At 37.8% G+C, this 70,000-nt stretch overlaps 2 protein-coding genes across 3 annotated transcripts; one reads left to right on the top strand and one right to left on the bottom strand.

Moving 5' to 3' along the window:
- The first annotated feature begins 6,185 nt into the window (after positions 1–6,185).
- LOC106874984 (glutamine-dependent NAD(+) synthetase) lies at positions 6,186–18,617 on the top strand. Its single transcript, XM_014922917.3, has 19 exons — positions 6,186–6,491; positions 7,607–7,667; positions 7,850–7,966; positions 8,650–8,703; positions 9,277–9,418; positions 9,585–9,673; positions 10,621–10,738; positions 11,093–11,224; positions 11,573–11,647; positions 12,148–12,266; positions 12,529–12,680; positions 13,528–13,693; positions 14,622–14,757; positions 15,881–15,987; positions 16,232–16,363; positions 16,933–17,002; positions 17,310–17,450; positions 17,961–18,146; positions 18,478–18,617. The coding sequence occupies exons 1-19, from the start codon at positions 6,407–6,409 to the stop codon at positions 18,511–18,513; spliced, it is 2,118 nt and encodes a 705-aa protein (XP_014778403.1). The 5' UTR covers positions 6,186–6,406; the 3' UTR covers positions 18,514–18,617.
- Positions 18,618–21,433: 2,816 nt separating this feature from the next.
- Positions 21,434–39,607, bottom strand: LOC106874985 (dicarboxylate carrier SLC25A8). Of its 2 annotated transcripts, none has more exons than XM_014922918.3 (8): positions 39,512–39,607; positions 28,784–29,051; positions 28,155–28,407; positions 27,534–27,771; positions 26,813–27,016; positions 25,912–26,194; positions 25,220–25,309; positions 21,434–22,300 (listed from the first exon to the last, which is right to left on the bottom strand). In XM_014922918.3, the coding sequence occupies exons 3-8, from the start codon at positions 28,281–28,283 to the stop codon at positions 22,270–22,272; spliced, it is 975 nt and encodes a 324-aa protein (XP_014778404.1). In that variant the 5' UTR covers positions 28,284–28,407; positions 28,784–29,051; positions 39,512–39,607; the 3' UTR covers positions 21,434–22,269. The 2 variants fall into 2 exon arrangements, with proteins under 2 accessions (XP_014778404.1, XP_014778405.1); XM_014922919.3 differs by lacking the exon at positions 39,512–39,607 and adding an exon at positions 32,754–32,892.
- Positions 39,608–70,000: the final 30,393 nt, after the last annotated feature.

Raw genomic sequence — 70,000 nt, forward strand, 5'->3', positions numbered from 1 at the left:
TTGTTTCTTGTTTCTTTATTGCCCACAATGGGGCTAAACATAGAGGGGATAAACAAGGACAGACAAAGGGGTTAAGTCGATTACATCGACCCCAGTGCTTAACTGGTACTTAATTTATCGACCCCAAAAGGATGAAAGGCAAAGTCGTATATTTGTTTCTGGCGTCAAAAAGTAGTCGCCAGAACAAACTAAATGTCCAACCAGTTGTACCAAATTGCTTTCGACCATAAGTTTGTTCGATCAGGGTTAACTTGTGGCTACACAACAGCCAATGAGGAGGAGGAGGTGAGAATTGTAACACAGTCGATATATTCACTCTCAGTGAGTTGCGACTGTGATGGGATTAAGGTTGCTGTTGTTGTTGTTGTTGTTATCATTATCTTCGTCATCATCGTCACCATTTAAAACCTACGCGTTCATCATCAACACCATCATCACCACCATCATCGCCATAACCATCATCATTGTCATCATCAACCTCATCATTTACATCATCATCATCATCATCATCATCATCATCATAATGCTCTATCTACATAGTTCCATCCCTCATCATAATCGTTATCGCTATCGTCATTATCCTAATCACCATCGTCATCTCTTACCTATCTAGTCTTCGGTTTGATCGTTCGATATTCTGGTTAATCATTGATCCAGAGTCTCTTCATGGTATTTCTAATTCAATAGCACTTCGATAACCATGCATGCTTCAACTCGCAGTGTTATTGACAGCAGGTAACAATAAGAACAACAACCACAATAACTATAACAACAACAGCACCTTTACCTCCATAACCTATTGTAATGTTATTGTAAACAACAGCCAGGAAACCCCCAGGTGGAGACCTTTATGTGATTACTGACCTCTTCTACAAATAGTGACCAAATCCTCCTTTTATCATCTCAGCTGTCTCAATTAAATGAAGGACATTGGATAATGTAGAAACCCAATGTTTTATAGAAGGCTGTGGCTATGTAGATATCACATTAAATATAGGATATCACGATGAAAAATGTGTTGGAGAGTTATTTTAGATAATATTTACTTAGTCCTGATATTTCGAGCAAAAACTCCTTGACAAAGACCTTAATGAACAAGTCAGGGACCATAAATTACTCGCCCATTTGGTTAGCATGTCGAATTCTTGTGGATGATGTTTACTAGAATATGTAGAAGAGATTTTTAACTTTTATTAACGTGAAGGGCGAATAATCTAACATTTCGGAATTTTGCCTTTTATCTGTGAGTGAGGAGGAGTGAGGTGGAAAGGGGGAGAGTGGGTGACGGCTGTCATTTTGGTTGTTAGCTAATGAGTGAGAAAGAGATAAAATAATAAAATGAATGAATCATGTGGAGTAGCAGTTTAGGGAAAGGACAGCGAGGGTGAACTGTATGAGAAGACTAAACGCCTGGGCTATGATGAGGACGAAGTGAGAGGGAGTAATAATTCGAATGGGGGAGGTATAAGGAAATACGAAGGAAGGTGTGGCTGGAGAAGAGATGTCTGTCGGAGTGTACGTTCCAAAAGAGATGGAAGCATGTTGCACGAGTGTTGTGCGTGCAAGGAAACGTGTGAATAGACGGAAAAAAAAAGAATTAAAAAAAAGGTACCAGTGATAGATCGGGGCTTATGGGATCGAAGCGTGGCCTGATCATCGCTTCATTTGTATTGTCCCTGTATTGTTCATTCTATTTTTTTAAAAAATATTTTATTTGATTTTTAAAAGTCACATTTTATGTAAAATCATACCGCATTACTGATCCCATCATTTGTTCTGTCCATTTCTATGTTTAGCCTCCGGTAGGCAATAAAGAAATTGGCATTTCGTATGTCTTTACGTTCTGAATTCAAATTCCACCGAGGCCGACTTTACCTTTCATTCTTGCGGGATCGATAAATTAAGTACCAGTTGCTTTTCTGGGGTCGATCTAATCGACTGGCCCCTTCCCCAAAATTTTCGGGCCGTGTGCCTAAAGGCGGCGAGCTGGCAGAAATGTTAGCCCAGAGCAGAAAAGATATACATCTGAAAATATAACGAGATAGCCATGGAAAGAACGCCACTGAATAAAAACACTACTAATAGAAGGGAGTAAGGGGGGAGCAACGACTTACTAGAAATAGCAGCCAATGAAGGAAGGAAACGCTGTGTATTCACTGAGCCAACGAAGGAGCCTTTACCTGATGGCAGGACTCGCTAGAAACAACAGTCAAATCTCTCTCTCTACATAATAGCCTATTGGGCCCCGGGAGATGCTGATCTTTGGAGCGAAAGGACGAATCTGAGAGCAAAACCTGGAAGGTGGTCCAAGGAGTGTTCTTTATCAAGGTTATTCTAGAGCTAAACAACCATATGAACAAGAACAATAACGACACCAACATCATCATCATCACCATCATCCGTGTCGTCGTTATAGTTGTCATCGCCAACACCATCATCATCGATATCATGGTCATCATCATCCTCCTTCTCCCCTTCCCCCTCTCTTCCTCCTTCTCCTACTCCTCCCCCTTCTCTTCCTCTCCATCATCATCAAAATTATCGTTATTGTCTTCATCATTATCATCATCGTCGTCATCGTTTTCATCGTCGTCATCGTCGTCTTCATCATCAGCAGCAGCAGCAACATCAACATCAGCCTCATCCTCATCATCATCTTCATCGTAATCGTCGTTGTCATCGTCACCATCATCATCACTAACAACAACAATAACATCATCATCATCATCATCATCGCCGTCGTCGTCGTCGTCATCATCATCACCATTATCATCATCATCATCATCATCATCATCATCGTCACATATTACTGAACAGTCGCCGCAGTTCTAATGTCTCTGATTCGTGATAACCAGACAGAAAATGACAAACAACTCATCGTCAATTGATCAACAAGTCGGGGCAGGTTTCATTTCTCTGACAGTAATCGATCGGTTATCAATCTGCATCATTTTTCTTCACAGCTGGTTGTTTGTTGTTGTTGTTGTTGGTAGTGGTATTGATGTTGGAGGGGTCACTCGATGCAATATACGTTGACACATGCACGCGCAGATACACACTAACACACACACACGCACACACTGATAAACACTGATAAGTTCTAAGATAAACCCTAGTTGCCAGTGGTATTTGAGGACACTTAATTATCTGCAAATTAATTTCTTTAAAACAGTTAAAAGATTTGTAATCCTTTCGGCTCCCCTGTGCCAGATCAAATGCTGGCACAAGAAATGGAAAGGCGTCCAGTCATTGTTGTCAGGCGTGCGGAACACAGCAATTTAGAAACTGACAACTTTTTAAATAGGTGTAGGTGTAGCTGTGTGGTAAGAAGCTTGCTTCCCAACCACGTGGTTCTGGGTTCAGTCCCACTGTGTGGCACCTCGGCCAAGTCTTGTGAGTAGATTTGGTAGACGGAAACTGAAAGAAGCCCGCCGTGTGTGTGTGTGTTTGTGTGTGTAAAATATATATATACGTAAGAGAATTAATATATATACGTAATGTATATATATAATATATATATATATATAAGCAATATATATATATATATGTAATATATATTCTGTGTTTGTCCCCCCACCATCGCTTGACAACCGATGGTGGTGTGTTTACGTCCCCGTAACTTAGCGGTTCGGCAAAAGAGACCGATAGCATAAGTACTAGGCTTCCAAAGAATAAGTCCTGGGGTCGATTTGCTCGACTAAAGGCGGTGCTCCAGCATGGCCACAGTCAAATGACTGAAACAAGTAAAAGAGTAAAACAATATATATATGTAATATTTATATATGTATATGTATATATATATATATATATATATATATATATATATATATGTATATATATAAATATTTGTATATATATATATATATATATATATATATATATGTGTGTGTGTGTGTGTGTGTGTGTGTATGTATTATGTATGTATGTATATATACATGTGTGTGTGCGTGTATCTGTATATCTATATCTGTATGTGTGTGGAAAAAGGAAGTGAGTAAATCCAGCCGAATACGTCTATAAGTACCCTGTGTCAACAGAGCCCGGCTAACAGGATGTCCAATCAACGTTATGGTAAGCCGTAGAGGTCATTAATTCTATGTGACGGATGCAAACTATAAATTAGAAGTTTAACACCAACTACTATTTTTGGCGTATTAATCCCTAAATATACATAGTAAAGAAAGAAAGAAGGAAAGGAAGAAAGGAATAAACAAAGAATGAGAGAAAGAAAGATATGTTTGTTTCTTTTCATTTGTCTAGCTCGTAAACATCTAGCGTCTTGCTAACTTGAGATCACAGATTTAGTGGTAAGACGGTTTGACGTTTATTTTTAGCATACAAGGGATCCACTTAGTGGTTTCTCATATTGTTTATGTTTACTGTCACTGTTACCGATAAATTATCTTGTAATAAAGAGTTACCTCGCTTCCTCTCTGCAATTCATTGCTAACAAGTTTTCACTGAACAACACTGACAATTATAAACGTTCCAGACGTGACCGACTAGTAATTTGGTATATCAGGAAGAACTGCATAGCCGCTTTTTCTTTCTTTCTTTTTTTTTTTTTTTTTTTCTTCCAGTTCTCTAGTTTTACTTTTTCGTCTTTTTCGGGGTTGTTGCGGGGAGCTTTTTATTGTTTGTTTTTTATTTCTCCAGCTAAGAGAAAAAATTTATTTCAGCAATTCATTCGTATCATATTCAATACCGACGTTTAGTGTTCCCTAAATTCGTGATTAAGCGGAGCAGGAGCACATACGAGGGCGGAAAGTGTCACTGACGAAAGATTTCCGGACAATGGACATGAGTTAAAATTAGAAAAGTAATAAACTCGCCAAGTCCGAATATATAAATGAAAATACTTGAAAAATGACCCCGTCCTCGAAATACAACAATATCTGTTTTCAAATTTTACTTTTAATTATGCAATTGCTAAATATCAAGATCTCACTACAAGGGGAAGATAACTTTTCATTTCATAATTGAATAGTTTGTTCAGAACGATGACAAGTTTGATTGAGGAAATCCAGAATTAAAGATGAGTCAAACCTGGGTACCACATTTTGTACATTTGGGTATACTTGATCAGTTTAAAAAAAAGAAAAAAACAGGGCTGTGATATAAGGGAGATTTGGGTGATGTATCAACCAGGTTCAGAATCCATAAAGAGTGCCTCGATTTCCGTTGTTCCCTTTTCATCTTATTCTACCCTGAACTCCGTTCGCAATTCCCTTTCAGATCTACCTGCTTCCACTTCACCACGCTTCTCGGGTTCAGTTCCACTGCGTGGCACCATGGGCCAGTGTCTTCTACTATAGCCTCGGGCCGACCAAAACGCTTGCGAGTGGATTTGGTAGAGGGACACTGAAAGAAGCCCGTCGTATATATATATATATATATATATATATATATATATATATATATATATATAAATATATATATATAAATATATATATATATATATGTATGTATGGCGGTGCCCCAGCATGGCCACAGCTCATGAGCTGAAACTAGATAAAATGAAAATGAAAAAATATATATGTACACACACATGTATGTATGTGTGTTTGTTAGTTGTCTGTGTTTGTCCCCAAACGCTTGACAACCGATGTTGGTGTGTTTATGTCCCCGTCACATAGTGGTTGGGCAAAAGAGACAGACAGACAGACAGACAGACAGATAAACAGACAGACAGACAGACAGACAGATACATAGATAGATAGACAGATAGATAGATAGATAGATAGATAGATAGATAGATAGATAGATAGATAGATAGAAAGACAGACAGGTAGATAAATAGATAGATAGATAGATAGATAGATAAATAGATAGATAGATCAACTTTATTGGTTGTAAGCTTCTTAAATCTATTTCTTTTTTAACACAGTATGGGTGTAGGTGGAATAAAATTTCGCGTCTGCGTGTGGATTGTTATTCGCTCCATGTCAGCCCAGATTGTGCAATCCTCACAATAGGATGCATTACAGTCTTTCACAACCTGATTTTTCGTCATTCAGTATCTAGTATTATAAAGCCTTCCATTAATATATAAATTAATTGCTTACCAACGGAAACAGACACCCTAATTAAGTCTGCTATTCTCTAATAATTATCTCAGTAACAGCGAAAGCGTAGATAGTCAGGGGAAGTAACTCTATTTGCACTTCGCACCGGATATCATTAGCAACAAAGTATAACCGAAAAACGGACTTAAACACGCGGAAGAGTAGCGACGCCGATCGAACTTGCTATCGTACCGAAACCACTGTTCTCATCTCATTCTACTTCACAACCCTTTTCTATTTTGGTTCAGACAGGTTGAGTGGAGCTGTAAGAGGGACGCAAGTAAGCTGTAAGCTGAAATAACGAGGAACTGTCAAAACAAATCGCCTGCAGTTTGACAATCATGGTACGGAAAGTGACCTTAGCTACATGTTCTCTGAACCAGTGGGCAATGGATTTCTCTGGAAATAAAACTCGGATCATCGAGAGTAAGTGACCGTCTTCGATTCTTTGTCTTCTTAATAGGTTATACTATGCATTGTTGTTGTTATTGTTGTGATAATGGTGGCGGTGGTGGTGGTCGTCGTCGTTGTCGTCGTCGTCGTCGTCGTAGTCGTAGTGTTGATGGCGATCAAGCCAGTGGTAATCTTGTTTTCGTCTCATGAATGCCATGGCAGTGGTAGTGACGGTTGTGGTGGTGGTAGCGAAGGTGCCCTTGTCAGTGAGGGTGGCGTGTTGTAGTGGTGGTGGTAGTGCTGCTGCTGGTCTTAGTAGTGATGGTATCTTGTCCGGGTGGTGGCATTGATGCTGTTGTTGTTAGTGTTGGTTGTAGTGGTGGTGGTGACGGGGATGGGCTCTATGGTGGTGGTGGTGGTGATGGTAGCGATGATGATAGTCATGTTTGTGTTATTGCTATAATGGCGCTGAAGTGTTGTTGTTCTTGTTGCTCTTGATATATATTTCAGTTTCACTTTAGTTTCCCGGAAAATGACAGTCACTCTATTCTTAGAAATCAATGACGTTTCTCTTATTTTTTAATTTTTTAATCTTGACTGGGTGGGGTTGTAAATGATCAGGGAGTGGGGATATACAGTAGGTGTTGGGGTTTTAAAGGAATGGGGAAGGGAGTCATACAGGATGAGAGAGAATGATTATACAGAACGAGTGTGTAAATATATGAGTGTGCATATATATATATATATATGTATATGTATATATATATATATATATATATATATATATATATATATATATATATATATATATTATTATATACAGATATATATATACATATATATATACATATATATACACATATATATACATAAATATGTATATATATATATGATCGTCCAACCCATGCTAGCATGGAAAGCAGACGTTAAACGATAATGATGATATATATATATATATGTGTGTGTGTGTGCTCTTCCTCAGCTCAAACCTAACTCATAAGTGACTCTTGCTCAAGCTCAACTCTTGCATAATTTATGAGTGACTCTCTTGTTGGCCCACTACCTCAAGCTTATTCATTTGTTTCATTCTTTCTCGATTTTTCTGATAAAAACTTCAGATATGATGTTTTGTTCATATCCTTCAACAGGTATACGGCAAGCAAAACAGAAAGGTGCCAGCTACAGGGTGGGACCAGAACTAGAAATCACGTGAGTAATTCCGTTACCATTTGAAATGCAAGACTCTTATTTCATCCATTATAGGTCATTGCCTTGTTGCCCCGTTCATTTCTGTCTTGGTCAGAGGTGGGTGCTACAGCAAGGTGTGATTACATCTACACACACACACACACACACTCACATACATTTATATCATTTTTCTGTTATTGCAGTGGGTATAGCTGTGCTGATCACTTCTTGGAGGAAGATACATTCCAGCATTCTTTGGAAGTTCTGTCTGAGATAATGACCCACAGTGACTGTCAGAAAATAGTTTGTGATGTTGGAATGTAAGCCCATTATTTATTTATCTATTATTACTGATCATTATATATTTTGCTTTATTGTTACTTTTATCTTTGAGCTCCAGCTGATAAATTTAAATTTAACTCTACATTAAAATATAAGACATTCACATTATTTTGAGTTAATCATGAATAATCTTATAGCTTCGGCAGATAATGTGATGGTTTATTTTTTTAATGACATTGTAGGGAAGGTGTGAGGGGCCAGATTTAGCAGGTGGAATAATTTGGCTGGATATGACTGGTTTAAATGCTAAAGGATTAAATATAATTCTGAACACCGTTAGTTTAGTCATCACTGCTTAGCATGCCTGCAACTAATTAAATGGATTAAAATCTTTGAGATCTGATCTCACATTCAACAAAGAACGCATCTTGTCAATGAAAGGAATTGACTTGGTTGTGAGCTAACATTGTTTGCTTCCTGATTGCTTAGTTTCAACTTCAGCCCCATGCCAGCCAAAGCTATCTGAGTGAATTTGGTAGATGGAAACTGAAAGAAGCCCTTCGTATATACATGTGTGTGCTTATGTTTGTGTTTATGTATGCATGCATGTGTGTGCATATGTTTGTGTCTTCTTGTCTTGACATTTTGTAATTTGATCTAATGTTTCATATCTATTTATATCTTCTATCACCGTGACAACCTTGTTTGTATTTATTTGCAGACCGATCCTGCACAACAATATTGCATACAATTGCCGTGTGATATTTTATAACAAGTAAGTAAACAAAACAAAATAGAAAAAAAAAAGAACAATTGAAAAGCTTTATCATTATTTTACTCAGTAAATAGCTCAGATTGCCATTTGCATGAAAAAGCAACAGTTAAGTCATTATTATTACATCATGTCAGTGGCCATGAAACTTAACTCTGAAAACATTCCTGCTGTAAAGTAAATCGGTTCAATGACACTTTGAGATTAAGATTTGAACCCCAGTGGTGGTGGTGATGATAGCAGAGGCAGAGGCAGTGGCAGCGATGATGATGATGATGATTTTGTACATCTTTACTCTTTGATTTAAATTTCTAATGATCCGTTCGGACAGTAAGCCAATGGTTAAGACCAGCAAGCCCAGTAGTCTGTGTTCAAGGCTCCGTGTTCAGTTCTCAGCGTATCAGGTGAGTAGGCAAATTATTGATCACCTGAAGATGAGTAGAGATGACCAATTGATTGTGCCAGTCTCCACAATAATGAGCTTTTCTTATTTTAATTCGTTCAATGTTGAAGTGTGTGTGTTTTATGTGTTTTCAATGTCTACTGAATTCTTTGCTTTCTCTTTTTGTGATGCAGGCGAATACTTTTAATTCGTCCCAAGCAGAATATGTGCAATGATGGGAACTACCGAGAGATGCGATGGTTCACGGGTTGGTCGAAGATTAGACATTGTGAAGACCATGTCCTACCGAAATTTATTCAGGAAATCTGTGGCCAGGTAAGAGAGGATGTTTTGTATGTTATATAATCAGTGATCCATCCCTCTCTGATCCCCTTAATGATGCTTATAATAATAATCCTTTCTACCACCACCACCACCACCACACTTGTAAATCTTGGTGTAAACAATGATTCAATATGTTGCTGTGTATTTTGTTTCCTAGAAAACTGTGCCGTTTGGGGATTGTGTTCTCAAGTTTGATGATATTACCATCGGATTTGAAACCTGTGAAGAACTTTTTGGGCCACAGAGGTAAATATGTACATGCACACATGCATATATATATATATATATATATATATATATATGCCCACACACACACACACACACACACACACACACACACACTTAATACAGATTATATATATGTTTATGTAATATATGTTATATCGTTACATTTAATACTAGCAGAGATACCCGGCATTGCTAGGGATTAAAATGGCATAGTTTTTTATTCTTTAACTTGTTTCAATCATTTGACTGTGGCCATACTGGAGCACCACCTTTAGTCGAACAGAAAGAAAGGAAGGAATAAAGAAAGAATGAATGGATGAATGAATGAAAGAGGGAGGGTGGGAGAAAGAAAGAAAGAGGGAGGGGAGAAAGAAAAAAGAGGGAAAGAACAAAATAACTGATCTCTAATTGTGGAGGGAACCTGTGGAAGAGGAAGACCCTGGAAAACATGGGACGAAGTGGTGAAGCATGATGTTGGGATGTTGGGTCTCACAGAAGTCATGACAAGTGATTGTGACCTTTGGCAATTTGCTGTGCTTCAAAAGACATCTCAAGCCAAGTGAAATCCAATTTATTCGTGTTTATTTTTTGAAGTTGGATGTCAGTACTGATGCCACGTAAAAGACTGTAAAAGCTGTAAAAACAATGCCAAAACTGGCCTTGTTTGTACTGGTGTCATGTAAAAAGCACTCGGCCCACTCTGCAAGGTTGTTGGTGTTAGGAAGGGCATCCAGCCATAAAAACTGTGCCAAAGTACACAGAAGTCTGGTGCAGTCTTATCCCTTGCCAGCTCTCGTCAAACAGTCCAACCCATTCGAGCATGGAGAACGGATGTTAAATGATGATGTTGATGATGATGTGTGATTTGAGGTAGATTTGATTGCTTGTTTCTAGCAGACTGACCAAAGTATAACTAGGCTTCCTCATTGTCTCGTTGATGTGTTGAATGTCTTCTGTCTCTTCAGCCCATTCAACTCCTTGTGTCAGGACAGTGTTGATGTTATCATGAACAGCAGTGGCAGTCACCATGAACTACGCAAGGCCAATATAAGAGTACAACATATACAGTCAGCAACAAGAAAGGTTTGTTGTTTTTGTTGTTGTTGTTGTTGCTGCTGCTGCTGCTACTCCTGCAGTTGCCCATGCATACAATTGTTATTGTTGTTATTATTCTGCTGTCATCCCTGATTCAGCAGATCTATGACCAAAGGCACTCCAACCATGACCAGCTTATCCTTTTTTTTTCCTGCATAACACATCTATGTGTCTCTCTTCATATGATGCTGAATTTGAGGGTGATATGGTTGCTATTTCTAAACATTTGTTTCACCAGGGAGCAGCATAAATATACATTTAACATTTGATTTCATTTACCTTCAAAGCTTAGTATATATTGCAGGGGTTACTATATAAATGGCACTGTGACTTCCTTTACAGGGTGGTGGTGTGTATGTCTACTCAAATTTTCTTGGCTGTGATGGTGACCGACTCTACTTTGATGGGTGTTCCTCAGTTACTATGAATGGTAAGACCCTTGTCCAGGGTCCACAGTTTTCTGTCAAAGATGTTGTAAGTTTTGTTATTACCTTATTCTCTCTTTTCCTCTTATTTTTTTTTATTTTAATTTTTTTTATCTTTCTTTCAGTCACCGCATTTGAAGAATTGTAGCCAAACGAATCGCCCACAGTACTTATTCTATGAGTTTCTTTTGTTGATGTACTAAGTTACGGGGACATAAACACATCAACACCGGTCGGCATGCAGTGATGGTAGGGTTGGGGAACAAACGTAGACACAAAGACATGTTCTTTCCCAAGATGGTGTGATTTGAGGGAGAATTGGCTGTTATTTTGGTGACTATATATTAGGCTCCATTTGTTAGCCAATCATCATTGTTTTGTTTTTTTTTACTTGCAGGTGGTTCTCGTGGCCACAGTAGACCTGGATGATGTTGTCAGTTACCGGAATCAGACTAAAAGTTTCTGCTTAACAGTAAGTCCTAAGTTATCACTTTTATAAAATTATTTTAATGACTGTATTTTAATATATTTTCAATGATGAAGGTGGTGGCACCCGTGGACATGTTTACAAAGTCAGAAAACAGCACAGCTCCTATGACTTTTGGAAACACTTTTTCATGCTAAGAGTTGCTGAAGTATGGAACAATCTGCCGGCGTCAGTTGTTAGTTGTCGGAGGACTGCATCCTTCAAAACTTCCATGCTTCATGAGATTCACCAACACTACACCTGATTTTCTTCCTTCCATACACACGCAAGCATGGATCTGACTCATGCACTGTTCACTTTCCAGACATTTGTACATTACTGCATATGCTTTATACGCACTTCTGACAAGTTGTAATACACCTGAGCACTGTATACAATAATTTCATTATTATTATTATTATAATTCCTCATCTCTTAAATATAGAACTGTAGAGTCATTTGTTGTCTTTCATTTTATTGTCTTCTATTGTTTGCTTTGTCAACAGGCTACAAACCATGAAAGCTTTCCCCAGGTTCAACTCCCTATTTCATTCTCCACTAACATGTTTGCCAAGACAAATGAGCCAATAGAATGGCAGTATCACACACCTGAAGAAGAAATAAGGTGAGCCTCATAAATCATTTGCCCCTTTTTCTCCGTTTGCTGATTTCTGGTCTTTTCATGACCAAATCTCTGAGAAATTTCTTTGCTTGCATAATCAGTGATTCCCAACATGTACCTACTTGCAAAGTTTAATAAAATAAATCAGCCGCAATACTTATTTTAAATCTGGTACACATTCCAGCAGTTATTTCCTTTCTTTTTCAGAAATCTGATTATTACCTTTTTGGGTTTTTTTTTTATCTTCATTTGATTTCTAATCCAGCTTGGGTCCAGCCTGTTGGCTCTGGGACTATCTGAGACGTTCTGGAATGAATGGATTCTTCTTGCCCCTGAGTGGAGGAATAGACAGTTCGAGTGTGGCCTGTATAGTACACTCAATGTGTCGTTTGGTGCATGAAGCAGTCGTCAATAAAGGTATGTATTGTTAACTACAATGTCCGGGGTTTTATGTGTATTGCAACTTTCAAAATCAACATTTATTTTCCACAAGCATTGTCAACAAAAGACCTCAGAGCTACTTAACTGGGACAGCCACATTGTATTAGACTGTGGTGTACGCAGGCACGTACACATATACATCATCATCGATTTAATGTCCTTTCTTCTATGCTGATTTGTGTCAGTCAGTTTTGAGTTTAGTCCCACTGCTTGGTATCTTGGAGGAAAGTGACTTCAACTACGACCGCAGACAAACCAAAGCCTCAAAAAGTGGATTTGATAGATGGAAACTGAAAGGAAGCTGTTGTATACGTACATATATATTTTTATATTTTTATGAATAAATAACAACTGATGGTTGATGTGTCAATTCACGACACCTGTTTCCAACGAATTTTTAATTCATTAATGGAGACATTACATTTTTATTCTTTTATTTGTTTCAGTTATTTGACTGTGGCCATGCTGGAGCATCGCCTTTAGTCGAACAAATCAACCCCTGGACTTATTCTTTGTAAGCCTAGTACTTATTCTATCGGTCTCTTTTGCCGAACCACTAAGTTACGAGGACATAAACATACCAACACACACACACATACACAGCTTCTTTTAGTTTCCATCTACCAAATCCACTCACAAGGCTTTGGTTGGCCTCGAGGCTATAGTAAAAGAAACTTGCCTAATGTGCCATGCAGTGGGACTAAACCCAAACCATGTGGTTGGTAAGCAAGCTACTTACCACTCAGCCATTCCTGCGCCTATATATATAATATTGAAAGCTCCATAAAGAAGTGCTAATCTCTCAATTTTTTTCTTTTTGCAGATGCTACTGTTATTGAAGATCTGAAGAGGATTTTGAATTCTGACCAGATACCAGACACACCGGAAGCACTTGCGAATCAGTTGCTTACCACATGCTACATGGGATCATCAAACAGCTCAACTGAGACTCAACAGAGAGCCTCAGATCTTGCGGGTCAAATTGGAAGGTCAGTGCCTACAAGCAAACACATACATTTAGACACACACGCACACAAATGTATGCAAACATACACACATATTTTAGGCGTTAATCCTTGTATTGCAATCAGCTTGGTTCCCTGAGGCATTCAGGAAACTTCTATGTGGTCGCTTCACCTGCTAAAACTAGAAGCTAAATCTCTCTCATCAGTTTACAATCTGCTGTGCAAACATGTTCAAAGTAGGGGAGAGCATTATGTTGCTTTAAAAACTTGCAAAGCAAGGGTTGGTGACAGGAAGAGCATCCGGCTGTAGAAAATTTGTCTCAGCTATATATATATATATATATATATATATATATATATATATCGTTTTTGTATTTAGTTTGCAAGATACTTTATGTGAATTCGTGTGTTGAAGCATATATTGAAGAGGTTGTAAGAAGCAATGAAAATTTTAGGAAAAAAATCAAAGAAGTGAATGAGTGGAAATCGAACCAGTGAGTGTGTTAATTAATAAGGCATTAAAACAGAATGACTCTCCCCAGACACAATAATATATAATATATAAAAGCACTGGTGCCACCTAAAAAGCACTTGTGAGGCGGGGGGGGGGCATGTAAATAGCACCCTATACACTCTGTAAAGTAGCTGGCATTTGGAAGGGCATTCAGCTGTTGAAACCTAGCCAAAACCAGGCTATGGAACCTGGTGCAGCCCCTGGCCATTCCCGCTCTGGTCAGACCATCCAACTCATGCCAGCATGGAAAACGGACATTAAATGATGATGAAGATGATGATGGCTTGATATGTGATATGCTGTTATCATTTGATGTGAGATCTTCATTCAACCAGTCTATCTGGTGATAGTCCCCTCGACCATTTAATGGAAAATATTCTGTTATTGTCAGTCATGTATTTTTGGTTTCTTGTCTTTTGTAATATTGGTATTTTTCAGTTACCACCTGGAAATCAGCATCCAGACTATTGTGGACACGATTCTGGTTGTGTTCATAGCAACCATGTCGGTCACGCCTAAGTTTAGAAAGTTTGGTGGGACTTATCGGGAAAACCAGGCCTTACAGAATGTTCAGGTAAGGCACAGAAACTAAACCTTGGGGATATAAGGGACAAAAATTGTTTCAAAGGATGAAAATTGATAAAAAAATAATTAAGAGCTATCAAGGGTTAAGGATGAAAAAACAGGCAAGGGATAAGAGAATTGTTAAAATGGTTAAAGAGTTTAAAATGCAATGGGGTCTAGATGTGGCTGTGAGGTTGAGAAGTTTCCTTCCTAACTTCATGGTTTTCAATTCACTCCAGCTGTTGGTACATTAGACAGGACTTGTGACTGACCACTAAAAACATACTGCATTTTAACGTGTATAAGGGGCCTTTTTTTGTCAAAAATTAGGTTAAAATAATATAGGAGTTTCTAATACATGGATAGTATTATAATCCCTTACAAAACCTTTTTTTCCAAATTTTAAACCCAAAAAATTAGTGAGTTCCTTATACATGTTAAAATACGGTAATTTCCTTGGTTTGTTCTGAAGTTTGACTATCACCGTCATCGTTAGTCAACCTGAGCTATCATAGAAGACACTTGCTTAAGGTGCTGCACTCTGGAATTGAACTCAGAACTACTCGGCTATTTTATTCAACATGTTAACCATTCATCATATTCACATTTACCAAGAACTCAACATGTTAACAATTAATTCATCCCGTTCACTTTTAATGGTTAACATGTAACCATTAACTCAATATGCTAACCAGTCATCTTATTCCATGTTCACCATTAATTCAACATATTGACCATCAGTTCATCATATTAACTATTTATTCAACATGGTAAACCAGTGATTCCCAATGTTGGCCATATGCTCCACTGGTGGGGCCTGAGAAGATTTTGGTAGGGCGTGGGATCCAAAATTTTTTGTTTTTTGTTTTTAGTGGGACATGAAATTATGGAATTTTTTTTTTTTCCACAGCAAACACACTACACATATACGTTTTTCCAACCAATGGTGGAACATACATTTTTTTAGAAACTTATTGCAGAGACTGTAGGAAAATAGGCTGGGAAACAGAGTTAGAAGAAATGTTTTAGTGAAAACTCAACATGTTGAGTGTTCATTAAAACATTTCATTTCTTCTTTCTTTAATTATCTTTGTCCTGCTAATTACAAACCCTTTTCAATCTTTTGAAATCAGGCTCGGATCAGGATGGTACTAGCATATTTATTTGCCCAACTGACTCTCTGGGCACGGGGTAAACCTGGAACTCTCCTTGTCCTTGGTTCAGCAAACATAGATGAAAGGTAAATTTCGAATTTCCCTCTTCTAAAATGTCATTCTTCAAATTCAATCATCTTTATCAGAACAACGGTGGATTATTTAATCAACCTCCAAATAGATGAAAGGCTAAGTTAGCCTCAGTGGAATTTGAAGAATTTACACTTGGAACTTAAAGACAAGTGACATACTGCTCAGCATTTTGTTTGGCGTGCTAACAATTCTACTCGCTTGCTAGTTTCGTTAATGATGCATTTTTCCCATTTCCAGTCTCCGTGGCTACATGACAAAATATGACTGCTCCAGTGCTGACATTAACCCCATCGGTGGAATCAATAAGACGGATCTCAGGAAGTTTGTAGAATACTATATGTCTCATATCCAACTGCTCTCTCTCAAGAAGTAAGTTAGACCATTCTTTCCATATTGATACTCCATTCAACATGTATTCCATCAAACACAAACAATACCAACAACAAGAGGCTGAGTACTCCACAGACACATGTACCCTTTACCATAGTTCCAAAGGTGATTCAGTGTGAGACAGAATGTGACAAGGCTGGTCCCTTTGAATTACAGATACAACTCATTTTTGCCAGCTGAGTGGACTGGAGCAATGTGAAATAAAGTGTCTTGCTCAAGGACACAACACACTACCAGAAATTGAACTCACAGCTTTACTATCATGAGCTGAATGCCCTAACCACTGAGCCACGTGCTTCCACTGGCACTGTTTAGATCACTGCATGAATACACTATAAAGATTGCTACATGAAATCACTACATGAATACACTATAAAGATTGCTACACTAAATCATTGCATGAATACACTATAAAGATTGCTACATGAAATTACTACATGAACAACGACAGGAAGACACTCATTGAAGGCATTATATGAATTATTCCATGAATCACTACATGAAAATGCTACATGAATACATTAGTGACATGTTTGTCTATCTTTCAGAATTGCTGATGCTCCTGCTACGGCTGAATTAGAGCCACTGGAAGATGGCAAAGTGGCACAAACTGATGAGGTGAAGTGACAAGCATCCTGTTTCACTTTTGTTTGATCTTACATCCAATAATTGTTTTTTTTTTTTTTTTTTCATTCTGGTTCTTAATTATTTTTCTGTGATTAATTTAATTTTTTTTTTTTTCCTCCATCTTCATGTAAAGTATCTAGACACATTAGTTTCAATTAGATTGACCCCAGTACTCCACTGGTACTTATTTTATCAATCCCGAAAGGGTGAAAAGCAAAGTGATGTAACAATAATAACTGCAACAGCAACAACATATGCAGCAGCAATGAAAATGACATTCTGTTTGTATTTCCTCCAGGAGGACATGGGAATGACATACCAGGAGCTGTCAATATTTGGAAATCTTCGCAAAAAGCAGAGATGTGGACCTTACAATATGTTTGTGAAGCTGATGTCGATATGGTCTGGTGAGGAATTTGGGGAAAGCTTTCCTGAAGTAGTAAGTAGTCTTTTACACCAATGTTGTCCCCTGATTCAGCAGACCCACTTCATCAAAAGCATTTTGGGCTCATCTTTATCTTTCATCTTTCACTTATTTCAATTCGTATACTGTGGTCATGCTGGGGCACCGCTTTGAAGAACTTTTAGTTGAATGGATCGACTCCAGGACTTAGGTTTTTTTAAGCTTAGCACTTATTCCATTGGACTCTGTTGCTAGCATCATCATCATCATCAGTATCATTGTCATCATGCCAATCTTCATTCTTATCACTTTCATCATTATCCAACATCTCCATCATCATTGTTGACTTCATTCTCATTGTTTGATGTTACTGCCACCGTCATCGTCCCCATCATCATCAGCACCACCATCACTACCACCATCATCATAATCATCACCACTATCACCATGACTGTCGTCACCAGCTGGCGTCGCCATCACCGTTTACATATTTGTGTCTTTTGGCCAATTAAAAAAAAATTTTATTTTCCCCTAACTCATTTCTAGGTGTCCGACAAGGTGAAACACTTTTTCCGTTCGTATTCAATAAATCGTCACAAAATGACGGTGTTGACACCATCCTACCATGCTGAGAGCTACTCTCCTGATGACAATCGCTTTGATCTCCGTCCTTTCCTCTACAATGTCAAGTGGAACTGGCAGTTCCAAAAAATTGACGACGCCGTCAAGATGGTATGTTATTTTCTTTTTATTTCTTTTGTATTTACGTCTATTGTAATTATTGTTTTATAGTCTTCACCCTTGCTTCCTGTTTCTTGACTAAAGCTGCGATGGACTGGCATTTCCTCGCATTCAGTATTATGTATTTATTATGGTAGTTTTAACTTTAAGAGTCCCTCCTAGCATGAGGCATTTATGTATAGTAATGCCTTTAATATAAATAAATATATTTATAGGAAATAATTAATAAATTTTTCCCTTATGACGTTTTTTCATGCTAATTACTTGATAAATTGTCAATTGATTCTGTCTAAAATTATCTAAATGTTATTTTCTTTTCAAGATACGACACCAAAACGACAGCATTAAGGTTGTCTGAGATGAATATTCAAACAGGAACAAGTCGTCCATATTTTTTAATCCAGACAACAGATGAACCATTTGGCAGATGTGAAATAAAGTTTTATATTTTTCCTTGGAGTAGATTTGTCTTGTGTTGGTCATTATTTGAAATTTTTTCTTCATTTTCTATTTTAGTGTGCAGTTTATCTTCTGTCTTTTACTTGTTTCAGTCATTTGACTGTGGCCATGCTGGGGCACCAACTCGGAGAATTTTTAGTCAAACATATTGATTCCAGAGTTTATTTTTATTAATTAAATTTAAGGTTATGTTCATCCTCATCTTCATTTAACGTTTGTTTTGCATGCTGGCATGGGGTGGACGGTTTGACTGGTAAGCTGGAGAGCTGCACCAGGTTCCAGTTGTCTGTTTTGGCATGATTTCTAGCATTGGATGCCTTTCCTAATGCCAACCCCTCCAAGAATGTAGTGAGTGCCTTTTATGTGCTGGAATTCTGATTTTGTATGAAACACCATCAGCATAACAAAAAACATAAAATTGAAATATATATATTTATTCACTTTTAAAAAATATTAAATTTTTAAATAAGATATATATATGTTTGTATTATATCATTTTCTTTTATAAATATAAATGTGAATATCTACACCATCATAATATATAAATTTTAAATATATATATCGGTGCACACACCGATGCCATCAAAATATATTTTCTTATATTTTTTCCCATTGCTATAAACTTGTTTTTACAACAAAAATGATAACAAAAACAAAAAGAAACAAAAACAAATAAGAATAACAAATATTTTCAAATATTTAAATCACCGGATCTCTCTAACTCATTCTCTCTCCTGAAAATATACAGGCTCATCCTTTATTCATAGACACAGCAGCATGGGCCTTCTACAAAGTTATTTCTTCTCTGTATTAATTCACTACCCAACTCCACACAATGTTCATGCATGCTGAGTTTTTTGTGAAATTGTTCCTATATTCAGCATAATTTTATGTATGTGTTACTTCCACTTTGCTTTATCAAGAGTAATTCCCCTTGTCTTAATTATATAAAGCTCTTTTTTAAAAGTTATTAATGCTGATGTGAAATGAAAATAAAAGAAAATGTGTAACTTTTGTAATATCACGTAATTCTCTCTCCAACATTATTCCAGCATGGAGCCCTGATAAAACAGGTGGTTAGTTTTTATTTATACACATACTCATATGTACATATATATACATACAAACATACATGTATATATATACATGCATTTACAAACATACGTACATTATGCACGCCTACATATATATGCTTGAGTGTATGCATCGACAGTTCAACTAGCACACCAACTCAACCACTTATTTGCAAACACTGTGTATTCCCTTAACTCAAAATTCTTCCCACTTGGTTAGCAACTGGCTTGACTCAGAAAAATCACCTACATACATACATGTGTGTATGTGTATCATTTCATAAACACTTATAGTAGCTGACATTTTAATCATGAGTTTATTAAATGGTATTCATCTCTTGGTGGATGAATGACATTTTTTATATTGACTACCAATAACAGAACAGTACGTTATATATCATCATCACCATCATCAGTGTCACGGACTATCACTAGTCTTTATAGCTACACTTGCTGGTGTACCAGCACAGAGTTTAAACTGTTAATACTTGAACCTACAGTTTAGGTTCATTAGTATGACTCATACTCTACTCCAATGCCCAAGGCAGTTATGCTAGAGGAGCATCAAATCATGGGATAGGCCAGTGTGTGGAATACTAGTCACATAATAGTATTTAATAAAATACAGAAAACATTTTGGATTTCAAACTTTTAAAATCATACATGGTTGCTGGAGCTGCCATTGTTGGGGCTGTTGATGCTACTGTAGTCACTTTCCTTCACTCCTCTCAACTGAATATGTAAAGGAATGTTTATGAGTATTTGTATTTGTCTATAGCTGTATGATAAAGTGTGGTCTTAACTTTTCAATCTGTTTATTTTCACCTTCAAACCTGGGTTCCGTCACCCCTCTGATGATAATTTGCAAGACTGGAATACATGTTGAGCAATTTAACATTATATTTTGTATTTTTGCTAAACACCGATGAGGTGTATTGATAAGATTATATAGTTTTCAAGAAAAAATTAACTTATTGAAACACGTGTATGTTTTATAAAGTATAAAATACCAAATATGCTTTCTGTATTTTTTAATATGATATGAATGATTATATATGTATATATATATATAAAGTGTAGTATATTGCCACTTAAGTGTGGCTGACCCCTAGGGGTGGATGTTACTGTTGCTTTTAGCCCCAGGAGGACATCTCCTCCAGCTGGCTTATCGACACACGACTGTGTCCTGTTTGCCAAGGGAAGTTATCCCTCTCACCTGGCAAACAGGACACAGTCGTGTGTCGATAAGCCAACTGGAGGAGATGTCCTCCTGGGGCTAAAAGCAACAGTAACATCCACCCCTAGGGGTCAGCCACACTTAAGTGGCAATATACTACACTTTATCGTGCAGTTACTGTTAATACTTCATTTAGAGAATTAACATTGCTTATATATATATATATATATATATATATATAATCACATCAATTTTATGTTTAATATAAACACATGGTGTTTAAGAAATGTCTATATTAGATAATGATATTAAAAAAAAATTTCTGTCTTATACTGAAGGTCTGTAATTTGGAAGCAGTTGATGAAATTAACCTCAGTACTTAATTCTAGGAGCATTCTAGGTACTTTAAATCATCTGAAACCCCATTTGTTATGGAGATCCTTTCTTGTATTTTTTTGAAACATTGTGGTTATTTTATCATCATTTTACATCCACTTTTCAACCTGGTATGGATTGGAGGAGTCATCACAATCCATATCAGTTACTGACTATAAATCCCACTGTTGTTGTTTTTTTTTTTTGTTATATTGTTATCTTTATTTATTTCAATGTGTAGATGTATGTGTGGCCAAGCGGTGAGTTCAATCCCACATTGTGGCATCTTGACCAAATGTTTTTACTACAGCCTTGGGTCATTCCAGGCTTTGTGAGTGTAATTTCAGTGAGCAGAAACCACAGAGAAGTCCTTCTGGTTGAGTGTACCAGCAGTCCAAAGGCCTAACCTTATCATATTTGCATCACACTGATCATGTCTGAGAATTATATAAACGGCATGCATGTCTGTGGAATACACAGTTATGTTGTTCACTAATTCAATGAGTAAATTGTCCAGTCAATTGAACAACAGGGCATTCACACTCTAAAATCAATGGCAGAAATTCATCATCCAGTGATAATGTCTTTTCATCGTTATTGATTTCATGTCTTATTAATTATTACTTTAGGATATGTTTTCATCATTATTGTCTGGTATTGTTAATTATTGCTCTCGTCATCATTGACCTCACCTGTTTACTCCACATATCCCACAGTTCCTTGTTATATTGTTGCGTTACATTGTTAGCTATTGCTCTTTTCTTTTAATTAATTACCATTGTTGTTCTCAGTCTTTTAATCAATGTAAATTCCTCGACATTTATCATTCTCATTTGCATTGTATGGTCCCCAATATCTTGAACGCTCACAGGCAATAAAAGAAATCATCTTCATTATTATTATTATTATTATTATCATTTCGTCATCATGCTTGCAGTTGTTGTCATCATCACATGGTTGTAGTAAAGCCTCGAATATTACAGTGCAGTTGACTTTGCTATTGTTGTTGTTGTTGTCGTCGCAGTCATAGCTATGCTTGGCTGGAGTGTTTTCCAAACATCCTGTGTGATTAGAGGTACAGAACATATTTCACATGAGAGAAATGTATTCAGACAGGAGATAAGGAAACATGGAGAGTAAGGAGAGAGGTTGTAGCAAGAGAGGAGTTGGTTCCAGCATAAACAGAGGGTAGAGAATCAGGTAAAGGAATCACATGATACCAGTAAAGGGTTCTTCAGCAAGACAGAAAAAATAGGTTCCATTAAGTCATTTTCCTTCCCTTACATATTTTGAGGGAGCTTTCTTTCTGTTCAAATATGTGTGTGGTGGGAGAGAGAGAGAGAGAGGGAGACAGACAGACAAACAGATAGAAAGCGAATGTAGTTTTATAATTATGCTATATACTTGTGATTGTAGATGATGCACAGCATAAACACCTCCCATATTTTAAATACCCACTGAAGTTGCACTACTGAAGGTAGATAATTAATAATGATGTTTTCATGTAGCTAATGTCTTACCATCTTTTACTAATTATCAATTGTGGTTTAGCTTTACACATATCTTGTGTTTTTTATTGAACTGTTTACCAAGAATGGTGAATCTGGGGAGTATTTTTGCTGCACCCAATGCATGCTTCTGCTTTAGAATGTATGTTTGTGTGTCTGTAAGTTTGTATGTTTTGTGTTGCCATGTCTCTGTATGAATATATGTGTGTATGTGCATGTGTAAGTTTATATATGTGTGCACGTGTCTGTGTGTGTGAATGATTTAAACACATTTGACAAAGGGCAGGTGTTGGAAAGGGGTAGAGAGGTAATGCTCATATGAGTTATGCGGGTGTCTTCTAGAGCTGAGGGTGAGGTACTGCTTAGACATCTACAGGGAAAATGGATATAAATTAGAAATAGTAAAAAACATGTAGTTTCAATGGGGGACCAGGCTTGGCAAGATGGGTGGGTTGGGGGTTCTTCTGGGTCAGAGACTTGATACCATGTGAACTCTGCTAAATGCTCCATAAGGACCAGGCAATTGTGTTAAACCAGTTAGCATATGGATTTTGGTTTGCATATACATTGGTAAGAAGAACAGGAGGAGGAGGAGGAATGTCCAAGAGTTTGGGGCCAAAATTGCTTCAAGTGATCACAGATAAGTGGGATTCACATAGTAAATGTTTAGTTTGAACAAACTAAACTATGGTTTATGTGTATGTGTATGTATCTCTGCATATCAACAGAGTAATGTTTAGAATCAAGAATCCAAAGGACAGAACCTCTTTTATGGTCACTGCATAATCTATGTGTGGATTGCTTGATCTGTTAGAAAAAACAGCAGCCAAATGTCCCTCAAATCAACACTTATCATAAATGATAAATGGGATAACAGAGTCTTACATAAGAGAAATGTGTCTGAAAATAGATGGGCTGGTCATGGCTGGAACATTGTTGTGCATGGGTCTGCTGTATTGAGGGTTGATTTGATGGCTGTGCAACTACAAACTGCTTCGTTAACAAACCATCTTTCTGATTATATCTTCCATGTAGATACATTCTTCATTTGAGATGGTGAAAGTTTTGAAAAGCAAATTTGTCTTCTTAAAAAAAAGGAAGGGCACATTGGATTGTGATCTTGGGTACACTATATCTAAGATTATGGTGGGATGGTCACAACTAGAATGACTATGAATCATAGATCTGTTGATCAAATAGAGCTGATCTGAGCTAAACAACAACAAATACCTCAGCCTACAAGAAATAATAGCTACATCTCTCTCAAATCACACCCTACCATCCAATAAAAAACAAACAAAGGACCATGTAATCCTCTCTGTACAAAATGACAAAGTGATCATGACTGGACTACTTTAGTCAGAGATGACCTGGGGTTAAACAACAACAGCAACAACAGCAAAGAAATTTTATTATATGCCACAAGTGTGTCGTTTGTTTTCTCCAGTTCAAGTGAGGAAATACTGTTTTGAGAGCAAAGGGACTTCACCGGCATTCTCTCATTGTATTAGTAGAAGGGTTAGCAACAACCATACATGACTGCGTTGTCAAGAAGTTCATTTCGCAACCAGAAGGATTCAGGGTTCGATTCCAGTGCTTAGCCTCTGGCACTCTGGGTTGGTGTCATGAAGTTTGGCCTTGATTTGATCAGTGCCTTGTTAGAGGAATTTGAGAGACAGAAACTTGCTTGCAAGCCCAAGATGGATGCAGGTGTACATGCATGTATGTACATACACATGTATGTATATGTATATGTATATATATATATATATATATATATATATATATATATGCATGTATGCAGGCAAAATATGTAAATTGTCTCCCTCTCTATCTCTGTCTGTGTTTCTCAATGTCAGAAATTCAATGAACCAATTGATTTGTGTGTTCAACCAATCGTAGTATAAAATAAATTTTTTTAAATATAAATACAAGAGTGTCAGTAGCAGTAATAGGAAGAGAAGGAGGAGGAGGAGTGATAGTTAGTATTAATGTGTTACTGAAAACTGTTCCTTTGGATGAAACTTTCAAATCGATTCTTAGACAACAATGTTTGCTAAATCCTCATCTTTGCATTTGGGTAAATAGTTCTTCAAAGGACACAAAACAGCTTTTGCTTATTTTTAATTTTTGATTTTTTTTTTAAATATTTTATTTCTATTTTTTCATTTCTTCTTTTCTTCTCTTGGTCAGAATATACAAAGGAGAAGACAATGGAAGTAAGAAGAGGCATTGACCGATTCAAGTAAACAGTAGTATGTTATTAATGGTGATGATGATGATGAAGATGGTGGTGGTGAAGGAGGAGATGATGATGATGGTTGTGGTTGTGGTGGTGGTCATCGTCATCGTAGTGGTATAATAAAGTAAGGGAGGTCAATGAAAGCTGGATAAAGTGGTGGTGGTAGTGGTAGTGGTGGTGATGGTGGTGGTGGTGGTGGTGGTGGTGATATCTAATGAGCCAACACTTGCCTATTGTTGGTCAGGAGTCTCTTGATTTGTTCATAACAGATGAACATAACAATATTCCATGAACCAAGTCGCAGGAAAGAAGGAAAAAATCTGAAATGAGAACAAAGATATTTATATATACATACAGACATGCATATATATATATATATATGTGTGTGTGTGTGTGTGTACATACATAAATATACATATACATACATATATGCATATATATATATGTGTGTATATATATATATATATATATATATATATATATATATATATATATATATATGATACATATATGTGTATATATATATATATGATACATATATATGTATGTGTATATATATATATATATGTATGTATATATATATATATATATATATGTATGTATGTATATATATATATATATATATATATATGTATGTATATATATATATATATATATATGTATGTATATATATATATATATATATGTATGTATATATATATATATATATATATATATATATATATAATGCTTGTGCATTCAGTTGCATCTCTTTAGTCATCCAAAGATGATTTAGTTATTTAATAAATAGTAGTCAATAAAAAGTGCAGGAAGTAAGTACTGCAGTCGGTATGACTCTGAACTTTTGGATGCACTGCCCCAGCATGGTCACAGGCCAGTGATTGAAACCATTTGAAGAACAGAAAGAATTAATGTCACTCACCCTTTGTAGAATGCAATAAAACCACCTTCTTTAAACATTTGAGAAGAACAGCTTAAGACTCCGTTATATTGGCCAGAACTGGAATTCATGTAACGGGTTTTCACTACATCTACAGGAGATGCCACTACAGTGGCACAGAAACCTGCTCCTATTGCTGACACAAAATGACAGGGTAAATTGTCTGATAGGATATTTCTGGTGATGATGAAGTTTTTGACAATGTCATAGGTGACCAACTCTGAGCAGTTGATAACAACATTCCTGGCAATGTTAGGAACCATTCCTGAAAGAATGCAAAAGAAAGAAAACCCATGGAGCAAGGACAAATAAGATATTAGACATTACATGGACCTCCAAGTTAAGATAGAAAAGAGTAGCTGAAAAAACTTAATTCCTTTAAAATTTGATTAATTTGAAATTAATTTTACTATACTCTACATTCCCAACTTCATTTCTTCTCCACATTCACTTGTTTGGATTTAAAACAATTTTTCTTTAAATACCTATATATATATATATATATCATCATCATCATCATCATTGTTTACTGTCTGCCTTCCATGCTGGCATGGGTGGAACATGTATGTGTGTATGTGTATACAAGAGTTAAGGAATGGAGGAGATAAGATCTGGGCTAAATAGAAGCTAAATAGGAAATAACATTCACTGACAAAAAACAAAACAAAATTAAAATTTTGTTACCCACTTTTATGTTCACCATTCACTGCTCTTACTTTGCTCCTCATCTCTTACCATGGAAGTTAAATGATGATGACGATGATGATGATGACGATGATGATGATGACGATGATGATGATAAGATTGAATATTTTTTCTTTAATTTTATTTGAAATTTCTAGAATTTAGAGATGACCAATTAAAAAGACATTTTTTTTGTTACCTTTCCATAAACCTCGGACACCCTCCGTGGTGGCAATAGTTTTATATGCATTCATTGTGCCTGAGTAACGAGCTGGTACACCAGCTTTTTGTGCTTGCATACGCACTTTGACAACATCGGTGGGCTGGGCAATCATGATGGCGATCGCACCAGAGGTCACTCCAGCTGACATTTTGGCAATAAATGATGGTTGCTTTTGGGGATCTAGATGAAGGAAGAAAATATAGGTTAGCATTTGGGAAACAACAACAACAACAATAACAATGGTTTCAAATTTTTGCACAAGGCTGGCAGTTTTTTAGGGGAAAGTGGGTTGGTCAATCACATCTAGTCAGTAATTGTCTGGTACTTAATTTTCTCAACTTAATAGTTATAATAATCTTTTCTATTATAAGCGCAAGACCTGAAATTTGGGGGAGGGGGATAGTCGATTACATTGACCCCAGTGCTCGGCTGTACTTGATTTATCAACCCTGAAAGGATGAAAGGCAAAGTTGACCTCAGCAGAATTTGAACTCAGAATGTGAAAACAGACGAAATACCACTAAGCATTTCACAGGGCATGCTAACAATTCTGCCAGCTTGTTGCTTTCAATAATAATAATAATAATAATAATAATAATAATAATAATAATAATAATAATAATGATAATAATACTTTCTAATATAGATATTAGGCCAGAAATTTCTGAAACAAGTAAAAGATAAATATAAGACTTACTGTTTCCATAAAGACGACTATAAAAGTCTTTAAAACTGTCATAGGAACCAATTCTAATAGATGCAAAACACATTTGTCGTTGCAAACCTGGAATGATGCCATTATAAAGAGCACGTGCACCTTCTTCTTGAATAATCACTCTGATTGTGCCAATTGGTCCTTTATATTTGAATGCCTGTTTCTCTGTCGTTGGCGATACTCCGAGTTTGCTGGTTTTGTTTCCAGTTTCTCCTTGAATCTTTGAAAATAAATATGAAGAATTTTGTGTTAAATTTTTCTGTTCTGGTAAAATCTGGAATTTGATGCAGTTTTCAGTGCTACTACAGATGATGATGATGATGGTGATGGTAGTGGTGGTGGTGGTGGTGGCGGTGGCAGCGGCGGTAATGGAAATAGTGGTGATGACGGTGATGAGAATGATGACGACATTGATGGTAGTGTATAACGATGATGGTGGTAGCGGTAGTTGTGATAGTGACGGTGGTGGAGGTGGTGGTGGCAATAATAAAAGTAATGGTGATGGTAATGTTAGTAGCAATTATGGTGATTACATTTAATTAACAAAAATAAATCAATCGAGGTTATAAAGCTCATCAGAATATTGGGAAAACAGACACTCACTTGTAGCCTGACTTTGGCTGTGTCCAGTGGAAATGTCACACAATCAGCAATACAAGCAGCTGTACCAGCTCCAAAGAATTTCACCGTTAGAGACGGTTCTAAGACATTTGGCGATGTTCTTGAAACCATTTTGACTTCGTGAAATGCAGCAAATATATATAAAAATTAAAATCACAGTTGTCTTGTATTTGATAATTAATTAATTAAATTTAGATTCTTGTTACTGGAATGGAAAGATATGTACGTAGTGAATCTGAAAAGCAAAAATATTATATATATATATATAAATAATTATATATTTAATCATGTTAGTTAATTAGTAAGTAATTAAATTATAAAATTTAAGTGTAAATGGTATCATGCATTGTAAAATAGCAACATGCACTCTGACGAGATTTGAACCTAGTAACATTATGTTTCGTCAAAGCTGACCAGGAGATAAACAACAGTCAGTACTGGTATATATATATATATATATATATATATCATAAGAGACACAATTTGGAAGAACAAGAACAAGAACGTGAAAAGAAAAGAAAGGAAAAGGAAAATGTGAAAAATTAAAGAAATGTAACAGTGGAATATATACAGAGAAACATAATGACTTAGATATAAGTTGTTCTCCTTACCTTTGACTGATATAATTGCAGTACAAGAATATATTAGTGTAGTATATCACAGCAGTTTATAATTGTAATATTTGTTGTTACTATTGTTGCAAGTGTTGTTGCTGTTGTTGTTGTTGTTGTTGTTGCTGTTGTTGTTGTTGTGATGATGTTTGAGAGTCTGGAAAGGTGAAATATGTTGATGTGTATGAATCCAGTGTTGGCAGAGTTCTCATTATGCTTTCAACTCCATCAATAACATTCATTGTTGTATAATTAAGATAACAGCTGTCTGAAATTAAAATGATATAAATAAATAAATAAATAAATAAATGAATGAATAATTATTTCAGTCATAAATATAAGCAAACATAAGTGTGAGTGTGTGTCTGTGCATGTGGGTATGTATGTACATATGAGTGTGCGAAAGACATAGGGAGAGAGAGAGAGAGAGAGAGAGAGAGAGCAAGGTGTTTATGTTCAGAATACTAACCCCTTTATCATCATAGGAATAACCTATATATATTTGTATTATATTATTGCATTTGAAATTAACCAAAAACATTAAATGAAACTTGATACACAACAATTAGAGTTGAAACCGGACAGGAAATATCTATGCATATCTTTGTTATGTTTTGTATACTGAAATTATGCACAAATATTATACTGCCAAGGTCGACTAGCCTTTTATTCTTTTTGAGGTCAATAAAATAAGTATTAGTTGAGCACTGGGGTTGATGTCCTAGGCTAGCCCCTCCCTTCAAAACTTTCAGGCCTTATGCCTGTAGTTCAAAGGAAATCATGCTCAGATATCCAGTGATGTCATATTTTGAAAGTAGATAAAAATTTTCACAACATTGTTCATTACTATTTATTTTTGTGATATGGTATTATTTGTGTGGACTTTGTATTTGTGTGGAATTTGTAAAACAGCAGATTTTAGAAGTACTGGGGTCAATCTGTTTGAGCCTTTCAAGATGGAGCCCCAGCATGACCACCATCCAATGACTCAGACAAGTAACAGATAAAAGATAAAGATATATTCCATAGGAACTATTATCAATTAAAATGTAGCCTATATTTAATAAGAACTATAATTCGTTAAAATGCAGCCTATATTCCATATTTAAAATGTAACCTATATTTAACAGGGACCATAGTCTATTTCACACCTGGTCCTAATCACAAGTTTTGCACGTGACTGGACATGATGATGGAACACTACCGCACATGTCTTGTAATTAACAGAATATTTGGCAAGTCTGTCATCAACGTACCTTGACACAGCAAGTTGCAAATTGACAGAACCAAGCAGAAAGAACTATCTAGACCAATATTTAGTCTACTACTCCTTGACATTTAACCAGCTACAATAACAACAACAACAATGACGGTGATGACATTGGTGGCACATGACTTGCTAAAAACAGCGGCCCAACCTTCCTCAAATTCCACTTGACAGACATTTAAAAAAAATTTTGTTATGGGTTTACAGGTTTTGCCGAACGACCTGCACAAATGATTTGTTTATAGGGATCAAATGTTGATGCCATACATTCTCTCTCTCTCTCTCTCTCTCCATCAAATCGATGTTGTCTGAACAGGTGCACACAGGTGTGCCACGCGTCAGGTGTTAAAATGATAACAGATCAACGTGGAATTAAGTGTTTTGCTCAAGAACACAACGCACCACCCGGTTTAGGAATTGAAATCACGATCTAACGATCGTGAGTGCAACACCTTAACCACTAATAATGATGATGATGATGATGATTTTTTTTATTGACCGCAAACATTATGTAGCAGCACAGGTCAAAACAGTGAATGTGTTGTGTGCGTTGCGTGGGTTTTGCGTGTAAACAAGTTTAACGTATAAATAAAACGAAACAGGACAGTCGAGGTTGGAGCGACTTTGACTATATGTGAAAAAATATCTGCTAGATTAACAGGCATATGGTCAAAGAAAACCAGTGTAACATCATGAATAGGGACAACCATAGTAAGCAGTAATCCCTATTCTAACCGCATACATCCACACACTACCACCACCACCACCACAACCACCACTACACACCACCACCACCACCACCACCACGTCATAAATGAGGTCACTGTCCAGACTAATTCCTCACGCATTTATAAACGCACACACACACACACACAACTCAACACATGCATATACACACATTCACAGTGTATGGAAAACAAGGGGTGATGAGGCGGAAGGGGAGGTTAGAGAATGTAATGAAGTAGAAGCGTCGGCGGTGGTGGTGGTGGTGTTGGTGGTGGTGGTGGTGGTGGTGGTGTTGATGTAAGGTGAGAGTGCAGGAAGTGTGTCACATGTTGTGTTGACTGACGATACTTCGGTCAGCTGGGTCAGTTGCCAAGGTTACGTCAGTCAATAAATGTAACTTTTACAGCAGCAACTATTTCGGTTGTATGGGCACGCATGCGTGTGTGTGTGAGAGGGAAGCGGTGCAAACAGCATGTGTGTGAATGCGTGTAAAAGAGAGAGGGTAAAACCCATGTGTGTGTGTGTGTGTGTGTGTGTGTGTGTGTGTGCCTACCTATATATATATATATATATATATATATATATATATATATATATATATGTATGTATGTGTGTGTGTGTGCGTATGTATGTATATATATATGTATGTATGTATGTATATATGTATGTATGTATGTATATTTCATAGAATCACGGTGCCGATCAAGCTATCGGATGTCATTATACCCCGCTGGTGACAATGCGCTTCGCCTTCGTTTAGCTTTCGGTTGATGGCCACTCTGCTGGCGAGGTGCGTCGGCCAACTTTGCCCCTGAAATGGGAAGGCAGCCGGTCGCAGGAGTGACCCATTTACAGCTGAGTGGACTGGACCAGCGTGAAATGAAGTGTTCTGCCCAAGGACACAACGCTCCGCCGGTCTGAGAATCGAAACCACCATCTCGCAATCGTGAGTGCAACACCCTAACCACTAGGCCACGCACCCTCAAACACATACATACATACATACATATATGAAGAAGTCGCAAGAGGGAACGAAAATCTTAGAAAAAATAAATAGGAGTGGCTGTATGGTAAGTAGCTTGCTACCCAACCACATAACCACATGGTTCCGGGTTCAGTCCCACTGCATGGCACCTTGGGCAAGTGTCTTCTATTATACCCTCGGGCCGACCAAACCATTGAGAGTGGATTTGGTAGACGGAAACTGAAAGAAGCCCGTCGTATACATGCATATATATATATATATATATATATATATATATATATATATATATATATATATATATATATATATATATATGTATGTATGTATGTATGTATGTATGTATGTATGTATGTATGTTTGTGCGAAATAAATAAAATGAGTGGAAATCGAACCGGTGAGTGTATCAATAAAGCACTAAAAGAGAATAACTCTTCCCGTATATATTTATATATATATATCATAAAGTCTTACGTTTAAGATGATTCCCATGCATTCCCTGAAGAGAAGGTTACAATTTTAACATCACAGATCCCTATGGATCACACAGGTTGTAATCCTTTGAAACATATGTAGGAATAAAGTATGCAATTATAACATGCGTTTTCTCCATTCCTTAAATTTTATATATATATATATATATATACACACACACACAGAGGCAAACATATGCGTATGTGTCTATGTGACTGCGTGTGTGTCTGTGAGTGCGTGTGAGTGTTTGCGTGTGTCCAGCATTTACAAAACAAAACAAAAAAAGGCGTAAACAAGGGAATACGTGGAAAGGCACTTAGAGACCATTCATTCCGAGAAAATAAAGACCTTTTGCCGAAGTGCGTCTGTACTTACGTTATGATTCAGTTGAAGATCAAGAATGAGCAAGCAAGACAAACAGACAGACAGACAGATAGATAGATAGATAGATAGATAGATAGATAGATAGATAGATAGATAGATAGATAGATAGATGGAGGTATAGGTATGTGTTTACGTACGCGCTGATGTAAACATGTATATACGATACACTAGTTGTCTTATTACATCATCGCAGACAACAGCCGTTCGTTCCGTACACGTTTCGTTCATAACAGCAGCAACTGGCATGTGTGGCAACGGCTTAAAAGTACATTATTAGAATTACCTCCCTTCCGGTCACTCCTCCCACTTCGTGATCTCTTTATCTTCTCCTCTCTCTTCTTAACTAACTGCCTCTCTCTCTCTCACTGTCTCCCTTACTCTTCATCTATCTATCTATCTATCTATCGTCTTCTCTGTCAGTCTCTTTGTCTCTCCTTCTTTCTATTTTGCTCAGTTTTTCTCTCCTCTTTCTAGTAATCACAGTTTCTCTCTTTCTTCTTTCTTTTTTAAACTTTCTCCACTCTTAACTTCGTACACATACTCACTCACTCACTCATTCATTCACATACTCACTCACTCACTCACACACACACACACACAATTATCTTCGGCATAATGTCTGCTTGGACAAATTTTTCCGTCTCCCACCATTTTTTTTCGTTTTTTCGATTCCCACATAACATCCACACATATACATATACATACACACATACATACCTACATACATAGGTACATACATAAATATGCATACACTCACGCACACATACTACACACATGTACAATCACATATACATAAAATATACCTTCACACACACACACAAACGCATGCGCGTACATGCACACCTATCCGCAGCATGTTCGCTTTGTTGATGTTTCTTAGAACATTAATAAGTGCGATCGGATTTCACAAGATGCTAACACCGATAAACATGCAAGGCTGAAGGGGAGTAGGAAAGAAAGAGAGGAGCAACGTAGAATGTGTGATGGCCAGACTCACTTCGTAGTTCACAAACTAGAATAAAAATTTCGTAAACAATGAAATCCAAGGACGTCTACATAGCGACAGTTAAGGGCCTTTATTTACAAATTTTTGTTTTGGCTGTGTGGTTGAGAGGCTTGCTTACCAACTTCGTGGTCTTCGGTTCAGTCCCATTGAGCGGCTACTTCGGCAAAGTGCGTCTTCCGCTATTAGCCACGGGCCGGTCAAAATAGACAGATACTGAAAGAAGCCCTTCGTACATACATACATACATACATACATATATATATATATATATACGACGGGCTTCTTTCAGTTTCCGCCTACCAAATCCATTCACAAGGCTCTGGTTGGCCCGAGGTTATAGTAGAAGACACCTACTAAAGGTCCCATACAGTAGGACTGAACCCGAAACCATGTGGTTGGAAAGCAAGCCTCTTACCACACAGCCACTCCTACACACACACATACGTACGTATGTGGTATAACTTTGACCGGGAGGAACTGATGTCATCAATCGTTATCCAAGGATTGTCAGGTGTTTCGACCCTGAGCCCTAACTCCCTTACGTTTTGGTAAATCAGTAGAAGGGAGCCAAATCACTGCTCATCATCCCTTGTCCTTTGCTCTATAACCAACGAGAGACTCTTTTAGTTGCTTCTCCCATCCTGCGCACAACTACCCATCGCTCTTTTCTCCTCATACCAATTCCTGTAAGCATCCTTCGCACCGACTGGATACGTAATCTCCAAACCCTAAAGCCAACCTCGACTAGGAAAAGCCATGACTGATTACAAAAATATTACTGAGGTGAAATAAAACGTAAGACAATGATAAACACCTTTGCAAACTAAATAACTAAACATACATCGATTAGGGTATCACTCATTTAATACCGTGAAATGAAAAAAACCTTTAAACAACGGAGATTATTAGACGAAAACGATAGGCAAAATCTAGCAGCAGACACGTTTAAAATCCGAAAAACAAGATTGTTTATCTGACAGCACATTAGCATAGCAGCCGGTTGTCAATCAAGTGAACGGTGAAAGTAAAAACAAGCAGAAACAACAATGACAGAAAAACAAATTTTTCTTTAATTCTGAGATTTTTGAACAATCATTGCATCATCTGCCAATGTCGTAACCAAGACATTACTGTTGCATCATTCATTTTTGTTTGAGTTGTGTGGGAGAGGGTGCGGTGTCCCTTCCTATTTTCAAAAATCGAATTCATTTTTATGTCAATGCATTGCTCCAGTTGTTCAGAATGCAGATTTTTGCCTGCTCTTAATTCACGCGCGCGCGCGAACGCACACACACACACACACACAGACACACAGACACACATACACACACACACACACACACACACACACACACATATTCTTTTATTTGTTTCAGTCATTTGACTGCAAATCGACCCCAGGACTTATTCTTTGCAAGCCTAGTACTAATTCTATCGGTTTTCTTTTGCCGAACCACTATGTTACGGGGACGTAAACATACTAACATCGCTTGTCAAGCGATGGTGGGGGTACAAACACAAACACACACATAAACTCATATATATATATATATATATATATATATATATATATATATATATATATATATATATATATATTTCAGAATGAGATAAAAAACCAAAGCTGTGAAGATTTTAGAACATTTATAAATAGAAGGTATTACAGCTGTTTCCAGGATATTTATTATATCCCTTCATCAGAGACGGTGTTAGAAAATGGTTAAGCAATAGTTAATTTAGATAAGATACGAAATAGAGAGTGAAGTGGAGGAATGAAAATAGATGTGAGATATGCAGGGATATTGCATTTGTAGATCCATTATTTAGGCAGAATTGTATACATATAAGATTCCAATACCTTGTGAGTAAATAATGGATCTACAAATGCAATATCCCCGCATATCTCACATCTATTTTCATTCCTCTACTTCACTCTCTATTTCGTATCTTATCTAAATTAACTATTGCTTAACCATTTTCTCACACCGTCTCCGAGGAAGGGATATAATAAATATCCTGGAAACAGCTGTAAGACCTTCTATTTATAAATGTTCTAAAATCTTCACAGCCTTGGTTTTTTATCCCATTCTGAAAAAACTTTTTTACGTATACACATGCTGATATATGACCTACGTTGGACTCCTCATTCGCATAATCACTGAAGCTGGAGCTTAACTATGGTCTATCCATAGCATTTACTCAGTATTACCTGACACCTCTGGGTCTTACTGACACCATTACCTCTCATAACCTCTCTCTCTCTCTCTCTCTCTCTCTCTCTCTCTCTCTATAATATATATATATATATATATATATATATATATATATATATATATATATATATATATACATACATATATATATATGACAGGCTTCTTTCAGTTTCCGTCTACCAAATCCACTCACAAGGCTTTGGTCGGCCCAAGGCTATAGTAGGTCTAGACAGCTATTTTATTTCATGTCAACGGTTTTTGTCGTCTTTGAGGTTCCTCATGTCTTCAGAATTTGGTACGAGAAACGATTGAACACCACGACATTACATTGATAACCCAGCACCTGAGAAACGAGAAGCCGACCTAGTTTTCGACAGAGATCAAATCGATGTACGGTGGCGGGGGAGGTGGCAGTGGGAGCGGTGGTAGTGTTGATAGTGATGATAATGGCTGTAGTGGTGTTAATAGTAGTGGTAGCAATGGTAATGGTGTTGTTGTTGTTGTTGTTGTCGTCGGTAGTGGTGGTAGTGATGGTGGTGGTAACAGTTGTATTTTATGGTTGGTTGGCAGTGTGGCGTTGGTAGTAACTGTAGGTAAGGCAGTATTATGGTAGTGGTGGTGGTGGTGGTGGAGGTGATGATTGGGGATTGTGGTGATGTCGTATGATAGCGACAGTCGTAACTATGGCGGGGTGGGGCAGTGTGTGAAGGTGGCGGCGGCGGCGGACGTGGCGCTGGTGGTGGTTGGTGTGGTAGTGGTGGTGGTGGTGGTGGTGGTGTTGAACAAATTCTCTTGGTCACAGCTGGACCTCGTTGTTGTTATCGTTGATTTTGTGGTTGTTGTTGTTTCTGTTGTTCTTGTGATTGTTATAGCGATAATTGTGCGTTACTGCTGTATTGACAACGCTGCTGTTGTTATAGTAGTAGTAGTAGTAGTCTCCTGTTTCTGACGAAGAGCTTTGCTCGAAACGTAAAACCACCTTTCCTTCCTTCCCTGAGCATCTTGTTAATAGTTTGCATCTACCACATCCTCACGTTGTATTTTTTCCTCATCTTTTTGGGGGATTAACTATTACACACACACACACACACACACACACATATATATATGTATGTATGTGTGTATATAATAGTTAATATATACATACATACATACATACATACATACATACATACATACATACATAGCCTCGAATAAAACCTATGGACATATTTTAAAGTATAGAATAACATCGAAACAAATGACTACTACTATCTCACCAGTAAATATGAAAAGTACCTTGAATGCCAGACTGTAACACTACCACAATGATTATTCAATTGATTTGGGAATTTCAGTTATTTCTTTAGGAAGGGAAAGAATATCTTTATAGCCTTAGATCGTTTATTGTGTATTTCTTTAGTTTATTGTGTATTTCTTTAGTTTTAAACAGAGGTTTATATATATCCTGAATCTCACTGTACCTCTCTCTCTCTCTCTCTCTCTCTCTCTCTCTCTCTATCTATCTATCTATCTATCTCTCTTAAGCATGTAGGTATTTATGGGCATATGTGCATGTACATACACACACACACACATACACACATATATGTATATATATATGCATGTATATATATATATATATATATATATATATATATATATATATATATATATATATACATATAATATGTATGTATACACGTATATACAGATATGCACATACATGTACCTACATGCATAGAGAGAGATAGACAGGTAGATAAAGAGAGATACAGTGAGATTCAGGGTATATTTATATATATGTATATAATATATATATATATATATATATATATATATATATATATATATATATATATATATATATATATACATATGTATGTATATGTATACACACAAATACGCAAAAACATGCGCGTGCGCGCATATTGGTAGATAGAATATGATTCTGAAATATATCTTTATTTGTGAGTAATTTTATTTTATGTCTGTTTTTTGGTGACATAAGCCACAACCCTAACCCTAACCCCCCCCCCCCCCTCCCCACCACCACCACCAACTCGCACCGGTTACACCCAGAGAAGAATAAGGGTGGTTGACATACGGCTTCCAGTCAGCAGTAACAACAACAATGGTCGGGTGTTGTTTAGTTTGTTACAGTTTAGTCGCATGAAGACGTATAACCTGGTGGTCAGGAGGCCGGCGGTTGCATTTAGAAAGAGAGCGAGAGGGGGGAGATAGATAGAGAGAGACAGAGGTAGGGTGGGGACATTCGTGCGAGATAAAAGCAACAGTTATAAGTTTTGAGGGGCTGCTCATAGGTCTTCTCAATCTCTGACAAGAAAAGCCCGTCAGCATCAGCATCTCCACCACCACCACCACCAACAACAACAACAAGTTACACACACACACACAAACTTTCACACATATGCATACACACACGAGTACAAACACAAATACATACATATACAGACACATACCGTTTTGAAGTCAATATTACTAATCTCTCATAAAAAGAATAACACAAAGAAAAGTAAGGCCCAGGGCATGATTTTCCTGGGGGCCTGTAATGTTATATCCCCGGCCCATCCCCGGGTCGACCAAAAATTTGAGGATTCGGTAGACAGAAACTGAAAGAAGGGCAGAATTCTGGTTTAAGCATCGATGTTAGAAAAAAAAAAAAAAGATGATTAAAAAAAAATTTTAATCCCCACCCCATAAATCCTAAAAGCTTCATTTTCTTTCCTAATTTTGTTTTTTTTAAATATGAATTTGAAATGCGGACAGTCCGAATTTTGTTGCTCAAATCCCAACTATGGACCGCCTTTGGGTGAATCATCATTTCATTAAATGTGTTTTGGGGTAGAAGAAGAATATTGAAAAATATCAATAGATTTCAGAGTGACAAAGAAACGAGGAAGGTATCAGGTGGTCGTAGGATGTGCTAAATATAACAGTTAAATCGCCTTTAAACCATACACACAAAAATTTCATCTTGCATAATTGTATGAATTATCGCGTGTAGAACATAAACACTAAAAAATTTTATGAAAATTCCCCAAAATAAAAAAAAAAAGTTTCGAGGGGTCACATGGGTTGTTTAAACCAGAATTCCGCCGAAAGAAGTCAGTCGTATACATGGGTTGTTTAAACCAGAATTCCGCCGAAAGAAGTCAGTCGTATACATATGTATACGACTGACTTCTTTCGGCGGAATTCTGGTTTAAACAACCCATGTGACCCATACCCCACCACTGCTTGCTGACCGGTGCTGGTATGTTTACGTCCCTAACTTTTCTGTCAGGCAATTTGGACGATAAAGTAACGAACTTAAAAGTACCTGGATTCATTGGATCGACTAAAAGTTTTCAAGGCGGTGCTCCAGGGTGGCCGTCGTCTAATGACTGTAACAAGTAAAAGATAACACACACACACACACACACACACACAACATATATACGTCTACGTACATCCACAACAAAGTACCCGAGCGTTGTATACAACAACCAAGTTATTATTATTGTAATAAAACTCACAAAAACAAGAACATCAAAACAAAAAATTGTGCAAAAACAATAGTAAAAGAAGTAATATATAAACGAAGAATAAAAAAGAAAAACCAGAAAAAAGAAAAAAAAAGAGAGAAACTGTGAGAGAAAGAGAGAGAAAAAGTAAGATTTAGAGTGAAACTGACCAGAACCAGACGAAATAAATTTAAGGCAATGTGGTGCTTGGTTGTTTGTGAGAAGTTAACAACTGAACTGTCTTCCTGAATGACTGTTGTTGGAATAAGAGAAAGTGGTGTGAGTCGTTTAACAAGGATGACAACCACATGTGATTTAGTGGAGGTGGAGGAGGAGGGTTGTGGTGGGAGAGCTGCCGGTGGTGGTGGTGGTGGTGGTGGTGGTGTATGGGGTGAGCGATAGGTGCGACGGGTACCTGTTGTTTACTACCAATCGGTAGTGTTGTGTGTCCACACATGCATGAAGCCTATACTCTCGTCTCAAGGCATATACATGATATGTAGATACGCGCGTGCACACACACACACACATACACATACGTAGAGAGAGAGAGGGAGAAAGAGAGAGAGAGAGAGTGAGAGAGGAGGAGAGAAAAGGTAAGAGAGATTGAGAGAGCGAAAGGAAGAGGTGTGGATGTGTGAGTGAGTGCCTACACGTGAATGACAGCGAGTGAATTAGAAATAACTTCTTTTTTTTTTACACCTACAAACAACTTCACTCAGTACACACACGTATACACACAAACACACACACACACATACACACACACACACACACACACACACACACACACATACATACACATTTATATATATAGATATGTGTGAAAAGATAAACAAGAATGCTGTGTAAGTTTGTTTTTATTCAGGACACACACACACACACAAAAATATCATATAAACAAAAATAATGGAAAAACCAGAGATTGAAAGAAACAAAGAGGTGTGACCGTTTCTGAGTCTTTTCATTGGTGCATCCGGGCTGACGTGTTCTTGTAGTGTGCGCCTGTTTACATGTATGTAGGTGTGTCAATGCAATGTGTGGATGTATGTGTATGTGTGGGTGCGTGTGCGTGAACATGTGTCATACTGTTGTTTTGGTTTGTGTGAAATGTTTTCAACAACTTTTTTAGTTCCAGGTCAGAACAGAATCTGCCTATAAATCTGCCTATAAATCTGCCTATAAATCTGCCTATAAATCGAACAGACTTTCCTAACATTGACAGCCTGATCTGTGTTACACACACACACACACACGCACGCACACACAGACACACACATACACACACACACATACACACGTATATCTATCTATCTATCTATCTATCTATCTATCTATCTATCTATCTATCTATCTCACTCTCTCTCTCTCTCTCTCTCTCTCTCTCTCTCTCTCTCTCTCTCTCTCTCTCTCTCTCTCTGTGCTAAGAAGTTTACCACTCAAACTCAAACTCAGGTTTACTTGTTTCGGTCATTAGACTCCGGCCGTGCTGGGGCACAACCTTGAAGAATTTTTAGTCGAATGAATCGACCCCTGTACCTATTTTTGTTAAGTCTGGTATTTATTGTATCGGACACTTTTTACCTAACTGTTAAGTTACGGGGACGTAAACACACCAGCACTGGTTGTCAAGCGGTGGTGGGTGACTCGGGTTCAGAAGTTACAGCCCGAGCTGTTATCTTTACTCGTAGAAATTAAAAGTAATCCGAATTCAATGTTTTCTTGAAACAATAAATTTCTGTAGAGATTAAGATCTATGAAACATTTCCGTTCTGCAATATTCTTAAAGGAACGAAAAATTATCCAACTTGGGTTAATACGAACGAGTGTTGCAGGTGTAAAAGACTAACTGGCGTCTCTTGTCAAAAGTACAGGCGACGGTCAGATGGCTGATGTCTCTTGTGCACTCCGCTGTCGTTATGTGATTGCTGTTATTCTCTGTGTAAAGATCAGTTGTGTTTCGCAGAGTTGCTTTATTTTTACTCTTAACTTAGAAATGGAGAAAGACATAGTGGTAGATATAAAAAGAAATAAGTTATTTGGTGCTAGAAATAAAGCGGAAAAAAGTGAAATTTTGGGGATATTTTTGGAGTGGTAATATATATATATATATATATATATATAAAAACAAATAGTAAATGAGTATATGCATATATACGTACAGGTATGTGCATACCGACATCCACCTGTATGTATAGGTGCATATCTGGGTACAGGACATTGCAAACAAACGTAGACGAGAACACACGAGCCACATAGAGAACATTCTCCTTCATCAGCCACCCACGTTTTAACACCGGCGTTTCGACGAGCTTGGGCAGGACGCATCGCTAAAACGGCTCGTCCCATGGATCGCAGATTAAATTTGTATACGCAAATTAAATCTAGCCATGGAGGAATGTAGTGGCGGACAAAAAACAAGACAGGAAAACAAACAGAAAAGGCTTTACGGCCAGACGAGAAAAATTATGATATATATATATACTTGAACTGCAACAATGCTAGGACCCGCCTTGAAAAATTTTCGTTAAACCCCAGTCTGTTTTTTTAAAATATTTTTTGAAGTCAGATACTTGTTCTATCGGTTTCTTTTGCCGAACTGCTATGTTACATGACGCAAACAACCCAACACTGACTGTCGGGAGATAGTGCGTAACAAGCACAAACGCAAACGCACGCACATATAAGTATATAATCCTACATACATACACACATACATACATACATACATACACACTCACAAACATGTCGGGATTCTTTCAGTTTCCGTCTACCAAAGCCTACCACTTACAAGGCTTTGGTCGGCCCGAGTCTACAGCAGAAGACTATTTTTATTGCTCGAGGTGACACGCAATGGGACTGAATGCGGTTGTATGTTGAGCAACTATGTCGTGAGCTTTAGTTTTCTTGTTTCTACCACGCCATCTACTTGTTTATATTGCGTGCATTCGAATGGAAGATTTAGTTTAGACGACACAATGCTGATTTGTAACTTGTCTTATTAAGCGAACCTCCAATTTTTCTTCCACCTGTCGCCATGCCCCTGAACTGATTGTTCTGGTTTCAATTACTGTTACCTGAATATATGTCTTCATGATAAATATTGCAGCTATGGCAAGAACAGCAGGGTGAAAGAGCCAGATTTCGATTACATCGACCCGCAATACTGAACTGGTGCATGTTTTACCAACTCCGAAATGATAAAAAGTAAAGTCGACCACGACGATATGTGAACTCAGAGCGCAAAGACGGACAAATGCAGCGAAGTATTTTAGCCCGACGTGCTAACGATTCTACCAGCACGCCGTCTGCAACTTTTCACATATTGGAATCGATTTCATATATAGCAAAGTAATGATTTCAAATTTTAGCACAAGGCCAGCAAGTTCCGGGGAGGGGTGCTAATCGATTACATCGAACACAGTGCAGAAATTTATTGTTTCAAGAAAACATTGAATTTGAATTACTTTTAATATTTACCTGTATAGATAACAACTCGGGCTGTAACTTCTGAGCCCGAGCAAGCGCTAATATTGTTTAATCTTCGTGGTAACACTAACTAATTTGAGCCACTCCTGTTTCGATGTTGTAAACTTCCTTCTTTAAAGGCATTTGAAAAGCTTTTGTTACAATTTCATGTCAGTTGGTACACCAAACACCAATTAATACTTACTAATTTCAAATTTTGTCTCAGAAAATGTTTTGAATATGCAAATAAAGCTCCTGTTCCATTATGTTGGCCACCATCTAACGATGCTGACTGGTGAGCCAATCTTTTAGGGATGCATCGAGCTGTACTGATATAATGTAGGATTAATATAAAAATAATAACAATAATACTCCTTGGATAGTATTTATAAATATTTTAATGCATCGCTACGCGCGTCTCCACAAATCCCATGTCTCTTAAGATCACAGTCCGTATTCCTTAGATGATTAAAGTGTCGTCCGTAGTATCCGGTGGGTATCGAGTTGATCATCTTCATAGATTCATTTCTTCAGGCGATATAATATTAATGGATGTTTGACAGAGGGTTGTTTATCCCTTTTGACCAGTGAGAAGGTTATATATATATGGATAGTTGAAATTTATAGAAAAACAAAAAAAAAAAAAACGAAGACAGGTGTATGAGCAACAAGCAGGTGTATTAGTTTGATGATCGGGAAAATGGAAAAGTCTTTTACGTTTTGAGCCTACGCTCTTCGGCAGAAAGGAATAAGAGAAAATAAACAGAGAGAGAATGTAAAAGACTTGTAGATTTCAGCGGTCCAGCACATATAACATATATATATATGCATGCATGTATGTATGTATGTATGTATGTATGTGTGTGTGTGCGTGTGCGTATGTACGTGTATGTGTGTGGTTCAAAATTGTACGAAAATACAAAAGCACATACACAAAGAAACAGCATACAGAGACACACTAGAGGAAAGAGAGGGATGAGACGAGATGTTAGCGGGAGAGGGAGGTCGCACCGATGCAGTCGCCAGTGTAACGACCATATAGTTCAGGAGTGGGAACGATGAACTGAGAGAATATTTGGGCCTCAACACAGCTGACGAACAGTTTCGCATAGTATGGGCTCATTCTTGTTCCCATGGCTACTCCAGAGAACTGATGGTAAAATTCACACACAGTTTAGAGAGAGGACTATATATGTGTGTGTGTGTGAATGTGTGTTTATATATGTATGTATGTATGTATGTATGTATGTATGTATGTATATGTGCGTGTATGTATGTGGCCTTTTCTTATATGAGACGGCGGGATGTAATTCGAAAGATATGGTAACTATTTCAAGCATATCGCAGGACCACATAGTGGCAGCTCTCCGTCTCTCGGTCTACCTTATCTCAATGATGGCTGTCTGTGTTTGTTTTTAAGTTGTAGAGTGAATGAAGTGTGAGCTAAATGAGAAACCAGAGGTTACGGTGCGTCAGGTCAAAGTTCAACAAGTGACATCCTTATCAAAACCACTTACATCTAAAACCAATATTGATATTTATGTAACGCTATGATATAGATACGGTAATACAGAGTTGACTGAAATCACGTGATATGAGAGTTCCTGCGCTAACGATGAACAATTCTCGTCTGCTACGATCTGTGTGCGCGCTTTTATAAGAGGATTTCTCGAGGCCAATAACGCAGTATTGCGTGTTTTAACAAGGCATCCACGTTAAGTTGTTTGTAAAGATTACCTTTTGGTGTTAATAATGTTTCCATCGTTAATAATTATATATGCTATATAAATCAGAGTATGTGTGTGTGTGTGTGTATGTGTGCATATCACCGACGGGCTCCGATATGGTACATCCGAGAGAAAAACGGATTTGATTTTTGTAATCTGCGTCCCGAAGACAAAGCACTCTATTAATATTTATCACTTTCCAGTGAGTTTTAGTTTTGACATGACCATCAGTAACTCACAAGGCAAACATCTTAGGTTGACGGTTTACATCTTGAAGTGCCCTGCATCACCCATTGTCAGCTTTATGTTGGGTGTTCAAGGAAAGAAAGAAAGGGTAACATTTACAACTATGCACCTTGTTTTCAACTTCAACTCTTATACTTTCCAACGCCGTTGACTGTTCGCCAAAATACATCTAGCTATTCCTGAAATAAAGGAAAAAAACTTTTTAAAGCCAAAATTCAGTTTCTGTCTACTAAATCCATTCACAAGGATTTTGTCGGCCCGAGGCTGTAGTAAAAAACACTTGCCAAGGTGCCACGCAGTGGGACTGAACCTGGAACCATGTGGCTGGGAAACAAACTTCTTAATACACAGCCGTGCATGTGCATAGCGATTCTGGCAGCTCGCCGTCTTATGTCGAGTTGCAATAAAAACAATTTAACATTAAACTGAAGAAGTACTCAATATTTTTCGTAAAGTGCTTATTTGATACGCATTTAGAAGAGGAGCGACGGTGCGTTTGTGTTTTTGCCTGGCTGTGGTATGTGTTTATGTGTATATGAGTATAGTGTGACGGTGAAGTGGAGAAAGAAAGAAAGAAAGAAAGAGAAAGATGAAATGTTGAGAAAAAGAAATAAGGTAGGGAAAGAAAAAGAAAGCGGACAGATTCTTATGACGTCAATGTATTGTGAAAGAACAACAAAACAGCAACAACGACAATGACAACAACGAAACAACAGCATCAGTAGACAACAAGAATGTGTGCGTTCGTCTAAGTCATGTGGCTGGTGATGTGTTGATGACGGATGCTGTGTAGAAGATGAGGAGTGAACAGATAGACGCCAATGATGCGGTTGTTGTTGTTGTTGCAGATTTCTTCACCGAGATGAAGAAAATGTTATTTACTCTTATACACATGCGTACAGAGGCACCTACATATGCGCGCGAGCGCACTTTAGCATCCCGACTTCCTCACAGCATCTCTGCCATTTACCGATGGAATCTGGGACGAAGACCGAAATATCATGCTACCACCACTGACATCACCATTACTCCCCACCACCGCCGCTGCGATTACAACCGCCACCACCATCACAGCCGTCACCCACACCACAACTGCGTCACCATCATCAACACCATCACTACCACCCCTCACCACTTTCACCACAACCACCACCTCCACCACCACCACCACCACCTCCACCACCACCACCACCACTTCCACCACAACTATCGTCATTATTGTCATCATTACCACCCTCGTCATCATTATCCTCGTCACTGCCACCGCCACCACCACCACCATTATCAGCCACAACAACAACAATAGCTACATCATATGCACGAGCAACCGAGGAAGCACGTGGCAAATGAGGAACACATAAGTGGTCGTCCAACCAGCTAGAAATAACAGCCAAATTACCTTAAAAATGGACACTTTGGCTTATATAGTCCTAGATACATGAAGAAAAAATGACGGGATGGTCACAGAAAGAATACTTCCATCTGACGATACGTTCGCTCATTCAGAACTCACCTTGGATAAAGAAGCACCATGACCATCGCACCACCACTACCACCACTACCACCATCACCATGATTATCACCATCATTATCATTAAACCATCTCGCTACTGCTGTCAAGATGGATATCATTAGCGTCAACATCATCATCAAAACTAATTCTGTCATCACCACCATCAGCACACTCAACAACACCACCGCCATCAAGACCTCCGCTATCAACACCACCATCGAGTTCACCTCCAACACCATCAAAATAATACCATCAACACCACCACTACCACCAATAAGAACCATCAACAAGACCGTTTTGAAGGCTACTGCCATCACCCCCACCATCAACACCATCAGTAACACCACACCAGCGCCAGAACCAATACCATCGGCATCACCACCACCACCACCACCACCACCACCATCAGTGCATAAATTAACTGTCAGTTACCAACAAAATCTTCTTCAAGACAAATACCATTTAGACCACCATCAACAGCTCCACCAAGAACAACGCCACCATCGAAATCGATGCCATAAGCGCCACCATCACCAAACAATATCATCTTCAAGACCAATACCAACACCCCCCACCACCACCACCGCCATCAAGACCAATACCATCAGCATCACAACCATCATCACCACCACCACCACCACCACCAATGTAGTCCTTCCTTTTCTACCCAATCGTCATTAGGGATCGACAAACGACATTTGGTGACCGCTTTGATAAACATTAAGTGTTTCTTTAATACTCGCACACATACATATGTATGTACGAATGTGTGTGTGTGTGTGTCCATATATTGTATATGGCTATATATTTTGTTTACATAGCGCCATTTAATCAGCTAGATAGGGATAAATTCTATACTTTCTTGCTTCAAGCTCTTGCTTGATAGGCCTGGGTTAAACCCAGGTTAAAATTCTCCGAGACGTCATCGTGCATAGAGCCGACCAGGTTCACTAGTGCTCTCCATTGCTGGTGACTCCGTACCAGCGCCGCCGCGTCCTCCAATTCTATGCACCCACCTAATCAGCAGATCGGTGAAGAGCTGAATCAAGTAAGGTAAAGATCTGCAAATCCACATCACTGAAATGGTACTTTATTTTATCGGCCCAAGTAAAATTGAAAAAAAAAACCCCAAAACAGATTTGTACCTCAGTGATAGTTGAACTCACAACGTACAATGCTGGTAAAAATACCCCAAAAATGTTTTACCCAACGCTGCCCCCTCTTCCATCAGCCCACAGCCATTGAAATGGTATCTTATCTTTACTGACCCTTAGGGTGATAAAAAGCAATTTGACAACCGAGATATTTGAACTCAGAACGCAAAATACTGAAGCGAACACTGCCAAAATTCTTTGCCCAATTTCACTAAGTCACCGGCACAAGGGTGAAAGGTCAGGTTGACATCAGAGGGATTTGAACTCACAAACGCAAAGAGCCAGAACAAATATCGCAAAAGTATTTTGGTTAATGCTCTAATGACTGTTAATTCACCGTCTGGAATGTGTTCTTAGATGAAAAAATGCGATGGTCACGGTTGGACTACTTCTGCACGTAACTCTGTTAGGTCAGGGAGTTGACTTGGGAATAAACAGCAACAACAACGACAACAACGAACACATCACATTATTGCATCATCCCTTAATAATATACTATGTAATTCATTCCATTCGAACGTCATATCTGCCAGTCGCTTTCTCTCTCTCTCTCTCCCCCACACACACATATAGAAATGTATGTGTGTGTGTGTATATGTATAAATGTATACATATAAATGTATGTATGCACATAGGCGCAGGAGTGGCTAAGTGGTAAGTAGCTTGCTTACCAACCACTTGGTTCCGGGTTCAGTCCCACTGCGTGGCAAGTCGGGCAAGTGTCTTTTAGTATAGCTTCGGGCCGACCAAAGCCTTGTGAGTAGATTTGGTAGACGGAAACTGAAAAAAGCCCGTCGTATATATATATATATTCCGTGTGTGTGTGTGTATATATATATATACACACACACACACGGAATATATAAATTTTTACGACGGAAAGGTTGTTTTGACTTGCTAACTGCAAGTATTTTTCTTCTAAAATGTAATAAATATGTTTTCAACTAAAATGTTTTGTTACGTTGTGCTATATGTTTACATAAAAACAAACGCTAACCTGTCAATGTATCTCTCTCTCTCTCTCTCTCTCTCTCTCTCTCTCTCTCTCTATATATATATATATATATATATATATATATATATATATATATATATATATATATATAGTATGCTAGCATGGAAAGCGGACGTTAAACGATGATGATGATGATAGTTGAAATTTATAGAAAAACAAAAGACGAAGACAGGTGTATGAACAACAAGCAAATATATTAGATTGACGCTCGGGAAAATGAAGACGTCTTTTATGTTTCGAGCCTACGCTCTTCAACAGAAAGTAATAAGAGAAAATAAATAGAGAGAGAATGAAAAAACACTTGTAGATTTCAGCGGTCCATATATATATGTACGTACGTACGTATGTATGTATGTATGTATGTATGTATGTATGTATGTATGTCTATTACTAATACAACTCCGATTGTCAGAGCGAAGCTGACACCAGCACCCGGCGAAAGGGAAAACGGAAGTATCGTCTCTACCCCCAATAGACAAGTTTCATAGTTTGGCCCTAAAACAAAAAAAGCAAACAAGATCCCCATTGAATCAGACGACCTATGAGTCAAGATATTTTGTTGTTAATCACAATATCTATAATAATGATAGTAATTAGCACCTAGTAATTATGAAATAATTATCCTAAGTCTACTTCTTACTAGCTACAATGACAATGTCTAGGTAAGTGTGTATGTGGCTGGGTGGTCATGGCAGAGGTGGGGGTTTTATATCTCTTTGCACCCCGTTTCTAATACCTGTCCTACAGTAAAGTTGTTGCTGCTGTTGTTGATGAGCTTTAGCCCCAGGTCAATCCTTACAGAACGGATACCCGAATTACCTGGTGGGCACTGGTGTCTAAAGGGGTGGTGCGTGGTGGAGGGGTAGAGAAAAAGGAGGCATTAGGAAGAAGGCAGTGGATTGGGGGACGCTATGAATTTATTATAACATTATTATAGTATTGTATACAAATTATATAATATTATATTAAATATCAAATGATTCATAATATATATAAATTAGTAAAATACAAAATATTTATTTATACATAAAAATAGGGGTGGAGGCGCTGAGGGTATTATGTGGCCATGAGGGGGTTTGAGAACCTCTGCCATAAATGGACTCTCCGGTTCTTGAAAATTCAATTCAATAATCTTTTATTTATTTCTCTAACTTTTGTTTGTATATCCTTTGATATTGTAGTGTTTCTCTTTGATCAATCTAAACCCCACCTGCTTTTGTTTTGGTGTGTGTATGTGTGTGTTTTTTTTTCTTGTGGCTATTGAGTTGTAAAATTGTGAAATAGCAATCCATATTAATTATAATATTCACTTTTACCGTTTATGAAATTAGCGTGTAATTTCAACGGAAATCTTATAAGCTGACAAATAATAAATAAAAAATATTAAGCAACGGATTTTTTTATTGTTTCTAAGTTTGGCACAAGGCCTGCAATTATGAAACGTGAAGAGAAATCGATTACATCGACCTCCAATGGATGAAAAGCAAAGTTGCCTTCAGTAAAATTTGAACTCAGAACGTAAAGTATCGGAAGAAATGCTGCAATGAGTTCTCGTTTTAGGAAGCGCCAGGATCTGCCAGCTCAGCATCTTTGTTGTAACTTCAAAAATGGGAAATAACTATACGAGTTATAATAAAGCCGGGAAGTGGGTGGGCGCTGTACGTATGAAACAATACAGATGGGTTCGTATGTTCTTCCTTTTAAACATCCCACAGACATCCGGATCTACAACTCAACCGCATGATGGCGTGAGAAGTCAATGTAGTCACTGGGCCAGCTAAAAATAACAACTAAATAGCTTTCAATTCTCTGAAAAATCATCGATGATCTGGGTATGTCCGGTGTTGTAGCGAGCTTGCCTCTCTTGTCAGTCATTAACATAATGCTTTCTGTGGCTATTGAGTTCGTTTGACTCTTATTTCTAGCAATACTGGTGCTGAAATTCTTATATATACTTGTGGGTATATATATGTACACATGCATCTATATTTGTAACCTTTCATATGTAAATACTTAACCACATCCACCTTATTTCCACTTCGGGTGATCATCACACAAAAGAATACTGTCATTGGTTATTTGATTTTGGTTGGGTTTTTTTTTTCTCTCTCTTTCTTTTTTTCAGTTGGCCACAGTGAGTTTTTCTTGATTTCTCTGATTGCTTCGAGAGAATTTCAAGGAGGTCGATGAGGTAAACACCTTGATATATTATTTAGTTGCAGCCTATTAGGCGCTGAATCCAAATGTTAGCAAGGTAAACTTTACTTTCGGGGTTGATAAATTAAAGTCCCATTTTTGTTGCATAATCAGCAAGCAGTCACTGTTGCAAGTTGTTTACCCGTCTATTCTAAGTAACAGCAGACGTTTTTAGCATTTACTTATATAGTTTTCAGAACTGTTAATGAAATTACGATTTCTACTTTTAGAATAAAGAAGCCATTGCTATGAAAGTTCAAGACCTTGATAACAGTAGCAATAGATAACTGGAAGTTTGTCGAAGGATAGTTCAAAATTAGTCTAGGGGATCTATAGTGAGAAAATACTGTACGGTATCTAAGATATATCAACGATATTTATTTAATATCCAACAGTTTAAAGGCGCGGGGAGCTGGCAGAAACGTTAGCACGAAGTGCTGAGCTGTATTTCGTCTGTCTTTATGTTCTGAGTTGACTTTGCCTTTCATTCTTTCGGGGTCGATAAATTAAGTACCATTTGCGTACTGGGGTCGATGTAATCGACTGGCTCCCTCCCACCAAAAATTTCGGGCCTTCAGGCCTTGTACCCAGAGTAGAAAAGAATATCGTGAATAATATTCTAAGTTAAAATTCTTTTAGGAGTCCATAAAACAGTACCTGTAAAATACTGGGGTTTATGAAATCAACCAGCCCATAACTCACCCAAATTTCAGGCCTTGAGCCTTTCGTAGAGAGAATAACATTTTTCAAGATCATCAAGCATTTGTATAGATTTTCTTAAGCGTTAAGTTGTATTTTCAAATATTTCCGGTGCACCCAGATCCGCCTTGCAGCAAACAGCTCAAGAACCATTCCCTCCTATTGTGCCTTAAACTTAGCTTTTGCAAGTTATGCTGGGTCTCAGTGTTGGCGTCCGTTTTCTATTTTACCGTAATTTCTTTATTGTTGCGTGTGACTTCCTGATTTAGTGGACACCAGTTTTATGACAGCAATCGCTTTGTTTGTGTATGTGTGTTGTTGGTATATTGTGCTTAGGGGTTATTTCTGAATTTTTAAAACTACACACACACACACACACACACACACACATTCTTTTATTCTTTCTTTTTTATTTTCTTTCCACCAGTTTGGGAGACCCTAAAAGAAATCATGAGCACAGGTTTGAAGATTTTCTTCTTCTTCTTCTTCTTCTTCTTCTTCTTCTTCTTCTTCTTCTTCTTCTTCTCTCTCTCTCTCTCTCTCTCTCTCTCTCCCTCCCTCCCCCTCTCTTTCTTTCTCTCTTTTTCTGTTTCCTTTCCTCCCACCTGTCTCGGCAACCCTGTGAAAGATCATAAATGCTGTGCTGCTCCTGTTTAAACGATAAAAAAATTGAAAAGGGCTCGCGAAGAAACACCTTCTCTATACCGCAAAATAAAGCCCTTTTTGAAAGAAATGGAACGCTCATTGTAGACCATCATAGTGACGCTAATCAATTACATTAGCATCAAAGAAACTGATGTAATTAGCTGTCAAAGAAAAGGCGAGTTTAAACTTATAGTTTTCCAACCATTCTCCTAAATTAAGTCAAACCACGCCAGTTACTTTTGCAATGTTTCTTTGAAAGATGTAAAGACTCACAAAACCTGAAAGAAGACATAGTTTGTCCTGTTTCTAAACGAAGACGCAGATGCTGAAAGTTACACGTTTATCTCTGATCTTGCATATCAGCAAGGTCATGAAACCTAATTATCACAGAGAAATTGTTTATGCTTTTGAAAGACTCAACCTAATTTCTTCCAGATAGAAGCAGCATCACATGACAGCTATGGAAGCGTTATGATTGGATTTTAAAGCAACTCCTCAACCAGTCAACCAGGTCGGAGTGCAGACCTTACTTCAATTTCTTTTAGCCACCTTTTATGATACACAGAGGAAACGTTGGGTCAATTCTTTGACATGCCAGTCCTCATACAATTTAGGAGCACAGAAAGTGTGACTGGTGAAGTAGAAATTCTCCGACCTGTTTTCACACAAATGTCCTTCCAGCAGTAGCAACCCTCTCCAACTAGGGATTGATCCCAGTCTCCAGTATATGCATATAACCACCCGAATTGAGCCTAGGGCTTTGTTCAAAGATTCGTTGTCGTTGACGATGTCCATGACCTGCTCGATTGTCCGGACAACATCTGACTGTCGAGAATGTTTCTTTTTCTTGACCAGTTGGATCCAAATTGGCCAGGTGCTTCTTGCTCCTCGACTCTGAACACGAATTTGTCCAGCTCTGAGTCACTGCAGTTGGTGGCTACGACCACGAAAACGGCGTACTTTTTCATTTCTTTAAGAAAATAAGAAGCCATCTTGATGTTATCGATATATATGAAAGAGAAATGAGAAACCTAAGAACTTGGTGCCTACATTATGTTAGGTCGTCCTTCATTTAGACTCGCTAAAGTTTGTGCACGAATATATGACGCACCTTGTGTGTGTGTAAGAGAGAGAGAGAGGGGCAGAGAGAGAAAGAGAGACGGAGAGAGAAATGATAATGAAAGAAAAAGAAAAAAGAAAAAAAACCAGGGTGTTATGTATGTTATTGTGCTACAAAGATTTTAAAAAAATAAAGATAAACATTTGATAAGAATAAGCGAACGTGTCCTTGGATATAATGCATAAACAAGCAACAATATACAGTTGTATGATGATTTATTGCTTATTCGTTGTTGTTGTTGTTGTTGTTGTTGTTGTTGTTGTTGTTGTTGTTGTTGTTGTTGTTGTTGTTATTGTTATTGTTGTTATTATTGTTATTGCTGTTGTTGTTTGGTCTCCAGCTAAGCTTCATCCAGCAAACAAACCTATGATCTTGTCTTTTTAAGTGTATGTAGGCCTACATTATTTTAATGTACTCTGACCTATATCCTTTAAACAGTCAGGTGTGATTGAAGAGTTACTTGGCTGTCATTTCGAGCTTGTTTTGCAACCACCTAGGTGTTCCTTCGTTGGCTCATTCAGTGGTGGTTGTGTTGTGTTGTGTTGTTGCTTAACTCCAAATCGACGCTGATCTAGAAGACCTATGACCAATTATGTTTCAGCAATGACTATCTTGTCTTTTACTTTAATAATGCACAATATACCTCGGACTACACAATACGTGGCGTTCACTCAGGCGAAACGTACAGGCTAAGAGGCGAAATGCGTGTAACTCTGAGATGCCTTGTGATGATATGGAAGGGTTTCCTGCATTACGATCGATTTAGACGAGCTTTTCAAAACCTCTGAGTAACTCCAGCAGTTTCTCCGTGGGGCAAAGCATCCCTGATGTTTATTTCACCTATTTCAAACTACATAATCCAATGTGTCCATCAGTTTCTTTTAATGTTAAGATGGATTTCGAGGGAGATTTGGCTGTCTTTTCTAGTGTGTGCGTGTGTGAGAGAGAGAGAAAGAGAGAGAGAGATTAAAAGAAAGTCCCTAGTCTTTGCATTGCCCCATGGCCTCGTGAACTGTCTCATTGCTCAGTTTGTCCAAGTTCAGATCGATACAAAGGTGACATCTTTGCTAAGCAAACAAGAAATTTGGTTTCCAATTAAGAAGTTCATTCTGCCATCACAAAGTGTTGGGTTCGATCTTATTTCTTTATTTCCCACAAGGGGCTAAACATAGAGGGGACAAACAAGGACAGGCAAAAGAATTAAGTCGATTACATTGACCCCTGAGCGTAACTGGTACTCATTTTATCAACCCTGAAAAAATGAAAGGTGAAGTCAACCCCTTGTGGAATTTGAACTCAGAACGTAACGGCAGACGAAATACCGTTAAGCATTTCGCCCGGAGCGCTGACGTTTCTGCTAGCTCGCCGATTTACGATGAAGTGAAATATTGAAGTTATTTTAGAAGATGAAATGAAAGATTTTACTAAAACAATCCTCAGACTTCAATACTGAGTCACTCCGATTATAGATTTGCTTGCGTCTGGAAATTTTCACTCCTAATTTTTTCATCTATAACCAAATGTTTTATTTGTGTTTAATTAAACTACGTAATAATCCTTTCTACTATAGGCACAAGGCCTGGATTTCTGTGGGGGAGGGGGACAATCGATCACATCGACCTCAGTACTTGACGGATATTTAATTTATTGGCCCTGAAATGATGAAAGGCAAAGTCGACGTCGGCGAAATTTGAACTCAGACGGTAGCATCAAACGAAATACCGCGAAGTATTTCGCCCGGAGTGCTAACGATTCTGGCAGCTCGCCGCCTTAAGCTACGTAATAATGATGTCATAGCAGTTTACCTTGGTGTTCGAATTTTTGACCTCGCTACTAGTAACAGTTGAAATTCTCTTGGACTTTCTGTTCCGTGACAAACACTCACCACCTACTACAACAACAAAAACAGCATACTTCTACTACTACCACTAATAACCGGAGAGATAAGCAGAAATAACTAAAAATGGAACTAACTTTCATTTAGTTTTAAAGTCCATTTCTGAGGTATCTCGTGTGTGTCAACATTTTGTCTGACTTTTAGGCATATCAGATGTTGGGTTTTATTTTTGGTTTCATTTTTACATGTCGTCTGTCGACCATACACTTAAAGGGTAGCCTGCAGTATACACCTCGCTTGGATATTTACCACTTCTGAGGTTCCGCTCGCTATGAAACATATGTCGCTAAAATCATATCTACTCCTTAACTCTTGTCTTATTATTCGCATACCCGGCAACCCTGGTTGCCTACCGTGAAATATAAAGAACAGTTTTCAATTTATCGTACTTCGATAAGAAAAAAAAATCTTCCGTCTCAATAAACCATCATTGCCCCTGGAAGTTTTTTTTTAATATTTGCTACTCTGTGTGTGTGTGTGTGTGTGTGTGTGTGTGTGTGTGTGTGTACTGCACACATATATATACATGAAATAATTGCTAATTGAGATATCAAGTGTTCATACATTTACCGTAAGGAGCCACAAAGCAAACTCGCTCCTTCATAAGTGACAGTTTAACGACAGCTGATGTTGTTTAATGTTGCATAATTGCTGTATACGTATGATGGAGTGTGTAGTTTTATAGAGGTGTAAAGCTGTCAGATCAGCTGTGGTGGCGGGTTTATAGCGGCAATAGGATTTATGGTGTATGAATGGCTTCAGCTCACTCTGAGCGCACGAGTTCTCAATCTCACTTATATACACACGCTACACTTAAATATATGCATATACACAACTCATTCACATATATAACACATACAATATTGTTGTGTCCTTATATTGTTTATTTATTCATCTAGTATGTGTGTGTGTTTTCTTTTCTACTCTAGGCATAAGGCTCGAAATTTTGGGGGAGGGGGCCAGTCGATTAGATCAACCCCAGTACGCAACTGGTACTTAATTTATCGACCCCGAAAGGATGAAAGGCAAAGTCGATATTGGCGGAATTTGAACTCAGAACGTAAAGACAACGAAATAGCGCTAAGCATCGACCCTTGTGTGTAACTGGTACTTATTTAATCGACCCCGAAAGGATGAAAGGCAATCTTCGTCTTCCCCTTCCTGGCATCTTGCTTGGGAAGATATTGTGATCTCGGTGATACGCCATGAGAAGCGAGTAACTTGTTTGAGTGCTTCCATGGCTCAAGAAAAGAAATACTATGATGCTGTTGTTTTTTGTAGGAGTCTCATTACTTAGTTCTCTAATCAAATGTATCCAGCCATTATGATTCCATTCCATTTTCTTCCTTTTCAGATATAATGTATCTAGTGATATAGTGAGATCGTGTATTCGTGTATTATCTAAAGCAGGCAAGGATGACCTTTTTTTTCTTCTTCTTTTTTTCCTTTAGTAGCAGATGTTATGAGATTCTTCACATGGTAAATCGGGCCACACAACTAACAGAATAATTTAATAAACATCGTATTTTGTAGATTTTCATTGGTTGGTAATTCGGAGAGGCTTCCGCCTCTGTCAAATAGTGACCGAGAAAAGACACACACACACACACACACACACACACACACACTCATAGTGATAGGGGCTGCGTTTGTATGTGCGTGTGTGTGCGACAGAGAGAGAGCAAGTGTGTATGTGAATGTGAGAGAAAGAAGGCGTGTGTGTGAGAGAGTGAGTGTGTGTGTATGAGAGATTGAGATAGACAGAGACAGAGACAGTGGGAGGAGTGGAGAGAGAGAAAATTGTTCAATTCGCAGAATTTGACCTAAAACTTATGTTACAAAATATTAGTAAAAGGTTATTTATGTATTTAATTGCGGTCAATAATTTTGTGGGAAGAGGAAAATTCGTTACCATCGAACACCCCTTCCCATCCCCAACACACACACCAGTCCTTTACTGAAATTTTATTAAATCAAACTCGAAGAGATGAACGTCAAATTTGACCTCAGCATAATTTGAACTCAGAACATAGCGCGAACAAATATTACAGCGCTTTTTTCCCAAGTTGTAGCGATTCTGTGTGCTCTCTCTCTCTCTCTCTCTCTCTCTCTCTTTCATGTTTATTTAAATAATGGCATTACACGTGTCATGCAAAAGAACAATAACAATCCTTTCTATTATTGGCACAATGCCTGAAATTTCGGAGAGGGGGGATAATCGATTACATCGACTCCAGTGTTTCGCTGGTACTTAATTTATCGACCCCCGAAAGGATGAAAGGCAAAGTCGACTTCGGCGGAATTTGAACTCAAAACGTAACGACGGGCGAAATACCGCTAAGCATCTCGCCCAGCGTGCTAACCATTCTACCAGCTCGCAGCCGTATAAAATGATAATAATCAATAGAGCGTGTGTCCTCCCCAACTCCGTGCGATCTAAAATGGCCTTTTCTCAAGACAGTGCATTGGATTGCCGATGGTTGCCATACTTTATATTTAAATTCTAATTAAATTCTAATTTGAACTTTTAACATCTCTTTTCCCAACCACATGGTTCCTGGTTCAGTCTCACAGCGTGGCGCCTTAGACATGTGTCTTCTACGTTAGACTCGGGCCGACCAAAGCCCTGTCAGTGGATTTGATAGACGGAAACAGAAAGAGGCCCCTCGTATATATATATATATATATATATATATATATATATGTGTGTGTGTGTGTGTGTGTGTGTGTGTGTGTGTGTGCATAGGGGTGTTTTTGTTTACCCCCATCACCGCTAGACAGTCAGCGTTGGTGTATTTACCACCCGTAACGTAGCGGTTTGTCAAACCGATAGAATAAGCACTAGGATCGATTCGTTCGACTAAAATTCCTCAAGGCGGTGCTCCAGCATGGTCGCAGTTTAATGAGTGAAACAAGTAAAAGAAATTTTTTAAACTATGTCTTAGCGTTTACCGACTCAAAAACCCGGGGCACATGTTGAGCGGATGATACTGAGTTAGAAAACGTCTGAACTAGAGAAGTTATGCAGACACACACACACACACACACACACACACACACACACACACACACACACGCGCGCACACACACACACACACACACACACACACACGTATAAATACTCACTCATACAGACTGCATATGTATGCACAACGCCGGTTACGTGATATTTGTCAGATAAAAGAGAGGCAGTCGATTATATAGGTCGATATTTCGTTGTAGATTAACTGTGAAGACTCATAGAACATCTCTAACAGGACAAAGGATCTGATTTTGAATTTTTGTTTCTTTGCTGTGTCAAAAGTTAGGTTAACTTAGTTTGCTCTTGGTGTCAAAAGCTAGGCTGCTTAGTTTGTTTTCATTTCTGGCAATCGATAAGACAACGGAAATATTACTGAGTCAATATGCGAGGAATGTTGCTGTAGATTAACGAATGACTTTTCGTTATGTGGAACAAAAGCAGTATTAGTCTAAAATAGGAATTTGTGTAACATACTCAAAGCAGGTGTGTCATTGAAAGCCTAATTAATTGCGGCATTTGTGCTGAGATGGCATCTCATGTAGATGTAGGGTATTAAAAAGCACAGAAATATATCAGTAGTAGACGAAATCGTCCAGCAGCGTCGGTGGCATAAACAAAGGAGCATTTCTGCCCCTTTCAGCTTCGTCAGTAGCAAGTATCCAATGTCAAACCCATACTAAGATAAAACTCTCCGTTTCTGACCGCAAAGCTCTAAATATATAATACAAAACATGTACACAAGAGCGTTTTTATATATCTTCTTTTACCCGTTTCAGTTATTGGACTACGACCATGGTGGGGCATTGCCTCGAAGGATTTTAGTCGAACAAATCAACCCGAATATTAATTTAAAGTCTGGTACTTGTTTTTAGGTCTTTTGTTGAACCACTAATTTACGGGGACGTAAACACACCCATAACGGTTGTCAAGCGGTGGTAGGAGGCAAACACAGAGACAACGACACACACACACACACACACATATATATTTGTAAATATACATACTACGGGCTTCTTTCAATTTCCGTCATCCAAATTCACTCACAAGGCTTTATTCGGCTCGAGGCTATAGAAGAAAACACTTGCTCAAGATGCAGCGCAGAGGGACTGAACCCAGGACTATGTGGTTAGGAAGCAAACTTCCTAACCACATAGTAAGTGCACCTAAGTAAACAAACCAACACAATAGACATATATATGCATACGTGTAAATGTATATCTATGTTGGTATGTATCAAATATATTTACAAGACCCGAGGCTGTTGTAATAGACACCTGTCCAAATGCCGCGTAGTGGAACCGGAAACTATGTGGGTTTCAAAAAGTTTCTTAACCACGTTTATGAATATGAGAACTAATATAGTTTTTGAAGATCAGAACAAGAGCAGAAAGAGCAGCGATTTAGCAGTCCTTGTGCCTCGCTGACGTTTACGGCGAATTCAGGTTTCAAGTTCAACGAAAGGACGGTCTACTTTGCGTGCGTGTAGAGTTCCATAGTTTATCGCTTGGTGAATAATGTAGAAATTCAAGTCTTGTGTGTGTGTGTGTGTGTGTGTGTGTGTATGACAAATGGACAGAAAAACAAGAACAAACATATGTGGGATAGGTTTTCACAAAGGATTTTATTAATATATTAGTTTCACGCTTGAAATGAAGTAGAAAGAAAAGGAGAGAAGGGCGGTGAAAAGAAAAAAATAACCTCGAAGAAATTCGATCTTTAAAAAATTTCGATTCGCTTTTAATGGACCTCGGCTCGATTTCACATTATTTTTCTTATCAACTCTTCAACTTTGCTAGAGACAGAAAACCTCGTCATTTTATTTTTGTCCTTTTTATTTTACTTTATTTTATTACCTTTCTATACTCTCCCATTCAATCGGCTGCTTAACTCCATAAAATAGAGACAGAATTCATTCCTGCAGTTGGTGATCTATTATTTTTAACCCCACTTCAAGAGGGAGTGGGGAATGAAACCGACACTCACAGGATCAACCAGCACTCACAGAACCTAAGCTATTTCTTTAATCCTGAGCTAACTTGTTTCAAAGGTAAAAATCTTTTTTTTTTTTTTTTTCGGAACCCTACGAATCAAGATCTCTTGCCACCAATACGAGTCTTAAGCTACTCAACACGAGTACCAATCTATCTGTCTCTTCAACACGAGAGGTTTACTGCCTCTGCAACTATTTTCATCATACATGATCGCTCTTGTAACCTTGTAGATAATTGACAAAATCGAGACGCCGCAGGCTTCCCTTCGCAGCTCGAGTCAGCGGAGCTAGACCGAGGAGGAGGTAAGCGGCCTGGCAGTATGACAATTTTCCCGTTCAGTGGCGATAGGCCCCTTATCTGGGATATCACATGCTAGGATACCTTTTCCAGCGGCAAATTGGTGTGGTCAGCTACCAGCCCAGGTTCCACTGTTCGTCAGGCTGAGAAAAGCAAACTGTCATGGAATCAGTCGCTCTCCGACAGGTTTAAGTTCACGCCTGTAATAGTGGAGACCTCCGGTATTCATGGCCCCCAGACCATATCCCTGTTCACTGGGATATCCGCAAGTAGGAGCCCTGTGAGTCAGAGCAGCTGTTCCAGTACATCTCGCCACCTCTGGGGCAACGCCTTTTCCATTTTGTCAGCTGGGGTCATGATGCAGTCTCATTTACCGGTAATTGTACGTTCCATCCCTTAAATGCTTAGATTCATGCAGTAATTTAGTGGTGTAAACTTGTGAAAATTAATTTTAACGTTGACATGTGCATTGGAGAAAAAGCGAAACCCGTTTGACATTTTGGCTGGAGACAGTTGCGAGAACAAGACTAATGCCACTAGACAGTTGTGAGAACTATGCTCCGTCACTGGAAAAATACCTGTATTGTAAAAATAAACTCGGTTTGAGTATATTTTTTAGAGTTAGACCAACAGCAACAATAACAAATACAACAACACACACATATATCTGTAGGGTGAATAATTGTATGAATGAGTCATCAAATATGCAACCACGGAGACAACTAAAGTGAAAGACCATCGGTTATATAAATGTTAAATATAATATAAATGTGTTTGTGTTTTGTGTGTGTGTGTGTACCATCTGAGTTTTGTGTTTATACATAGATGCATATATATATATATATATATATACGTGAGTGTGTGCGTGCGTGTGTGCGTATGTATGTGTGTGTGTCGAACCCTACACACATACACACACACGCACACACACAAACACACGCACATATATATTTAAGTGAGCCTATTGGTGAGGCCAAACGTGTAATACGTATTAAAAAATAGAAAAGAGAATAAAACTGTAGTCCAGAAACGAATGAGGCCACACCCACAAATACCCCATATGAGTGAGAAACTACAACCTACGCAAGATCAAAGGACCCATCCTTTCCGATCACTCTTTGCAGACTAAGTTGTCTTTGTCAGTTTTTTATTGAACCACGAAGTTACCCACGTCCAGAAGATTGAGCTCCATTTGCTATTTATAGATAGCATTGTATAACAGGATTTTGGTCCTCGGGTAGAAACTGTTATTTCCTATTTGCTTACCCCAAGAAAGAGCGAAAAATGACTAACATTTCCTTCAAACTTTGCTTTTGTTGTCTTCATTAAAATCTCAAAGAATCCCTCTCAACACATGGCTATGATGCGCCTCCACTACTCCTGCTCATGATCAGAGATGCACATATTGTCAGCGACCAAGGGACATGCTGGAATGGTTATGGTCAAGCAACTGACAAGCAAATCTGTGGTATTAAAGCAGAATATTTGTTATAACGATATTTCTGCTTCAGCAACACAGTCTGAAATGTAATGGAAAATAGGTCAGTTTCAAAACATTGGTGTCCAGGAAACAAACGCAAAGTCTGAAGGGAATAGTAGTGATTTCCTTTGATTTCTAGATAGAAGCAAATAGGAAAAAACACTTACTAACAACTATTTGTCTTGGGTATCCAAGGGAAATAACTCCAGTAATATCAACCAATATAAATTTTTGGAAGATAAAGGCGAAACTGCATAGTAAGAAGCTTGCTTCTCAACTTTGTAGCTATGGATGCCTGCATTTTCCCAGCCAGGCTTAAATTGTATGGGTTACATAAATGATTAGAAACTTGTTTACAAATTTAAACACGTTATGTCGGTGCTCCACATAATTGCTGTAGATATATATAAGAAAGACAAGTAAAAATAACAGTAAAAAAAAACAAATGAATTTCCAGAACAAAAATAAAATAAAAATCATTCCGGGTTTTTCCAGGATGGACTTTTTCTTTGTATGTGTGTGTGTGTGCATATGAATATCTATCTATCTATCTATCTATCTATCTATCTATCTATCTAATCTCTCTCTCTCTTTATATAAATATATATTAATGTTAAAGTCTGTCATACCGGCCATGACGAAGGGAAATAGCCCTGAAACTCGAGTCGCATTTATATATTTATATTTATATTTATATATTTGATCCTTTATATTGAACACTCAATATTTCATCTACATTCAATACTTTATTTCATGGTGCCATCCATTTTTATTTTATTTTATATTATATATTGTATATTCCATATTCTATACCCCACATTGGTTCTGCAGGAATATAAATAAAACATAAAATACAGACAGTGTTGGAACTCTTTTAAATAAAATAATATATATATATATATATATATATATATATATATATATATATATATATATATATACACACACACACACATACATAAATACATATATACATACATACATATATATGTGTATGTGTACGTATATGTGTATATATGTATGCATGCATGTATTTACACATACGTACACACATACAAGAACAGTTTATGCGTGTGTGTATTAATCATCTTCATGTGTTTGGTTCGTTTGTTCGTTTTCTCCATCTATTTCTTGTTGTCGATCCTCATTCTCAGGCTCACTCCTACCCCCCCCCCCTCACCATGACAGTATTTACATACTACCGGACACTTAAGGACCATAAAAATTTCCACCCCCCCACCAAAAAAAAAAAGAAAGAAAAAACAATGATAATGATGGTGATACATCACCAGCAATTGATAATGGTGGATGAATTCTCATTACTAACAAGAACTCAGCATAGACTGATAACTATTTGCTCAGATATGTTTATATAATTACTGTGAAAATACTAATTAACCATTAGTCCTTCAATCTATATTGCAGCTAATGATCGAAAACTCAGTTGGAAATCGAACTTAAGTAAATAACGCACCTAAGTACACACTTTTCCGCCATTCTTAGAGTCACTGTGGGAAGGTTAGTGTTCAGACAATGGCAGAATTTCGTCATTAATTTTTATTTCGCATACGCACTTGTTTACTGCTGTTGTTGCTGTTACTGTTGTTGTTGCTTAGCAGCAGGTCATTTCTAAACGAACAGACAGACCTATGGTCAATGTGTTCTAGTAGTGGCAAAACTTGTTGTTGTCGCCGTCGTCATTGTTGTTGTTAAAGACAGTTAGTTGGCAAAATCGCTAGAGTGTCCTACATAAATGCTTTGAAGTAATTAATTTTTCTTTCTGGCTCTTTACGTTTCTGGATTCAAATCCTATTTGGATCAGCTTCACCTTTCGATCTTCCAAGGGCGAAAATTTAAAATAACCATCAAGTATTGAGGTCGATAGTTATCAACAAACCTTTCCTTCCTCCAAACTGCCAGCTTTGTTCCTTGTGGTTTAATTAGGACACAATCATTGCTATTTATTTATTCATATGCTGACGGAAAATTCCGTCAAATATTTATGAGCCTCTTCTCGGCTTATCGGGGCCCGGACAGATGTACCACTGATAAATTACCAGAATATAAAACATGTCAATCACTGTGTTTAATAATGTTATCCTCATGAGACACATTTATTAATTTAAGTATTTGTAAACAATGCTGGACTTAAACGTGGAGAAGATCGTGATTACAAGATCTGATAACTTAGTAATGCTCTATCTGTTTCTTGGAAAACTTATGTTTGGTCAGGTGACGAAATATTTATCTAATCTCATTATTGTATATGATTAAAGCTGTGAACTGGCAGAATCGTTAGCACGCCGAGGAAAGAGGCTTTACGTTCTGAGTTCAAATTCCGCCGAAGTCGACTTTGCCTTTCATCCATTCGGGGTCGATAAATTAAGTACCAATTGAACACTGGGGTGGATGTAGTCGACTTACCCCAACCCCAGAATTGCTGGCCTTGAAATGAATATTGTATATCATCATCATCATCATCATCAGTAGAACTATGGGACTATCTTTTCATTATCTTTGATTGACAAAATTCCAAAGGCCAGACAAGGGCTACAAGATAAGAGCCATGCTCCTTGAATCACTTTTGTAAGTAACTGGGTATTAAGAATAAAATGTGCGCGTGTGTATACACGTACATACATACAGATATACATACATATATACTTACACACTAATGTTCAAGCACATACACATACACTCACATATATTAAGTATATTCATACATACATATTTACATACATACTTACGTACATACGTAGGTAAGTATGTATGTGTGTATGCATGTATGTATGTTTGTATGAAAATACACACACACACACACGCACACACATACACAGAGCACAGAGCCTGTCTTAGGATATCGAACAGACCAATAAGCAAAATACGATTTTCGAATCTTTTATCTGTAAGTTGACGTGGGGGATTTGGCCGTTGTTTTTAGTAGATCGAACGATTTCATAAGAAGGGTCGACAAAACAGTTTGTTAATATATTTAACAAACAATAGAATGAGGATATTTTTTAAGGTCGTGAGGGATCGTGTTACATTAGTAAACAAGACGAGAACACTTATTAAAACCGTAAGCGATCAAGTTTCGCATGCAAATGTCGATGATAAAGCAGATATATTATAATTTGTTTGTGTCTAGCTAACATAAAACTGACTGTTTAACCTAGATGTTGAACGAAGATAGGTTCACAGCAATTAGTGTCCGTCTTCCTCTCTGTTTACTTGTTTCTCACTTGTCATCTTACTCTCTTATAACCTTTTCTTTCCGTTTATCAACTTTTAACTTAACACACTTTCACTTTACGTATATACACTTTTATACTCTTTTACTTGTTTCAGTCATTTGACTGCGGCCATGCTGGAGAACCATCTTTAGTCGAGAGAATCGACCCCAGGACTTATTCTTTGTAAGCCTAGCACTTATGCTATCGGTCTCTTTTTGCCGAACCGCTAAGTTACGGGGACGTAAACACACCAGCATCGGTTGTCAAGCGATAGTGGGGGGGGGGACAAACACAGACACACATACATATATATACATATATACAACGGGCTTCTTTCAGTTTCCGTCTACCAAATCCAAGGCTCTGGTCAGCCCGAGGTTATAGTAGAAGACACTTGCCCGAGTTGCCATGCAGTGGGGCTGAACCCGGAACCATGTGGTTGGTAAGCAAGCTACTTACCACACAGCCACTCCTGCGCCTATGTATTTATTTATTTATTTATTTACGCTAACACATACATAAAACTACGGCTATTATTTACTTCAAAGCCTTATGCAGGCAGAATGCAAACGGTGTGAAAACATCATTGTTTTTTTCCGTGAACATAAAAATGGCGGTGACTCTCCACATTATTGTTACTGTTTTTATTCACAGAGAAACAATACCAACGCGGTACTTTCATTTCGTCTACGATCTCCGCAGTCTTGGAAATAACAGTAGATTTATCTCTAATACACATTTCCCAGGTATTCTGAATAATGTGTTCTAAAGCCGAAATGGGACCATACATGGATGTTCTGGTAATAATAAGGAATCTTATGATAAAACATGCAAGGTTTTCCATTTTCCTTTTTTCCTTTCCTTCTGTCGAGAGCAAAAGAAAGAAAGAAAGGAAGAAAGAAAGAAAGAAAGAAAGAAAGAGAGAAAGAAAGAAAGAAAGAAAGAGAGAAAGAAAGAAAGAAAAAAAACTTCCCAACTTAAAAGCTCGACTAAAAACTTAAAGTAATTCTCTCCCTTGAAATACATAAAACCTCTCTTCCTCTCTTTTTCTCCTTCTCTCACTGCTATGATAACACATTCAGCGTGCACATGTTATGTATGTATGTATGTATGTATGTATGTATGTATGCATGTATGTATGTATGTCATTGTTCTGTTTTATATCAAGATTTCTTGCCAATAAAGAGCCGGTTTCTAACCTAGATCCAAGGCTACTTCAGTGGAATTTCAACATCAACAACTGGGTATTTTTGTTTGTATGTATGTATGTAATGTATGTATGAAATACCTAACGATCTAACGACAAGAAGTAACACCATTTAAATACAGAACTCATTGGCTTTATGTTTTATTAAAGAATACTATTTGATATTTACTGGTAGTGCGTCAGCATGGGCACAGCTTTTGGGCTGAATCGCATAAAAGAATAAAAGAATATTGCTTTTAGATATTTCTTAATAGACTTTCTTTTGTAAGAAGTCATCAAGGTATATCCGCAAAATATATGCTCTGATTACTTCTGAGAAACATATTTCTCTCTCTTACTCACTCTCTCACTCACTCTCTCTCTCTCTCGCAGACTGTTAGATTCACACACACATACGCGCACGCGGATACAAACATAGGACCCTTGCCTTCATCATCAACATCGCAAGTACATTTGGTACATTGCTGTTCGTTTGTTCGTTGGTTCACCACCTACCTTCAAAATTTAAAACCATTATTTTACGACCATAAGGAAATAATTCCGGTTCTTTATTGTTCTGAGACCTTCGGAGCTAGATAAAATAAAGTAGCGGTCTAGTAGTGGGATCGATTCAATTGATTATTCCTCTCCTCATCAAAATTGCCGGCCTTGTGTCTAAATCAGAAACCATAATTTTACTGAAGAGGAATATCACAGAAATTTTTCGTATTCTGTTGTTTTAACATTTTTTTTTATATATATAAACAGAATGTTTGGAAGAGAAACCGAATTAGAGAGAGAGAGGATAAGAAGAGAAAGGAAGAAAGAAGGAAAGGAAAGAGTGGAAGTGAGAGAGGGGGAGAGAGAAAGAAAGAAAGAAAGAAAGAAAGAAAGAAAGAAAAAAAGACGCTAAGAGAGAAAGAAACAAAGAAAGGAAGAGAGAAAGAAATGGCCAAAAGGAAGAAGGAAGAGGAAGGTGCGACAAACGGAAAACAACAGGGAAATTATTAAAGGGAGGCGGTGGCGGGGTGGCGGTGGGGGGGTCCATTATCGTCTGCTCAATGATTTTTTTTTTTGTCTACTGCTGAAGCGGAATGGGTTTTTTCTTTGCACTTGATGACCTATCCATATTTGACCAGTTGCCAATATCTTTAGGATACAGAACTTACATTCCGACTACCTTTGTTCTTACAGCAACAGCAGCAGCAGTAGCAGCAGCAGCAGCAGCAGCAGCAGCAGTAGCAGCCGCAGTAGTAGCAGCAATAGCAGCAGTAGTAGCAGTAGTAGCAGTAGTTGTGACTTTTATCCTTTCGGTGTCGATGGAATTAAGTAGCAGTTGGACACTGAGGTGGGTGGAGTCGACTAACCCAACACCCCCCAATCTCACCTGCAAAACTACTGGCCTTGTGCCAAAATTTGAAAGTATTGTTAAGAAAAGAGAACGGAGAAGCCACAATGGGATCGCTCGATGTGCAAGGAGTAGCTACCAAATCTCCCTCATGCAGCATCTTGCTGTCTTAAAAAAGGAAGGAAAGATAGGATATCGTCCTTCAAAGTAAACTTTGTTGAAACACGAAAGGCGGGATGATCACGGTTAGAAGTACTCTTGATCATACGAGGGGAAACATGGTGACTTTCTCGGCTGTAGCCCCTCATTCTCCACCTCTGTTGCTATCATTTTCGAGAGAGAGAGAGAGAGAGAGAGAGAGAGAGAGATAGAGAGGGGGGAGAGAGAGGGAAAGAAGGTGACCTCCTCTTAAAGTGCATCCGCGCTCATCGCTCCTTTTTTTCTTTTTATTGCTGTATCGTTAGATGAGGTGAAGTTATGTAATGTCAGAAAAAAACATTTCAGTTGCTTTAAGTGTAACAGATGTTTACGTGTGAAAGTGTGTATCTAAACGTGTGCGTGTGTGTGTGTGTGTGTGTGTGTGCGTGTGTGTGCTTGTGTGTATGTGTGTGTGCATATATGCGTGTGTGTGTGTATACCTTCATGTATGCCAATGAATTTGAGGATATGCTTTTACGTCTGCATATATGCAGATAACTGTGTGCCAGCCTGCGTGTGTGAGTATGTGTGTGTGTGCACGTGTCTGTGAGTGCTCAAAGTACAAAACAGAGTTTTCTATATTCTATTTAAAAGCTGAAGCTTCTTGAATCGTTAGTCTCAGTTTGGTTTCATCAGTTCTTGGAACGATTGAAATATTGAAGCATATCATATTGAGAATAGTACACAAGCTGGCGTGGCTGTGTGGTAAGAAGATTGCTTCCCAGCCACATGGTTCAGAGTTCAGTCCCATTGCGTAGAACCTTGGGCAAGTGTCTTCTACTATAGCCTCGGGCCGACCGAATGCTTGTGAGCAAATTTGGTAGACGGAAACTGAAAGAACCACGTCGTATATATGTGTGTTTTTCTGTCTGTGTTTCTTCTAGCGGTTCGGCCAAGAGACCGATAGAATAAATCTCAGGCTTTATAAAAATAATTCCTGAGGTCGATACGTTCGACAAAAGTATCAAGGCAGTGCCCCAGCATGGCCGCAGTCTAATGACTGAAACAAGCAAAAGATAAAAAGTAAAAGATAAACGGAAAATATTCCAAAACACATCGAAATAACCCAGATATACCGCATCTTTGCTTGGTTGCTGAGAAAATGTCACAAAATACGTCACGCAATTATCTGCTCATTTATATGCACAGAAATTTAATATTCCCTCTACTCACGAGCGAAAACATGTGATTGCTTTCATGTCTTCAGTTATATCTGACAGAAAGAGACCGAGAGATGTACATTACTTTCTTATCTAAGGGTGGTGAGCTGGCAGGATCGTTAGCAAGCCGGGCGAAATGCTAAGCGGTATTTCGTCTGCCGTTACGTTCTGAGTTCAAATTCCGCCGAGGTCGACTTCGGCTTTCATCCTTTCGGGGTCGATTAAATAAACACCATTTGCGCACTGGGGTCGATGTAATCGACTTAAACCCTTTGCCTGTCTTTGTTTGTCCCCTCTATGTTTAACCCCCTGTAGGCAATAAAGAAATAATTACTTTCTTATCCAAATATATCCGGCGATTAAAAGAAAACAATTATTAGATCGATTAACCCATTATATAACGTCCTACCTGTATTAATGGCTCCTGAAGGTGTAATCTCTGTCTTTCGAAGAAGTACAGCAAATATAATATGTAATTACAGCTTTTTTTACAATTGTAAACAAAAGATCGCAATTGCTGAGTTCTTGCCGACATTTCCATCAATATATATAGAGGAATTTTCAATTACCAATTCGGTAAAATGGTTGTCTTCATATTGAATAGATTGCTCATATCCTGAAAGATGGTTATATAAATAAGACATTTATTTATTCAATGAAAAGATTGATGTGCGATAGCTTTTCTAATCGATTAAAATAACAAATATTATGCGCATTGCAATGATAGATCTGTCTAACACTTATTTTGGCACTTTTCTTTTTTCTTTTTTATGGCGGTCACTCGATCTACTGGAAATAATAACCAAAATCACTTTCAGATCAAATCCCACTGTCTTACAAAAAAAAAAAAAACCCAAAAAAAACCCCAGTATAGTCCTAGATTACTATTCAAAGCCGGGTTGATCAAAGGTCTGCTTGATCAGTGTTGACCTTGGGTTATAAAACAGCAACAAGACAAAAAACCAGAGAAACTTGATAAAGTATTTCTAGATGTAGTACACTTGAAATAAGAAAGGGGATGGTCACGGCTGGAATGGTTTTGATCATAGGTCTACTCGTTCAGC

Source organism: Octopus bimaculoides, chromosome 22, assembly GCF_046866305.1.
Source record: "Octopus bimaculoides isolate indiv1 chromosome 22, ASM4686630v1, whole genome shotgun sequence".
NCBI lineage: Eukaryota > Metazoa > Mollusca > Cephalopoda > Octopoda > Octopodidae > Octopus > Octopus bimaculoides.

Bases quoted from the DNA above. Each gene is read 5' to 3' on its own strand.
- LOC106874984 (XM_014922917.3), top strand. From the start codon at position 6,407: ATGGTACGGAAAGTGACCTTAGCTACATGTTCTCTGAACCAGTGGGCA. The intron at 7,967-8,649 runs GTAAGCCCATTA...ATTTATTTGCAG, and splicing joins ATAGTTTGTGATGTTGGAAT to ACCGATCCTGCACAACAATA. The intron at 17,003-17,309 runs GTGAAGTGACAA...TATTTCCTCCAG, and splicing joins AAGTGGCACAAACTGATGAG to GAGGACATGGGAATGACATA.
- LOC106874985 (XM_014922918.3), bottom strand. From the start codon at position 28,283: ATGGTTTCAAGAACATCGCCAAATGTCTTAGAACCGTCTCTAACGGTG. The intron at 27,772-28,154 runs GTGAGTGTCTGT...TTATTTTCAAAG, and splicing joins CAGCCAAAGTCAGGCTACAA to ATTCAAGGAGAAACTGGAAA. The intron at 22,301-25,219 runs GCAAGTGTTGGC...CTAATCACACAG, and splicing joins AGACTCCTGACCAACAATAG to GATGTTTGGAAAACACTCCA.